Below are 71238 nucleotides of genomic sequence, written 5' to 3' on the forward strand. Positions count from 1 at the left end.
ACATCGTGATTATCTGGGTCATGAAGATTTTTTTTTGTACTGTTCTTCTGTGTATTCTTGCCACTTCTTCATAATATCTTCTGCTTCTGTTAAGTCCATACCATTTCTGTCCTTTATTGTGCCCATCTTTGCATGAAATGTTCCCTTGGTATCTCTGCTTTTCTTGAAGAGATCTCTAGTCTTTCCCATTCTATTGTTTTCCTCTATTTCTTTGCACTGATCACTGAGGAAGGTTTTCTTATCTCTCCTTACTATTCTCTGGAACTCTGCATTCAAATGGGTGTATCTTTCCTTTTCTCCTTTGCTTTTTGCTTCTCTTCTTTTCACAGCTATTTGTAAGGCCTCCTCAGACAACCATTTTGCTTTTTGCATTTCTTTTTCATGGGGATGGTCTTGATCCCTGTCTCCTGTACAATGTCATGAACCTCTGTTCATTAGGCACTCTGTCTATCAGATCTAGTCCCTTAAATCTATTTCTCACTTCCACTGTATAATCATTAGGGATTTGATTTAGGTCATACCTGAATGGTCTAGTGGTTTCCCCTACACTCTTCAATTTAAGTCTGAATTTGGCAATAAGGAGTTCATGATCTGAGTCACAGTCAGCTCCTGGTCTTGTTTTTGCTGACTGTATAGAGCTTCTCCATCTTTGGCTGCAAAGAATGTAATCAATCTGATTTTGGTGTTGACCATCTGGTGATGTCCATGTGTAGAGTCTTCTCTTGTGTTGTTGGAAGAGGGTGTTTGCTATGACCAGTGTGTTCTATTGGCAAAACTCTATTAGCCTTTGCTCTGCTTCATTCTGTACTCCAAGGTGTTTCTTGACTTCCTACTTTTGCATTCCAGTCCCCTATAATGAGGAGAAGGAAATGGCAACCCACTCCAGTGTTCTTGCTTGGAGAATCCCATGGACAGAAGACCCTGGTGGGCTACAGTCCATGGGGTCTCAAGAGTCAGACACGACTGAGCAACTGAACCACCACCCCTCTAATGAAAAGGACATCTTTTTTGGGTGTTAATTCTAGGTTTTGGAGGTCTTCATAGAACCATTCAACTTTAGCTTCTTTGGCATTATTGGTCAGGGCATAGACTTGGATTACCATGATATTGAATGGTTTGACTTGGAAACGAACAGAGATCATTCTGTCATTTTTGAGAATGCATCCAAGTACTGCATTTCAGACTCTTTTGTTGACAATGATGGCTACTCCATTTCTTCTAACAGATTCTTGCCCATAGTAGTAGATATAATGGTCATCTGAGTTAAATTCACCCATTCCAGTCCATTTTAGTTCACTGATTCCTAAAGTGTCAATGTTCACTCTTGCCATCTCCTGGTTGACCGCTTCCAATTTGCCTTGATTCATGGATCTAACATTCCAGGTTCCTCTGTAATATTGCTCTTTACAGCATCGGACCTTGCTTTCATCACCAGTCACATCCACAGCTGGACGTTGTTTTTGCTTTGGCTCTGTCTCTTCATTCTTTCTGGAGTTATTTCCCCACTGAGTAGCATATTGGGCACCTATCGACCTGGGGAGTTCATCTTTCAGTATCCTATCTTTTTGCCTTTTCATACTGTTCATGGGGTTCTCAAGGCAAGAATACTGAAGTGGTTTGCCATTCCCTTCTCCAGTGGACCACGTTTTGTCAGGACTCTCCACCATGACCTGTCCATCTTGGGTGGCCCTACATGGCATGGCTCATAGTTTCACTGAGTTAGACAAGGCTGTGGTCCATGTGATCAGATTGGCTAGTTTTCTGTGATTGTGGTTTTCAGTCTGTCTGCCCTCTGATGGAGAAGGATAAGAGGCTTATGGAGAGAAGGATAACTGGCGCTAATTTGCAATCAACCTGCCACAGATATTTAGAATGTAAATCCCGAGAGCTCTGTAATCGCTATGTCTTTACCAATGGAGCTGAGGAGGGGGACAAGGTCAAGGGTGAGTCTGTGGTTCAGTTACTTGGCTGACCACCTTTTCTGCTTCACTGTGGTAAGATACACCATAAAATTTACTGTTTAACCATTTTTTTAAAGTGTGTAGTTCAGTGGCCCCAAGTACATCCACATTGTTATGCTACCGTCAGCGTCATCTTTCTCCAGAAGTTTTTCATCCTCTTCAACTAAAATGCTTTATCCATCAAGTACTAACTCCCCATGTCTACTGCCCCCAGTTGCTGGAAACCAGGGTTCTACTTTCTGTCTCCATTAATTTGACTACTCTAGGGGGCTCATATGAATGGGATCGTACAGTATTTGTCCTTCTGTGACTGGCTTATTTAAGCATAAAGTCTTCAAGGTTCATTCATCTTGTAGTATATGTCAGAATTTCCTTCCATTCTAAGGCTGAATAATATTTCATTGTGTATATATTCCACATTTCATTTACTCCCTTATCTAACATTGGACATGTAGATTGTTCCTACCTTTTGGCCATCATGAATAACACTGCTATGAACATGGTGCACAGATATTTTTGACTCCTATTTGCTCTTCTTTCCAATATGTATGCAGATGTGAAATTGCTGATTCATATGATTATTCTACGTTTCATTTTTTGAGAAGCTGCCATACTGTTTTCCACAAAGGCTGCATCATTTTACATCCCAACCAGCTGTGCACAAGTGTTTCAGCTTCTCTACATCCTCATCAACCTCCACCTCCTTCTTTTTTTTAGATGGTAGCCATCCTAATGGATATGTGGTTTTGATTTGCATTTCACTAATGATTAATGATGGCTCAATGGTAAAGAATCTTATTGCCAAGACAGGAGACGCAGGAAACACAGGTTCGATCCCTAGGTTGGGAAGATGCTCCAGAGTAGGAAATGGCAACCCGCGCTAGTATTCTTGCCTGAAAATTTTCATGTACAGAGGAGCTTGGAGGGCTGCAATCCATGGGATCACAAAGAATTGTACACGACTGAGCCACTGAACACACACGCACACAATGATTAATAATATTGACTGTCTTTTCATGTGCTTATTGGCTTATTTGTATATCTTCATTGGACAAATGTCTATTTAAGTTCCTTTGCCCATTTTAAAATCCAGTTTATATATATATATTTTTTGAAAAGTTAGTTTATTTATTTCTGGCTAAGTCTTGCTGTGCACAGGCCTTCTCCAGTTGTGGAGCAAGCGGCGGCTCCTCTTGTTGCGGAGCACAGACTCTGGGCACGCGAGTGTCGTTAGCTGGGCCCACGGGCCCCAGACCAGGGATTGAACCTGTGTGCCCTGCATGGACAGGTGGATTCTTAGGCACTGGGCCACCAGGGAAGTCTCTGGTTGTTTGCTTTTTGTTGAGTTGTAGGCGTTTTCTGTATATTCTGCATATTAATTCCTCATTAAATATATGATTTGCAAATACATACTCCCATTCTGTGGATTGGCCTTTTTATACTATTGATGGTGCCCTTTGATGCACAAATGTTTTTAATTGGGATAAAGTCCAATTTACCTAATTTTTCTTTTGATACAAAATTCTCTCTTAACCTGTTGTCTAGGAGTGCTCCATTAATGCTGACGTTCTCCCTAGTAGCTTGGTGATGCTTTTGGAACTTCAAAATTCAGTGTGAGGGCCATTCTCCAAAGGGACCTCAGTGTTGAAAACACCTGACTTCCCAGTGCCCTCTGAAGAGGGTGATGCTTCCAGTACAGCTTGGAACAAAATCCAGGGTATTTCTGGTAAAAAGATTAGGAACATGAAAAGGAGCAAATATCTGGGCATGGAAGCTAATTGCTGGCGAGGCCTCACCTGCTGCAGCCCCTGAAGCTCACCCCACTCTTGACTCTGGACTGCAGGTCCCAGAGGCTGCGGATGAAAGAGCGGAGCAGACAGATTCCAGCATCTTCATGTCAGCTCCCAGCTTGGACAGCTGCATGGAGCAGGCCCCTCATTCCACCAGGGGAAGGCGGCCTAGCCATCTGGTTGGCGGGAGTCAGGCCATGATTAGCATCTTATAAAGGCCATGCTTAAACCAGGTTCTCTGGCTTTGAAGATGATTCCTGCAGGACCAAAGAGTGCATTTCCTTGACAGGAGATGCTGTCAGGGTTTAAACCCATCATTCTCCAGTGAGGCTGGATGGCTCTCTCCTTGTCTGTAAACACTGTTAAGGTAGAGCTTGGTTTCAGTTCTAATAAGATGAAACTCTATGCGCTATACACCGGAAAATAATTTTTAATTGAAATTTTTATTGATTCACAATGTGTTAATTTCTGCTGTATATCAAACTGATTCAGTATGGTCTGTACAGTGATATATATGAGCATATTTACATATGGGCTTCCCTGGTGGCTCAGACAGTAAGGAATTTGTCTGCAATGCAGGAGACCCAGGTTCAATCCCTGGGTCAGGAAGATCTCCTGGAGAGGAAATGGAAACCCACTTCAGCATTCTTGCCTGGAGAATCCCATGGACAGAGGAGCCTGGTGGGCTATTCCCTGGGGGTCACAAAGAGTCAGACACAATTGAGCTACTAACTCACTCTATACATATATATATATATATACACACACATGTACATGGGCTTCTCTGTTGGGTCAGACAGTAAACAATCTGCCTATAATGCGCAAGACCTGGGTTTGATCCCTGCGTAGGGAAGATCCCCTGGAGGACGGCATGGCAACCCACTCGAATATTCTTGCCTGGAGAATCCCTTGGACAGAGGAGCCTGGCAGACTAGAGTCCAGGGAGTCACAGAGTCAGACACTATTGAGTAACTAAAACTTTCCAGTTTTATACATATACACATATCTTTTTTAAAATATAGTTTTCCATTATTATTTATCCCCAGATTACATATTTTAAAAAAGTCAAAATATATATGACATGCCACATTACATTAGCTTTAGGTATGCTACATAGTGATTTGATATTTGCAAGCCATACACTTAACAGGGACGGGACAGTTTATTTCAGTTCAGTCACTCAGTCGTGTCCAACGCTTTGCAACCCCATGGACTGCAGCACGCCTGGCCTCCCTGTCAGGAGTTTACTCAAACTCATGCCCACTAAGTCACTGATACCATCCAACTATCTCATCCTCTGTCGTCCCCTTCTCCTCCCGCCCTCAATCTTTCCCAGCATCAGGGTCTTTTCAAATGAGTCAGTTCTTCCCATCAGGCCAAAGGACTGGAGTTTAAGCTTCAACATCCAATGAACACCCAGGACTGATCTCCTTCAGAATGGACTGGTTGGATCTCCTTGCAGTCCAAGGGACTCTCAAGAGTCTTCTCCAACACCACAGTTCAAAAGCATCAATCTTTGGAGCTCAGCTTTCTTTATAGTCTAACTCTCACATCCATACATGACCACAGGAAAAGCCATAGCCTTGACTAGATGGACCATTGTTGGCAAAGTAATGTCTCTGCTTTTTAATACTCTGTCTAGGTTGTTCATAACTTTTCTTCCAAGGAGCAAGCATCTTTTAATTTCATGGCTGCAGTCACCATCTGCAGTGATTTTGGAGCCCCATAAAATAAAGTCTGTGCTGTTTCCACTGTTTCCCCATCTATTTGCCATTAAGTGATGGGACTGGATGCCATGATCTTTGTTTTCTGAATGTTGAGCTTTAAGCCAACTTTTTCACTCTCCTCTTTCACTTTTATCAAGAGGCTCTTTAGTTCTTCACTTTCTGCCGTAAGGGTGGTGTCGTCTGCATATCTGAGGTTATTGGTATTTCTTCTGGCAATCTTGATTCCAGCTTGTGCTTCCTCCAGCCCAGCTTTCTCATGATGTACTCTGCATGTAAGTTAAATAAGCACAGTGACAATACACAGCTGTAATGTATTCCTTTTCCTATTTGGAAGCAGTCTGTTGTTCCATGTCCAGTTCTAACTGTTGCTTCCTGGCCTGCCTACAGATTTCTCGAGAGGCAGGTCAGGTGGTCTGGTATTCCCATCTCTTTCAGAGTTTTCCACAGTTTATTGTGATCCACACAGTCAAAGGCTTTGGCATAGTCAATAAAGCAGAAATAGATGTTTTTCCAGAACTCTCTTGCTTTTTTGATGATCCAGCAGATGTTGGCAATTTGATCTCTGGTTCCTCTGCCTTTTCTAAAACTAGCTTGAACATCTGGAAGTTCATGGTTCATGTATTGCTGAAGCTTGGCTTGGAGAATTTTGAGCATTACTTTGCTAGCGTGTGAGGATGAGTGCAATTGTGTAGTAGTTTGAGCATTCTTTGGCATTGCCTTTCTTTGAGATTGGAATGAAAACTGACCTTTTCCAGTCCCGTGGCCACTGCTGAGTTTTCCAAATTTGCTGGCATATCGAGTACAGCACTTTCACAGCGCTTACACAAATCTTTTAGGATTTGAAATAGCTCAACTGGAATTTCATCACCTCCACTAGCTTTGTTCATAGTGATGCTTCCTAAGGCCCACTTGATTTTGCATGCCAGGATGTCTGGCTCTAGGTGAGTAATCATACCATCGTGATTATCTGGGTTGTGAAGATCTTTTTTTGCACAGTTTTTCTGTGTATTCTGGCTACCTCTTCATAATATCTTCTGCCTCTGTTAGGTCCATGCCATTTCTGTCCTTTATCGAGCCCATGTTTGCGTGAAATGTTCCCTTGGTATCTCTGCTTTTCTTGAAGAGATCTCTAGTCTTTCCCATTCTATTGTTTTCCTCTATTTCTTTGCACTGATCACTGAGGAAGGTTTTCTTATCTCTCCTTACTATTCTCTGGAACTCTGCATTCAAATGGGTGTATCTTTCCTTTTCTCCTTTGCTTTTTGCTTCTCTTCTTTTCACAGCTATTTGTAAGGCCTCCTCAGACAGCCATTTTGCCTTTTTGCATTTCTTTTTCTCGGGGATGGTCTTGATCCCTGTCTCCTGTACAATGTCATGAACCTCTGTTCATTAGGCACTCTGTCTATCAGATCTAGTCCCTTAAATCTATTTCTCACTTCCACTGTATAATGGTTAGGGATTTGATTTAGGTCATACCTGAATGGTCTAGTGGTTTCCCCTACTTTCTTCAACTTAAGTCTGAATTTGGCAATAAGGAGTTCATGGTCTGAGCCACAGTCAGCTCCTGGTCTTGTTTTTGCTGATTGTATAGAGCTTCTCCATCTTTGGCTGCAAAGAATATAATCAATCTGATTTCGGTGTCGACCATTTGGTAATGTCCATGTGTAGAGTCTTCTCTTGTGTTGTTGGAAGAGGGTGTTTGCTATGACCAGTGCATTCTCTTGGCAAAACTTTAGTAGCCTTTGCCCTGCTTCATTTCTAATTCCAAGGCCAAATTTGCCTGTTACTCCAGGTGTTTCTTGACTTCCTACTTTTGCTTTCCAGTTCCCTATAATGAAAAGGACATCTTTTTTGGGTGTTAGTTCTGAAACATCTTGCAGGTCTTCATAGAACCGTTCAACTTCAGCTTCTTTGGCATTGCTGGTTGAGGCATAGACTTGGATTACCATGATATTGAATGGTTTGCTTGGAAACGAACAGAGATCATTCTGTCATTTTTGATATTGCATCCAAGTACTGCATTTCGGACTCTTTTGTTGACTATGATGGCTACTCCATTTCTTCTAATGGATTCTTGCCCACAGTAGTAGATAATGGTCATCTGAGCTAAATTCACCCATTCCAGTCCATTTTAGTTCACTGAGTCCTAAATTGTCGACGTTCACTCTTGCCATCTCCTGTTTGACTACTTCCAATTTGCTTTGATTCATGGACCTGATATTCCAGGGACAGGGCACCACGGGAGACAGGTGGGCAGTCGGGTCATGGACGCCTCCAGTTTGGTGTTGTCGTCTTTTGCTTTTCATCTGTGTATTGTGTGTTAACCAATGCAGCTGTGCTCTGTCCAGCATTCCCACTCTTTTAAGGGCACACATATCCTCAGCCCTGTGATGTACCTCTAGATAACAACCATTCATTTGCCACATATTTATTGAGCACCAACTGTGTACCAGGTAGTGATGACTCAGACAGAAGCAATAGAGTCCAGTGAATTAAAGAATGGGCTCTGGACCAGCATGCCTGGGTTCTGAGTTCAGTCCTGGCTCTGCCCCTTACTCTTGGTGTCCTGTGAGCTGAGACTCTGGACCTTACCTATGAAAAGAATAAGGATGATGTCCAACTACAGAATTATTGTGAGGATTCAATAGAACGCTGCAAGTGCAACCTGACACTTCGTAGTCACTCAATAAGTATTGGCTCTGATTGCCAAGTCCTTTCCCTCCTGGTGCTTATAGTCTGGAAGGGAAGGCGATATAGCAATGCACCTGCAAACGTGTAACCACAGACTCTAATAAAGTTGCTGAAATAGAGGACATGGGAGCACCCAGTTTAGACCAGGGCTCAGAAAGTTCTTCTCTGGGAAAGCTGCATTCAAGCTGAGTCCTGAGGGAAGAAGACACAGGCTACAAGTGAGGCAAGGAACATCATGGGCAGAAGAGATCTGCAGGAAGAGGCTGAGGAAAAGCCAACGAGGCAGGAACTGGTGATCAGGAGTGAGCAATAGGTCTAGAGAATTGGGCAGGGCCAGCTGCCCAGGCAAGGAGTTCAGAATCCCCTACAAGCAAGGGGGATACCTGGAGGACCTTGTGCAGGTAAGTGATAGCATCCAATTTACAGTTTCTGATAGGTCACTCTGACTACTGAGTGGAGAACAGACTGTAGGGAAGTAGATTCATCTTCTGTTACCGTGAACAGCAGCTTAAAATAGTAGAGATTTATCATCTTACAGCAACGAAGTCGGAAGTCCTAGAATTGAGATGTTGGCACAGATGCCTTCCTCCAGGGACTCCAGGGAGAGTCTGTTCCTTAGCTTTTCTACTTTCATGAGGTTGCTTGCATTTGTTGGCCCCTGGCTGCATCGCGGCAACCTCGCCTGCTGTCCTCACATTCCCTCTGACTCTCACTGTCTGGCCTCTTGTAAGGACCCTCGTGGTGACATGGGGCCCACCCAGAGAATTTAGGACAATCTCGCCATCTCAAAACCTTTATGAATCATCCGCATGGGCGTTTGCTTCCTGTTGTTGGTTTGTTTTTTTGTGTTTGTTTTTGTTTTGGCACATTCACAGGTTCTGGGGATGAGGGCATGGGCGTCAGTGGGGGTCATTATTCCCTTTAACACAGGGAAGCAGTGTGAAAAAGTCGGGATCAGCTAGAGGCCACTGTGGTCAACCAGGCCAGAGATATGGTAGCCTGGACCGAGCTGGGAGCAGGGGAAGTGGAGCCAAAATCTGTGAGATGAAGTGAGATTTACTGATTGTCCTGACAGAGGAAGAATGACAGATAGAACAGCGCTCTGGCTCCTAAAGCTTTCATCCGGAAGTGGCATGTTGATACTGTTTCTGCTCACAAGTCACAAGGCCACGCTAAATTTAATGTGATGGGAAAAAATGAAGTCATGTTCTGTGCCCCACGAAAGGACAAATAGAGTATAACTCAACTGCCCCACCCCCATGACCACCCGCCTGCCACCATCTAAGGGCCATGAAAGAAAGGATTCCCAGCTTGCTCCTCATTACCCTTTAACTACATATCCTCCTTCCTGCAATGACCATCTACTAGTTAACTGTATCCACAATAATGCTATGAAACAAACCTCCTCACCAATCCAATGGCTTGAAAACATTAGCTTTTCTTGTTCACACATCTTTGGGTTGGCTGGAGTTTGGTTAAGGAGGTTGGATGGAGTTTGGCAGAGGCTTGGTCCATAGGTCAGGTCCAAGAGTCTCTCTTCCTCCTTAGTCCCGTGGGCTGGCAGAGCTGTTTCTTCCCATGGCAATGGCAGAAACATAGAGGAGTAAGCCCCTCCTGGAAAGCACATGTCAAGCCTCAGCTTGTGTCATATCTGCTAACATCTGTTTATCAAAGTCCAAAGTCAAGAGTCAGAGAAATTTGAGTCTGGGTAGAAATACTGCACAGGGGAATGGAGACTTGTAACCACCAAGTCAATCTGCCTTATGCCTATGAGACTGACCTCTTCAAGCCCACATCATATTCCTCCACCCCCCACCTAACCACCTAACCTCTGACCACGCCTGCTGTTTCTGGAGCATGTCAAGGTCATTCCTACCCCAGGGCCTTTGCACAAGCTGCTGCCTCCGCCTTGAACTCTCTTCCCCAGATCTTCCCACGGTTGCTGCAGCTAAACTTTCAGGACTTCAAGGTCACCTTCAGTGTGTGACTTTGCCAGACCACAAAGTCTAAAATGCCTCCCCTAGACTCTTCCCTGCTGATCCAGTAGTTAAGAATCTTCCTGCCAACGCAGGGCACTGGGTGGTTTTTTTTCAAATGTAATTTTATTTTTAACTGGAGGATAATTACTTTACAATATTGTGATGGTTTCTGCCATTCATCAACATGAATCAGCCATAAGTATACATACATATATATATATATATATATATGTCCCTTTCCTCTTGAACCCCTATCCCACCTCATACAACAAATTCCCACTGGCTATCTATTTTACATATGGTAGTATATATGATTCAATGCTATTCTCTCAAATCATCCCACCCTCTCCTCCCACTGTGTCCAAAAGTCTGTTCTTTATATCTGCTTCTCTGTTGCTGCCCTGCAAGTAGGATCATCAGTATTCTTTTTCTAGATTTCATATATATGTATTAATTTATAATATTTGACTTTCTAAGTTCATCTACCTCATTAGAACTGACTCAAATGCATTCCTTTTTATAGCTGAGTAATATTCCATCGTGAATATGTACCACAACTTCTTTATCCATTCATCTGTCAATGGACATCTAGGTTGCTTCCATGTCCTAGCTATTATAAATAAAGGTTACAATGAAACTCAAGGATGTTTTTCAGTTATGGTTTTCTCAGGGTATATGCCCAGTGGTGGAATTGCTGGGTTATATGGTAGTTTGTCTCCGGCCATATCAGCCTGAAGGCGCCCGATCTCGTCTGATCTCGGAAGCTAAGCAGGGTTGGGCCTGGTTAGTACTTGGATGGGAGACCACCTGGGAATACCGGGTGCTGTAGGCTTTTAAACAGAGAAGGCAATGGCACCCCACTCCAGTACTCTTGCCTGGAAAATCCCATGGACGGAGAAGCCTGGTGGGCTGCAGTCCATGGGGTCGCACAGAGTTGGACACAACTGAGCGACTTCACTTTAATGCATTGGAGGAGGAAATGGCAACCCACTCCAGAATTCTTGCCTGGAGAATCCCAGGGACGGGGGAGCCTGGTGGGCTGCCGTCTATGGGGTCACACAGAGTCGGACACGACTGAAGCGACTTAGCAGCAGCATGGTAGTTTTATGGGCTTCCTGGGTGGCTCAGCAGTAAATAATCCACCTGCAATGCAGGAGATGCAGGAGACACAGGAGGCACAGGTTCAATCCCTGGGCGGGGAAGACCCCCTGGAGGAAGGCATGGCAACCCACTCCAGTATTGTTGCCTGGAGAATCCCATGGACAGAGAAGCCCGGTGGGCTACAGTCCATAGAGTAACAGAGTTCGACATGACTGAAGCGGCTGAGCACACATGCATGGTAGTTTTATTTCTAGGTTTTTAAGGAATCTCCATACTGTTCTGTACAGGGGCTATATCAATTTGCATTCCCACCCACAGTGCAAGAAGATTTCCTTTTCTCTACACGCTCTCCAGCATTTATTGTTTGTAGATTTTTTTATGATGGCTATTCTGACCAGTGTGAGGTGATACCTCAATGTAGTTTTGATTTGCATTTCTCCAATAACAAGCGATGCTGAGTATCTTTTTATGTGTAGATAGAAGACATAGACATCTGTATGTAGGAGACATCTCTATGTCTTCTTTGGAGAATGTCTCTTTAAGTCTTCTGCTCGCTTTTTAATTGGGTTGTTTGTTTTTCTGATATTGAGCTTTGTGAGCTGCTTGTATATTTGGGGGATTAGTTCTTTGTCAGTTGTTTCATTTGCTATTATTTTCTCCCATGCTGAGGGTTGTCTTTTCACTTTGCTTATAGTTTCCTTCGTTGTGCAAGAGCTTTTAAGTTCAATCAGGTCCTGTTTATTTTTGTTTTCATTTCCATTACTCTAGGGGGGTGGGTCATAGAGGATCTTGCTGTGGTTTATGTCAAGAGTGTTCTGCCTATGTTTTCCTCTAAGAGTTTTGTAGTTTTTAGTCTTATTGTTTAGGTCTTTTATCCATTTTGAGTTTATTTTTGTGTATGGTGTTAGGAAGTGTCCTAATTTCATTCTTTCACACCTAGCTGCCCAGTTTTGCTGGTACTATTTATTGAAGAGACTGTTCTTTCTCCATTGTATATTTCTGCCTTCTTTGTTGAACATAAGGTGCCCACAGGGACGTGGATTTATCTCCAGGCTTTCTATCTTGTTCCATTGGTCTATATTTCTATTTTTGTGCCAGTACCATACTGTCTTGATGACTGTAGTTTTATAGTAAAGTCTGAAGTCAGGCAGACTGATTCCTCCGGCTCCATTCTTTCTCAAGATTGCTTTGACTATTCAAGATCTTTTGCGTTTCCATACAAATTTTGAAATTATTTGTTCTAGTTTGATCCCTGATCTGGCAAGATCCCACATGCCACAGAGCGGCTGGGCCCGCACGGCGCAACTACTGAGGCGGAGCGCCTAGAGCCCGTGTTCTGCAGGAGAACCACTGCAGTGAGAAGCCCACGCACCGCAACAGAGCAGCCCTGCTCACCGCAGCTGGAGAAAGTCCACGCAGCAGTGAGGACCAGGGCATCAATCGATCAATAAAAATGAAGGAAAATACCTCTCTCCCTACCCCCGGGCTTCCTTTGTGGCTCAGCTGCCACAATGTGGGATCTGCCTGCAGTGTGGGAGACCTGGGTTTGATCCCTGGGTTGGGAAGATCCCCTGGAGAAGGGAAAGGCTACCCACTCCAATATTCTGGCCTGGAGAATTCCATGGACTGTATGGTCAATGGGGTCGCAAAGAGTCAGACACGACTGAGGGACTTTCACTTTCCCCCTACCCCCACCACCTACCTGCTCCCAGCAGCCTCTGTCATATCATCTAGCCAAATTTGCTTCTCAGCAAGATAATTGTCTTAAATAAATCTTAAATATTTATCTGTTTACTGTCTGTCTCCCCATCAGAACCAAAGACTCATGATGGCAGGGATCTTACTCTTTGGTGGGCTCCCCTGTGCCTTGCACAATATTTACTAAATATGTATTGAACCAATTTCAGGGCTGCCAAGGAGGAGCAGAGGAGGGAAGTTTGAAAAGGTGATGAGTAAGTTGCAAATAGGCATATTTAAAATTCTTTTTCCAAAATGGGCAGAAAATCTAAATAGATATTTCTCCAAAGAAGACATATAGATAGCCAAAAACCACTTGAAGATGCTCAACTTCACTAATTATCAGAGAAATGCAAATTAAAACTACAATGAGAGACTTCCCTGGCAGTCCAGTGGCTAAGACTTCGAGCTCCCAAAGCAGAGGGCCCAGGTACAATCCTGGTCATGGAACAAGATATCACATGTAGCAACTAAGACTTCATATTCTGCAACTAGAGATACCAAGTGCTGCAATGCAAGATTGAAGATCCCTGCATGTTCCAACATGGTTCTAAGGCCCGGTACAGCCAAATAAACAAATAAATATTAAAAAAAGAAAAGAAAAGAAAAAACTACAATGAGGTATCACCTCACGCCAGTCAGAATGGCCATCATCAAAAAGTCCATGAACAACAAATTCTGGAGAGAGTGTGGAGCAACGGACCCCTCCTACAGTGTTGGTGGAAATGTAGGTTGATGCAACCACTATGGAGAAGGGTAGGGAAGTTCCTCAAAAAACTAAAAACAGAACTCCTATATGATCCAATAATCCACTCCTGGGCACTTATCTGGAGAAAACCATAATCCAAAAGCGTACATGCACCCCAGTGTTCATTGTGGCACTGTTTCAGGAAGACCCCTAAATGCCCATCGACAGATGAACGGACAAAGAAGATGTGGTGCATGTATATGACGGAATATTACTCAAAAGAAAGAAATAATGCTATTTGCAGCAGTATGGATTGGCCTAGAGATTATCATACTAAATGAATTAAGTCAGACAGAAAAAGACAAATATGATATTGCTTATATGTGGAATCTAAAAAAAAAAATGTTATAAATAAACTTATTTACAGAACAGGAATAGTGTCACAGATGTAAAAAATAAATTATGGTTACCAGGAGGGAAGGGGAGAGGGATAAATTGGTAGATTGTGACTGACATATAAGCACTACTATATACAATATAGATAACTAACAAGGACCTACCATATAGCATCAGAGAAGGAACTGCAACCCTCTCCAGTATTTTTGCCTGGAGAATCCCATGGACAGAGGAGCCTGGCAGGCTACAGTCCAGAGGGTCACACTGAGTTGGACACGACTGAAGCAACTCAGCCCGCATGCATGTATAGCACAGGGGACTCTACTCAATACTCTGTAATGGACTATATAGGAAAAGAATCTAAAAAAGAGTGGAGATATATATATATGTATAACTGATTCACCTTGCGGTACAGTAGAAACTAACACTATACTAACATTATACATAAACTACACTCCAATTAAAAAAAAAAACAAAAACCCACAACAGTAGGGACAACCAATCACAAATAGCCAACCGAGTAGACTTTAAAGTACAGCCAGTCAGATGGTTTCTCTGTGTTGCTTCTGCAATTCCTCAGTAGAAGTCTTTGCCCTGGTTCCTTTGCTTCTAGCCACTTCCAGTTTGGTGCTGCCTTATCTGAATTAATCTTTGCTCAAATAAACTCTTAAAATATTATTTTTCCGGAAATGCAACTTTTAACCTTGCAAGTCAGAGTAAGCAAATCAGTTCCTTCATTCAGGCAGTGCATATTTTTAAAGAAATATCTATTTATATCTTCATTTGGCTGCGCTGGTTCTTTGTAGCATGTGGGACCTTTCATAGCAGACTCTACTTGTGGCATAGACTCAATAGCTGCAGCTCACAGACTTAGTTGCTCCTTGGCATATGGGATCATGGTTCCCCCACCAGGGACTGAATCCATGTCCCCTGCATTGCAAGGCAGATTCTTAACCATCGGACCAGCAGGGAAGTCCCTCAGGCACTGCGTATTTATCACATGCCTGCTACCAGCAGGCTCTGGGCAGGGTGGGCACACACTTCTTTCCTACATGGAACCCACACTTTAGCAGCAGAGAGAGCATTACAACGGGACTTACAAATGCCATGAGTGTGAGAAGAAGTACAGGAGATTATGGATCTGTAGGTGTACTGCTTCCCACACGCAGGCTTTATTCATTCACCTATTCATTCATCAGATGAGAGCACCTACTCCGTAGCCTGTTCCTTGTTGAGCACTGTGGGCGTAGAGATGAGTCAGACACTATGGTGACTGCTAAGTTACAAAGTCAATTCTCTAACAACGGTGGACACTCTCAGAAAGGAGGGCCATATGACATGGACCTTGATGGATGGGTAGGATCAGGAGGTAGAAAGAAGGAACTTCAAATACCAGACTATATATTTGTGAGTGTATAACAGAAAGTTCTGTTCTAAGACAGTTAGATCAGGGGGTCATCATTTTCTAAAGAAAACACATACCAGAAAAAAAAGCATTTAAAATAAACAGACTCCAAAAATGTAAAAAAAAAAAAAAAAAATTCTAGGAAAAAACCAGAAAGATAAGTTTGGAACATTGTCTTAAAAATGAAATGAAAAATTAGGAGAATAAATTTATTTATAGTCAATAAATATATTTATAGTTGTTTTAGTTCTATTTTAAAAATGGAAATACAGTTGGTTCACAATGTTGTGTTAGTTTCTGGTATACAGCAAAGTGATTCAGTTATATATACACATACACACACACACATATATCTGTTCATATTCTTTTCCGTTACAGTTCATTATAGGATGTGAATATAGTTTCCTGTGTTATACAGTGGTCCTTGTTTGTGTATTTTATATACAGTATTATGTATATCTTAATTTCAAATTCCTAACTTATCTCTCCCTCCCCACTCCCCATCTATTCCCTTTGGTGACCAAAGATTTCTTTTTTGTGTCTGTAAGTCTATTTCTGTTTTGTAAATCAGTATCATTTAAAAATATTCCACATATAAGTAATATCACATGGCATTGTCTTTGACTTACTTCACTTATAAGTATTAGAAGTGAATAATAGTATAATAATGCCTAGGTCCATCCATATCACTGCAACCGGCATTGTTTCATTCTTCTTTTTGGCTGGATAATCTTAGGTTGTGTGTGTGTGTCCATTTATCTGCTGGTAGGTATCCAGGTTGTCTCCAAGTGCTGGCTATTATAAACAGTGCTGCTATGAGCATTGGGGTGCACATGTTTTTGACTTTTCAGCTTTTCTGGATATATGCCCAGGAATGGGATTGTAGGATCATATGGCAAATTTATTTTTAATTATAATAATAAATTTAAATTTATTTAAATTTTTAATTTCCTGAGGGACCTCCATGCTGCTCTCCATAGTGGCTGCACCAATTTACGTTCCTACAACAGTGTAGAGAAAGGTTCTATTTTTCCCACAGAGGATGCAATTTTAAATACGATAGTTGGATGTGTTTCATAAGGCGACATCTCAGTAAAGACTTGAAACAGATGAAGCATCAGCCAGGCAGATATCTGGGGAAGGTCATTCCAAGTAAAAGGAACAGTCAGTGCAAAGTCCCAGAGGCAGGAATGTGCCAGCCTTGTGTGGTAAACCTACCCTAAGAAGCCGAAGGCAAAGGAAACTACTTTGGGGTGAGAGGCAGAATTAAAGTGAGTCAGTGCGGCAACTGAGATTTCTGTAGGCTGGAATTTGGGTGGGGTGGGGTTCGTTGGTGGTGTGCTGGAAAGAAGAGGGTTTGGTGTTAGAATTCAGCTAGGCTGCTCCTTAACTTCTTCAACAGGGCAAATGACAAAACCTTTTATAGCCTCCAGTGGACAGAGGGCCGGATGAAACTTTGGCACCCTGTAAACTCCTATGCACAATTGCACTCATCTCACACGCTAGTAAAGTAATGCTCAAAATTCTCCAAGCCAGGCTTCAGCAATACATGAACCATGAACTTCCAGATGTTCAAGCTTGTTTTAGAAAAGGCAGAGGAACCAGAGATCAAATTGCCAACATCTGCTGGATCATCAAAAAAGCAAGAGAGTTCTGGAAAAACATCTATTTCTGCTTTATTGACTATGCCAAAGCCTTTGACTGTGTGGATCACAATAAACTGTGGAAAATTCTGAAAGAGATGGGAATACCAGACCACCTGACCTGCCTCTTGAGAAACCTATATGCAGGTCAGGAAGCAACAGTTAGAACTGGACATGGAACAACAGACTGGTTCCAAATAGGAAAAGGAGTACGTCAAGGCTGTATATTGTCACCCTGCTTATTTAACTTCTATGCAGAGTACATCATGAGAAACACTGGGCTGGAAGAAGCACAAGCTGGAATCAAGATTGCCGGGAGAAATATCAATAACCTCAGATATGCATATGACAGCACCCTTATGACAGAAAGTGAAGAGGAACTAAAAAGCCCCTTGATGAAAGTGAAGGAGGAAAGTGAAAACGTTGGCTTAAAGCTCAACATTCAGAAAACGAAGATCATGGCATCTGGTCCCATCATTTCATGGGAAATAGATGGGGAAACAGTAGAAACAGTGTCAGACTTTGTGTTTTTGGGCTCCAAAATCACTGCAGATGGTGATTGCAGCCATGAAATTAAAAGACGCTTACTCCTTGGAAGGAAAGTTATGACCAACCTAGATAGCATATTGAAAAGCAGAGACGTTACTTTGCCAACAAAGGTCCGTCTGGTCAAGGCTGTGGTTTTTCCAGCCGTCATGTACGGATTCGAGAGTTGGACTGTGAAGAAAGCTGAGCGCCAAAGAATTGATGCTTTTGAACTGTAGTGTTGGAGAAGACTCTTGAGAGTCCCTTGGACTGAAAGGAGATCCAACCAGTCCATTCTAAAGGAGATCAGCCCTGGGTGTTCATTGGAAGGACTGATGCTGAAGCTGAAACTCCAATACTTTGGCCACCTCATGCAAAGAGTTGACTCATTGGAAAAGACTCTGATGCTGGGAGGGATTGGGGGCAGGAGGAAGAGGGGACAACAGAGGATGAAATGGCTGGATGGCATCACTGACTTGATGGACATGAGTTTGAGTGAACTCCGGGAGTTGGTGATGGACAGGGAGGCCTGGCGTGCTGTGATTCACGGGGTTGCAGACTCGGACACGACTGAGCGACTGAACTGAACTGAAACGCCTATGGAGTCTGGTTCAACCCTACTCCCCTCTGGGGCTCCAGCTGGAGCTTAGGATTTGGGCAGAACAGGTGGACTGTCCCTGAAGCGTCCCCCCCTCGACTCCCCTTGCCGTCCGTGCAGGCAGCACTGGCAGGAGCTGGCTGTGTAAGTCACAGGGTGGCTCCTCTCCGTCTGAGCTCTGCCACTTGTGTCCCCAGTAACTCTCCCACCTTCTCCTCCTCTTTCCCTCCCTTTGCCCTCCTCCCCGCTCCCAGGGTCCCTAGGCTACCAGGCTTGTGCTCAGCCACTGCATCCTAGCAAGCACACAGAGACCCTGAGATGGAAAAGCAGGCCCTGGAGAGGGGAAATCTGACTCCAGCTTCTCCCAGGCCATCAAGAGAGGAGCCTGCAGAATCAGAGGCCTCTGGGAAAAGATGCAGTTCTCCAACTTGCCAGATGATGAGAATCACCTGGTTACAAATGTGGTTTTGCAGGCGCCTTCCCCAAGGAGTCCAACTCAAGGGAGCTGGGGCAGGGAGGGGGTTGAGGTTGTCCCAGACTCCAGCAGTTTGTGTCTTTAGGCAACTTTGGGAACCCCTGAGAGTGGTTCAAAGAGCCAGGCCTCTATTGGAACCATCTGGATTCCCCAGGATTCCCCAGGCCACACTGCCAGAGTGGCATTAGGTAGTCAATGTCCTTAACTTCTCTGAGTTTCAGTTTCCTCCTTGGGAAATGACAGAATGAGATTCGCAGGTTCAGCACTTAGCCTTGGGCCTGGCACAAAGGAAGCAAGAACAGATGTTAGGCACTAATCCCCGCTGTTATCCTCGGCAGCTGTGGGTGGGAGCGGGGTGGGGAGCACGTGGCTCCGGGGAACCAGCCTGCCAGGACTGCTCACTGCCCACGCCCCTCTGCAGTAAGCTCTCCTGAGAAGCATCAGAGTGGTGCAGGGCAGCCGCCCCCTCCCCGCATCCCAGCTGCCCTGCCTTCCCCACTGTGAGAGCTTGGGTGGGCCGCTTCCACGTGCCTCAGTCTCCTCTCCCGCCCCAAGTGAGGAAGAATCATGCTTACCTTGTGTGCTTGATAAGTCTGGCACACAGAAATGTTTGCAGAGTTGTCAGCTAATTTTACTGCCGTACCTACCCTTCAGTCAATCAACAGACATTTTTGTGCCTACTCTTTGAACTGAGGATGAAATGTTTCCTTGCTCTTGGGCTCTGGAGTCAGACTGCCTCGGTTTGAAATCAAGCTCTGGCTGTGTGATCTTGGGCAAGTTATTCCTCCTCTCTGGGCCTAAGATGGATTCCTCAGCAGAACTCAGAAATGTAAAAGACTGTTAGATGGGTTTATTTTAAAGAGTTAGGACAATGCTTGTACCACAGTAAGCTCCACAAATGATAAACAAGTGAAATCTAAGCTGCGGTCCCTTTTTCCAGGAGCCCCGTCTAGCAGCAAGGTCAGCAAGACCCGGGGCTAGGTGGGTCTGTTGGCTCCCCAGGGGCCAGCAGCCTGAGCTGGGAACAACCTCCCAGAGGAGGCAAGGGCCTGCCCGGCCAGGACCCAGGACGCGGGAGCCTGCCCGGTAGCTGCACAGGTTTTCCAGCTGATGTTAAGGCGTCAAGCTGGCAGGTCTGCTGCAAATTTGTTTAAATACAAGTATTGAAATGGGCTGCATGGCATTGATTTAAGGGGAAAGCCCTACAAAATAAGATGGGGGCTATTCTGGTTAGGCAAAACCTATGTCTGCTGGCTGGGAGCAATGTGAGGAAGCGAGAGGAGGTCTGGGCCTCCAGTGCGGTGGAAAGGGGAGAGGCTTGTGGGCCCGGTCTCTCGTTCTGGGGACCCCCAATCGGGGCTCTCCTCTGCCGGCTTGTGCAGGGCGGCGCTGGGCTGAGGGAACCGCATCCTAGCCTGTGGAGCCAGCTTTTTTCTTTTAAATGTCACTGCTTATCTCTCAATTTTTAACCACAGGGGGTTGCTGTTGTTCAGTCGCTCAGTCCTGTCCGACTCTTTGCGACCGGTGGACTGCAGCACGCCAGGCTTCTCTGTCCTTCACCATCTCCCTGAGCTTGCTCAAACTCATGTCCATTGGGTCGGTGAGGCTGGTACTTGTTTAATTTCTTTTTTTAAATATTAGATATAACGACTTCTCTACGTGCACCCTCAGAGCCCTGGACATAGGGAGCCCGCCACACCATCCTTATCTCCGCGCGCTTTGCCACTTTGGAGGCGCCCGGGGTTTCTCACTTTTCTGTCCTGGCTGAAATTTCTCACTCAGCATGCGTCGTTTATAGGATATACTTGGAAAACAAATCTGCCGATTTGCCTTGGGAAGGGATCGCTACGGGAAGGCAGGCGTCGTTAGTTTAAGATAGTAACGACCCCTTGACCCTCAGCCCTCTGGCTCCTGGACCCCACACCCTTAGCCAGAAAGAGCTGTGTGCTGCTTCCCAGGGCTCCGAGAACTACAGTTTGTTCCATAATGAGCCTGGATACCAAGCCTGAGATCCCCACCCACTAGTGAGAGCGTGGCCTGGCCCAGGGTGGAGAGCAGGGTCCCCTGCATCTTCAGGAGACTGACTCTCCGTTCTTAAACGCTGTCCCACCCTGCCTTTCGGTAGCTGCCTGGTGGGTTTCCCAGCTCTGTGCTTAGGGAATGTATGACCTTGACCATTGCCTTAACCTCTGGTCCTCAGCTTCCCGGTTTGCAAATTAAGATGGATTAGATCAGCAAACTCCCCCAAGCATTTAGCCTGTGCAGCCAGAGTCAGCCAGCCATTCTTATCCCTTTGTGAGAGACCCTGGAGTCACTCTGCTGGTCCCCGAAGGATGACAAAGGAGAGGGAGGCACCATAGAAAAACCTTGCAGGATAATATGAGAAAGATTTTTTTCTCTCTAATGTTACTGTTTCCCAGGTGGTGCAGTCAAAAAGAATCCACCTGCCAATATAGGAGATGCAGGAGACATGGGTTCGATCCCTGGGTGGTGTCCCCTGGAGTAACGAATGGCACCCTGCTCCAGTATTCTTGCTTGGAGAATTCCAGGGACAGAGGAGCCTGGCGGGCCCCAGTCCGTGGGGTCACAAAGAGTCGGAAACGACTGAGCGACTGACCACACACACACGGTGTTACTGTAGATGAGTGTAAGGTGAAAAAGGCCCAGAGGTGTGCAGGACCCCCAGGAGGTAGTGGACACTGACGAAGGGCAAGAATGTGGGTGAGCTCCAGGTAGAAGGATCTCCCTGGTTGTGTGAGTTAGGCCACCTGCTGTGGCTAGCCCGGTAGGAAAGGGTTATCTGAATTAAGAACTGGTCTGGTGCCCTTCCAGGAGATGGGACTGCCACGTGCATCTCAGAGAGTGCTGAAGGCATGAAGTAGGGTTGTAGGCACAGGAGGCAGAACGCAAGCACTAGGCTGAACACATCCCCCTCCCGCAGCCCTCGGCATGTGCCTCACAGCAGAGAGATTCAAGTCTGAGGGCCTAGAGCCCAGCTCTGAGGCAGCATGTCCCCCTCTCCTTACAGAGCTCAGCCCGTACACCCCGCATCCCTGTATCACAAGCGGCATCCAGCTTGGCTCTTAGCACTTAGAGTCTCCTGGCATCTTCCCCTCCCCTCAAAGGTGGTGGGGTGAGCCTGAGGGACAGACGGCACCACCGGCATTGGCAGAGCTGCTTGGTCCTCAGCTTGACAGCAGGATGGCCCCAGGCCTGGCTTGGGGGCTCTTCCCAGCATAGGAGGTTAAGATATGCCAGGAGTAATGTTTTGTCTTCCACCAAGAACTCTGGGGCCAGACAACCGGGCTGGTACTTTCCAGGCAAAATCCAGAAAAAAACCCATATTCCATAGGAACGCAAAACCTCTGACGCTCTCCCACTTTCCTCCCTTTTAGAGAATTGAGTGGAACTGGAGGTAAAGGAGCTGCAGTCAGCCCCTTCGGACTGGTGGTTCAGGACTCAGAGCAAGTATTTTTGTTATTCTTATTTTACTGATGGGGGAAAAATGGGCATACAGCCAGAAACTCCCATAGTGAGCAGGTTTTTAGCTTGATTTCACTGAGCCTCAATTTTCTCATCTGTAAAATCTGTACAGTAGCGGTCGATGGTCAGGGTTAGGACAAAATTCGTTAAATGCTGAAAAAACTGTCAAATGGGGGAGAAGGGTTCCCTGACCACGTGAACTTATGGGGCCTGGCCGCAGAAGGAGGCAGTTGCGGTCCTTCAGTTACCTCTTCGTGGTCCAGGCTCCGCTCTCTCCCCAGCAGAGCAGCGGAGAGGCCAGGCCACAGGACCCATGCTGCACTTGCATTTGGCGTATCTGAGTATCGCTGGGCTGGGGCATTCTGAGAACCTTCACAAGGGCTTTGGTTCTGGGTTTTTCCATCTATAAAATGGGCCGCAGGCAGCGTTATTCTAAGAAGGATGAGTTCGCGTGCCCTGCAATTTCGCGGGACTCAGGTACTTTTACTCTCCATTTAATGCCCCCTACCTGAAACAGTGCCAGGAACAGTAGAGTTTAAGGAAGTGAGGTTGGAACCTCTGGGCTGTGTCCTCAGTCTTTGCAGTGAGACCCAGAATCAAACCTCAGTTCTCCCAGCACTGGCTATTTGTTCCCAGACAAGTCACTAAATCTCTCCAGTCCTGTCTGCTAATCTTTAAAACAGAACTTCCCTCTCCCGAGTTACTGAGGATGACATGAACAACCCCAGAAAGTACCTAACATGGGACCCAGCACAGGAGAGCCTTTATTTATATCAACATCAATGTGCTCAGTGAATACCTATTCCTACAACTCAAGGTCGGCTCTCTGCCCTCCAAATTCAGTTTCTGAAAAATGGGCAAGCTGAAAGAAGCACACGGCCGGATCAGCGCACTCTCTTTAATGGAAAGGAGATTCTCATTTCTTACAGAAACAGGTAAAAACATAAATACGGGTGGGGGCGGGGGGCAGCCGCAAGGCAGCAAGGGCCCGGGCGCCCGGCCCAGGCTTGGGGAAAGGCGGCCGTTACGAGGCTGCTGCGCCCGGGCTCCCAGTCCCAATGGGCTGGTGTTCGGCCGGTTAGGGATGCTCCTGGGCGCTCGGAGGGCACTCCTGGGGCCACAGCTAGGCACCAGGCTGCCTTTTCACTCACCACAAGCTGCGTAAACCTGGCCACAAACTCTCCCTCTCGGGGAACAAAGGCGCACGGGGCGGGAAAAGCTCCGAAGCCTCCGTGGGAGTGCATGTGACATCCGAGGGATCGCAGGATCGTGTCCGGAGCCCTCCCTCTCCCCTCTTTAGTCAGTGTCTCTCTTGAGAGGTGGGATCGGTCGGAGGCCTCCCAGACCGGTCCCTTCTCTACCAGGCTCGGATGCCGTGCAGCGTGGACACTCCCGAGTTGCCCTGCGGAATCCCGGGGCTCTGTACCGCGTTCAAGTCCCCGACGCCGAAGTTCACGAAGTTGTTGTTGGCGGCGGCCGTGGCCGTCTGCGTCGGTGGCGGCCCGGCCGGGTAAGCAGCGGTACAGCTGTAGCCGGGGCTGCAAGCCGCGCCCCCGTACCCGGGGTAGGCAGGGTAGGCGTTGTAGCCGTAGGCGTTGAGGCCCACGCCGTAGGCTGGCGCGTAGGGCGCCGAGTCCCCCAGGCAAGGCTTGCCATCGCGCACCAGCACTGGCACCGCGATCCTGCGGGCCGGCGGCGGCGGCGGCGGGGGCAGCCCCACCAGCTCCAGAGTCTGGTCTTGTCGTTGTCGCTTGCACTTGTAGCGCCGGTTCTGGAACCAGATCTTGACCTGCGTGGACGTGAGCTTCAGCACGCTGGCCAGCTGGTCGCGCTCGGGAGCCGACAGGTACCGCTGCTGCTTGAAGCGCCGCTCCAGCTCGTAGACCTGCGCCTGCGAGAAGAGCACGCGCGGCTTCCTCCGCCGTCGTGCGCGGGGTCGCTCGGCGCTGTCCGACTCTGGCTTCTCCAGTTCCACCGCCTTCTGCAGTGCGCACAGCTCTGAGTGGGGAACAGAAAAGCAGAGAGACGCTGTGTCACGGCCACCCAACCCCCCGGAGCTCTCGCCGGCTGATGGGCTCCAGTGGGTGCCACCCCTGTCCAGCCTGAAGCCCCTAGCTTGGCTGCGGCAGACTGTACGGTACACTGGGCTTCCGCTCGACAGCCAGCTTTTGTTGATTGCCTACTATGTGCCGGGCACGGCTGTTGGCACTGGAGAACAAGAGAGGTCTCTGTTCTCGGGTAGGTCACATTCTGGTGAGACAGATGGACAGTGACTTAAGATAGGCGGCAAAGAAAATAAAGCTCAGTGATGCGCTGGAGTGAATGAGATTAGGAAGACTTTGGTTTGCGAAGTTAAAGGAAGGAGACCTAGGCCTCACCCTAGGATTGGTCACACTGTCTCAAAATTACGGCAACCGAAGAAATAGAACGTCAATAGGCAGTTGGTTCGGTGATCTATCGAAGGCTCCCGTTCAAATGCTGTGAGAACTGTGCAGCGCCCAAAAAGCAGTGGGTGGGCAGGCGGCCTTGGAACCTGCCTTGAAATCGAATTGGATTCGAATCCGAATGGACCAATTGAAGCCGCAGTGCCCGCCGGCAGCTGTTCCGGGACTTTCCCTCTGCTACTAGACAAATCTTTCTAGGCTCACAAGACCCTTCCTGGGCTCACAGCGGCCCTACACCCGCGCCCCCGGCCTCCCCGGGTTCTTGCCAACCCCGCGTTGGGCTACGGTTTTCCCGCCGCGCATTCTCTACTGCCCGGCCAGCCTTCCCCCCGACCTCGGGATGTGCGCGGGGATACGACCACCTCCCTCAGTCATCTCTTCCATTGCTACAAGCCTTTCGTCTCGAGACACTTTCTATTTCCCGGAAAGACCCCCTAGGCTCTGGCCGCGTGAGGAAATTGTTATGGAAAAAGAAAGCTGCTAAAATCATTCTTGAGTCCGAGGTATCCCATTTTTTAAAATTCAAGATCCTTGTTTTCAATGACGCCACTCTCCTGGCACAAAGGAGGAAAGACCCCAGAAACCCCGGGTAAACGGGTGGGCTAGAGAAGGTCTTGGACCTCCTCCAATTGTGCGTAAAAGTACTTCTGGTGTGCAGCAATTTAATTGCAGCGGTTTTGGTCAGATCCTCAAGAAGACCTTTAAAAAAATAGAATCTTTCTTGCTGTGTCCACCACAAACAGATCGCTCAACTTCAACTTCATAACAGATCCAGGAGCAGGGCTGCGGCGCCTGGGGCTTTGTTAGGCCGGAAAAAATATATAAATATTTTCCCTTTCTTTCCTCTCCTGTTTCTGATAACCACGATCCAGCATTTCCTCTAAACCTCCGACTGGACGCCCAGGGGCCCTGGCAACAACCTCACTTCTCACATTCGGAGACCCCTTTGCTCCACCATCCGCCCAGGCACTCGCCTCTTCTGTACTCACGCCAGAGTTTCTGGGCCGCGAGGTTTGGGGACGAAAGCTATCCCAGAGAAGTGAAGGAGCTTGGGTTTTCTCCTCACCTTTCTTATCGGCTCGATGGTCCTTGGCAGGGTCGGGGTCGCCATAGGCACGCGGATAGAAGGCGGGGGCGGCTGAGAAGGCAGGCGCGCACTTGGCGGGCGAGGGCGCGGGGCCCAGCTCTGCGCGCAGCTCAGGGAAGCCGGGCGCCGCGGCCTCCGGCCCCGCGTAGGCCTCGGGCTTGAAGGCGGCCAGCATGCAGGAGGCGGGCGCCAGAGTGGCCTCCAGGCGCGCCGAGAGCTCCCCGGCGGCCAGGCTGCGCTGCTGCTGCTCCAGGTTCAGGATGTCTTTGACCGAGAACGGTGTGGGCGTGAGCGCGGGGCTGGGGAACATGGTGGCAGCGCGCGAATCACAGCGCCAGGTGGGCGGCAGAGAGCGGCGCTGCCCACGGCCCCTGGCAGCCTTCCTGCATGGTGCCCGCCGCGCGCCCGCGCACCCGCCTTCCAACTCGGGATGTGGCCAGGCGGCAGGTAGTGCGGGGCGCAAGGGGCAGGAGAGGCGGGACCAGGCCGGAGGAGGGGGACTCAGCCTGCCATTGGGCCGGGGGCCTCGTTGACAAGAGCGATGAGCACTTTCGTGTCACCTAATATAGTCATACGGCTCAAAAAAAAAAAAAAAAAAAAATCCCTCTGAGCTTTTTAAAGGGGCCGCGACACATTTGGAAGACTCCTTTCGCTCCTGCAGCCTTTAGCGTTAGCCTGAAAATCCTACCAGGATGCAAGCATAGGAAAGAACGCGATTATTCTCCGAATCCGACCTTTAGGCCGGGTTGGGTGGATCTGGGATTTGAGGAAATGTTGCTCAGCACCTGAAACAGAATAGGAAAGTGAAGGACTGGGTGGGTGGGGCTTCGGGGATGGAGTTATTTCCAGGCGTTTATTTATTACTGATGGTATGGTAGAAGAGTCTGAATAGGAAGAGACGCATTGGGGAAAGAGTTTGCTCTGGGGTGACGGCCGGAGGGAGGCGTTCTGGAGAACTTGGGATTCTGTGTAGCTGGCTCACAGGCCGAGTGGTGGCCTTTCTCCAAGAGGCCAGGCCCTGGGAACTCCTGGAATGAGTCAAGCTGGAGAGCGAGGTGGGTGGTTGCGGGATGGGGGAGCACCGCTGACAGTGCAAGTTACACAAACACAACTGCAGGGGGCGCCAGTCTCCCCCCAGAGAGACGGCCCTCCTCTTAATAACGAAGCGAGGCCAGCATCCCAGCAGGCCAACTCGGCGACTCGGAGTAGAGCCGTCTGCTAGGGAGTCCTAGCTCAGGGCCCGCCAGTCATTCTGGCCTCCCTCTCCCCACCTGCCCTCCCTGCCTAGGCCTTTGTCTGCATGGCCTCTGTCCCCAGCTCAGGTTTAGGTCTCAGGCAGGCGGGGCTCCTCTGAACCCAGCCGCCCACGATTTCTCTGGGCCGGCTGCGAGTAGGGTGCCCCTGCGGCGGCGGCGGCGGCGGCGGCGGCGGCGGCAGGGGGCCAGGCAAATGCGGAGAGGGCCTGAGGCGGGTGTTACTTTTTAGCCCAGGGTCAGTAAAGTAGGGATCTTCGGTCAGACTAGTCTTTGAGTGTTTCAGAACAATCTACCCGCTCAGATCTTGGGCTAGCTCTGTGCTAGTCCGCCTCATCCCTCTGGGTCCCTTGGAAGATCTGATTAAAACTTGTAGGGCCTTCCGCTCACCCCCAGAAAACTGTAGCAAGGCATTCTGTTTTGTGTACAATTTCAGGAAGGGTCCGGGCAGACAGAATGGCCCCAGGTTAAGGTCTCCGCCTTATCCTATCTTAGCGATGGCCAGGCTTGTCAGGGGGAAAGCGCCGATTTCCCACGACTCAGGCTTCTGTGGGAAGTCTGGGGGAGCGCGCAGACTCTGAGAACGGAGGCTTGTAGGGCTCGGCTCCTGGCGCAGGACTAGTTGGGAACTGGGGAAGAAGCGTTTGGCCCAGAAGAAAGGCGCACAGGGCGAAAGGCAACCTAAGGACAGGGCTCAGGGCCTTAGGCTCCGCATTGCGCGCTCAAGGCGCCCCTCAAGCCCGACGGTGAACCATTGCACAGCGCCACTGGGAAGGGCGCGAGAGGAGTCAAGCGTAGGCCCAACACTGGGGCTCAGCCAGCCCCTCATCAGATCCGCACTCCCGGGACCTGTGGCCCCCGGGCTAGGGCAAAGGGGAGCGGAGCCTCGCACAGCGATCGCGGAGTCTCAGGAGCCCTCCGACTCGGCTTGCAGGCGCCAGCCGTCAGTGCCAGCGGGGGAGTCCCGCTTCAAGTCTTTCAGCCGGGGACCGCGGTCGGTTCTGAGACTGTTAGCTTGGTCTTTCGTAGAGATGACTTTTTTCAAATATGGAGAATTCTCAAGCCCCAGGAACCCTCCTCATCCACCCACCTCCCAACCCTTGTTCTCCCTCGACGAATCTACAGATCAGTGGCCTCTCTTCGGCCCTACCTCGATACGGGCTTTCCGCCAACAGTACAGTAATTGCCCTCAACTAACCCAGCTTGGGGGCCCACCTCTCCTTTCAAGAATGTTTTTGGGGAGTGGGAGAGGATGCCTATCGCCGAGGCGGTGACGTCTGGCAAACGAGGCACATCCGATTCAATTAAACGTCTCGCTGAAAAGAGCTGGGAGCGAGGGTCCTGGGAGCGCTGTTAAGTGAATGGGCTGGCCGGGCGGCTGGCGATGACAGTTTGAAAGATTAGTGTGAGCCGACGCCTGAAATATTACCGTTTAATGGGGGACATTGAGGCTGCATCCGGGATCTCTGTTTTTAGTTTGTGTGTGTGTGTATGTGTGTGTGTTTTAAGAGAGAGTTCTGAAGGAAGAGAGAAATTCAGCATGTCCTCTGCAAATCAAGGCGGTAAAGATTTATCACCTATTTTGGGGCATGGAGGGGGTCCCTAAGGCTGACAAATAGTTTTGTGGGTCAGGTGTCATGAAAAGGAGAGGAAAGAAAACCTTCCATATTTGAACAAAATCGATAACTTTCAACCCCTTACACCCTCTGTGAATCTGGTAATATTTCCTCTTGGGTCTAAAATAGGCCTTAGTGCTGCCAGAGAGGAAAACAGGACAAAACTGGATAAATACGTGCAAAATCAAAATTGAGGTGACCCATGTTGGTCTGCAGACAAAGAATAATTCATAAGAGTAATTGAAGAGTAATTCCTAACCTTTCTTTGCAGTCCTCACAGTTTCTGAGTAAAAACATTTTTGTTTTCTTTCAGTGAAGCTGCAGTGGTTGGGGGAGAGGAGGGAGGAGGGGGGAAGAGGGGGGAGGGGGGAGGGGGGAGGGAGGAAACTTGATTCTCCCCACCAGGGATACATCTTCTTTCCCAAGGGCGACTGACCCAACCTGGCCGCCTCTCTAAGCCGCACTTTGGCCAAACTAGCAGGACAAACAAACAGCCTTCAGTCCAGAGAAAGGCAGAGACAGAGAGAAAGACAAAAGGGGGCAGAGAGGAGAGATCGAAAATCTATCCATTTCCTTGCCTTTTAAAGAGTCGGTGCTTTAAGATGAGCCAAATTCCAGGGTGACTGGAACGCGTTCTGCGCACATAAAATATTATTAATTGAAAAGCGATCGGAGCGGCCTGAGCCGGCCCCCGCTTTCCTGCAATCAGCACGGCCGGCCGCAAAAGGTATATATGATTAATTGAAAGATAAGCTGGAACTATCACCGGGAATGTCATTAATGCGCCGGGGAGACGTCCATTGGAGACAGGCGGCGTTATCCTCGGCTTTATCTTCAACAACGCCTCGCTCTCGGCCCGCGCCGGGGAAACAGATGGGGATTTCTGTCTGGGACGCTCGCCCCGTGTTTATATTTTGGAAAGAATCGCAACTCGTGGGAGTCCCCGGCAGGCCCCCTGATAAATGAACATTAGCACTTTTTCGGACTACTGTATCAACAAAGGGGCTACGGCACGGCAATAATTGGCGAGAAAGCAAACAGAGGGCCGAGAGCGCGCCTCTGCTCTTCGTCCGGCTGATGGATGAGTAGCGGCGCTGCGGCCGGTTCCCGGCCCTGGCCCCGGCTCCCTGGCTCCCCGGCCGCGGGGCCCCTCAGCCGTCCTGGCTTCCTTTCGGGCCGGGGCTTGAGACTTGGGGGCATCTCTCGGGGCTGCCGCCCTCGCTCGGGCTCCGGAAGAGTCCCAGCGGGCTCCGCGGCACTGGCTTTTGCCTGCCCCGGACTTGCCTTGTTCCAGGGGCTCAGCTGGTTCCAGTGTCTTGCGCTCCCACTGGAGGAGCCATTTGCCCTCGAACGTCATCCCAGATTTGCTTATCTCGATCGCTCCCGAGAGGAGAAAGACACTCAGAGAGGTGACGTGACTTGTTCAGGGTCACACAGACGGAAAGGGACAATTTCAGGATTCGAACACAGGATTAACTACAGACCTGTGAATCATTATGGCAGAAAGCAAAGAACTGTAGAGCCTCTTGATGAAAGTGAAAGAAGAGAGTGAAAAAGTTGGCTTAAAGCTCAACATTCAGAAAACTAAGATCATGACATCTGGCCCCATCACTTCATGGAGAATAGATGGGAAAACAGTGGAAACAGAGATATACTTTATTTTGGGGGCTCCAAAATCACTGCAGATGGTGACTACAGCCATGAAATTAAAAGACGTTTACTCCTTGGAAGGAAAGTTATGACCAACCTAGACAGCGTATAAAAAGCAGAGACATTACTTTACCAACAAAGGTCCGTCTAGTCTAGGCTATGGTTTTTCCAGTGGTCATGTATGGATGTGAGAGTTGGACTGTGAAGAAAGCTGAGCACCGAAGAATTGATGCTTTTGAACTGTGGTGTTGGAGAAGACTCTTGAGAGTCCCTTGGACTGCAAGGAGATCCAACCAGTCCATCCTAAAAGAAATCAATCCTGAATATTCATTGGAAGGACTGATGCTGAAGCTAAAACTCCAATACCTTGGCCACCTGATGTGAAGAGCTGACACATTTGAAAAGACCTTAATGCTGGGAAAAATTGAGCGTGAGAGAAGGGATGACAGAGGATGAGGTGGTTGGATGGCATCACCAACTCAGGGGACATGAGTTTGAGTAAACTCAGGGAGTTGGTGATGGACAGGGAGGCCTGGCATACTTTAGTCCATGGGGTCGCAAAGAGTTGGACAAGACTGAGCGGCTGAACTGAACTATGAATTGTTATTGTTTTTTAAGTGCACATCGCTGAAGTATCATCTGGAGAGGAAGCAGAACACTACTCCTTCCCCCAGTACATACCCCACGTAGCTAGAGAGGAGGGCCAGGCTGCTGGACTGGGGTTGCTGGCTTCGCCAAAGCCAAGGGGACTTCTGACATATAGTTCACCTGAGTGAGGGAGAGAGGGGAGGGAGACATTTAAAATTCCTCCTCCCCCTCTTCTTCCATTTCCTCCACAATCTCCTCCATTTCTTACCCCCTCCACCTCCCCCACATCCTTAATCTTCTCTTCTTCTTAGGTAACAACTTTATTGAGAGATAATAGATATAATTTATCCATTTAAGGTATGCAATTCAAGGACTTTCAATATTTTCACAGTTGCAATCATGACACAACTAATTCTAGGACATTTTTTTAATCATCTCCAAAGGAAACCTGTAGGCTTTAGCCACCAACTCCAACGCCTTCCCCTATCTCCCACCTCCCCAGCTCGAGATCACTACTAATTAATCTACTTTCTGTCTCTATACATTGACCCATTTTAGACATTTCAGACAAATGGAATCACGTAACATGTGGCTTCTTTCACTTAGCGTAATGTTTTCTTCAAGGTTCATCCATGTTATAGCACATATCAGTACTTTGCTCCTTTTTATGACAGAATGATATCCTGTTGTATGGGTATACCGTATTTTGCTTCTATATTCATCAGTTGATGGACATTTGGGTTGTTTCCACCTTTTGGCTATTACGACTAATCCCCCAGTTCACTTCTACCCTAAAATCTGAGCTGTAGAAATCTGGGGTGGGGGGGAACCCTTCTCCTGCCTGCCCCTTTAACTAACCCTGTCCTTCCCTGAAAGCTGGCTTCATGGGTCTGCCAACTGTGCACTCACACGGGCCTGAGCTTAGAAGGGCTCTGTGTTCTGTTGTTGCTGTCTGAAAATTCTTGGTAAGTTTTGAACAAGAGGCTCCACATTTCATTTGTTGTGCGCTGGGCCCCACCGATTATAAACTGGTCTTGATTTCTGGTCAGTCTGAGTAGAGTCTTGGAAATACTATCTCCATGTCTCCCAGGCCCCTGTAATCTCTCAGCCTTGTGGCTTCCTTTGCCCCAGGGTCTAGCCTTCTCTAGCCAGCTGGGACAGGCAGGAAGTCCTCTGGGCTGCTTTAAAGACTGTCTGTCCAAAGTTGTTCAGCCATAAGAAGGACCTGGAGCACACAAAAGTGGAGAGAGCAGGCAGATCCGCCTGGCTGCTAGGTGGTGTGTGAGTTTATGTTGAAGGTGCGAAGATGGGTGGGGGAAGCCCGGAGAAAGGCCTAGAAGAATGGGCCAGAACTTCCACCCAGCCTCCAGGTGACTCATTAGTCACTAATGGATACTTGGCCTGATTTCTACATCTCTTCTTTAAAAAGTTATTTATTTATTTGTTTTTGGCTCTTTGGCTCTTCGTTGCAGCATGCGGGATCTCTCACCCCGGCACACAGGCCTCTCTCTAGCTGTGAGGCGTGGGTTCCAGAGTGCAGGTTCAGTCGTTGCCATGTATGACTTGACTGCCCCCTGGCATGTGGGATCCCAGTTCCCCCATCAGGGATCGATCTCACGTTCCCTGCGCTGTAAGGGGGACTCTTAACCCCTGGACCACCAGAGTCCGTGCATCCTTGAGTCACACTGATGGACTGGGGTTGCACAGCCCCAGACACACAGACCCTGAAGGAGGCAGAGTTGTACCAAATGCGTACTAGACAGTGAGCCAGTTCTGGGTTCTAGCCCTGCTCCTCTGACTGGCTCGTCTTGAGCATGTTCTTTTTCTTCTCTGGTTACTGGTTTCATCTTTGTATCCTTGGTGTTTTTTCCCCTCGCTCCCCTCCCTCCCTTCCTGAGAGCACTCAGGATCTTACTTCCTCAGCCAGAGATTGAACCTGTGCCCCCTCCTTGGTGGTTTTAGGTGTACTTAGGGTCCCTTCCCAGCTGTGCTGAGAAACATCCCGTGTTGTTACTTGGACTCACCTGGGCAGTGGGGAAGGGCGGAGAGGCATATTGGTGGTTGTCTAACTTACAAAATGAAACTGGCTAACATGGTAAATAAGGTACCTGTTAATTGTGACATTATGCTATTTGGGGGAGTGTGGTCCATACAGCAACACACATTCCACATAAATTGAAAGTGATGTTAGGGAAAGGTGAATGGATTATTCTCACACGGTGCTGTGCTGTGCTTAGTCATTCATGCCCAACACTTCATAATCCCATAGACTCTATGTAGCCCACCAGGCTCCTCTGTCCATGGGGATTCTCCAAGCAAGAATTCTGGAGTGGGTTGCCATGCCCTCCTCCAGGGGATCTTCCCAACTCCGGTCTCCCGAATTGCAGGCAGATTCTTTACTGTCTGAGCCACCAGGGAAGCCCAAGAATACTGGAGTGGGTAGCCTCTCCCTTCTCCAGGGGAAATTCCCGACCCAGGAATCAAGCCAGGGTCTCCTGTATTGCAAGCAGATTCTTTACCAGCTGAGATACCTGGATAGCCTTAATCTCACACTACATATATTTAATTCCAGAGAGATTAAAAATTTAAACTTAAGAAATGAAACATAGCAGTGCTATAGATGACTAAGATAATAAGTTTGGAGTGTTTATATATTTGGAAGAGTGGATAAGCAGAACTAAAGACGTAGAAATTGAATTGTATCACCTGATGGCATAAAAATAACGTGTACAGCAAAACAAAAAACAAAACAAGATCAGAGTGGAAGGACTTCCCTGCTGGTCCAGTGGCTTGATCCCAGTGCGGGGGGCCCAATTTGATCCGTGGGCAGGGAACTAGATCCCACAGTGCCACTATGAAGGATTCTTGTGCCACAACTAAAGCTCCCACATGCTGCAACTGGGAGACCCAAGGAAGCCAAATAAATAAATACCTAAATATATTTTTTTTAATAAACAAAACAGAATAGAATCAAAGAGAAAATGACACACAGTTTAAGTGCTAGAAATAATGACCAAAACCCCTCTGATTTCCACAGTATGAAAAGAGTTTCTGTAAATCAACAAGAAAATGACTCAGCAAAACAATTGAAAAATTGGGCAGGAGTAGCAGAACTTTGCTAGTTTAAAGGAATGAAAGAAGGAAGAAATTAAAAACCACAAACCATGAGGCAAATGTTTTTACTCACCAGCTTGATAAAGATCACAGAATCTGATAATTACTCTGCCTCGTCACTCTCTTACATTGTTGATTGAAAGTGTGAACTGGTAAACTTCAGAGCAATTTAGTGCTATCAAAATAAAAAATATATAAGCCCTTTGAACAAATACTTCCACTTCTAGGAGTATTCTATACACACACATGTATGTATAGAAAAGTATTTTCATTGCAGTTGTATTTTTTTTTTTAAGAATCAAAACATTTTTTAAAAACCAATATATCTATCTTGGAAGACTGATTGAAGAAAATTATGTTCACCAATAGAACACAAAACTAGCAGCCATGAGAAAAAATTACTTCATTTATATGTATTCTTAGGGATACATTTTGAGACATTAAATATCAAACCAAGATGTAAAATTTCTATTTTAAATATGGGCATATGTGTATATATATATATATGTGTGTGTTTGTGTGTGTGTGCTTATATGAATTTCTTTTTTTGGAAGGATAAGCAAAATATAATGAAAACTTCTGGGGAAGAGTAATGGGGGAGGGGAGGTCAGGAATAAAACATGACTTTTAGTACATTTTTAAGGACAACTTCCTTCTTTTGTTTTTTGTTTTGTTGCCTACCATATGCATCTATTACCTTTTAAGAGACTTAAAACCAAGATAAACCCCAAATATAATGAATCACGTTATACCTTTACAAAAGGGGCAGAGATTCCTGGGCTGTGGAAACAGCTAGGCCAGGATCCCCTGCGGGTACATTTAAAAAATGCACATTTAAACGGGCCCCACCCCTCATTTTGGGAGCTTACAAATCAAAGGTGTGTCTAGTTTGAAACTTCTGCCCATGCAGCCATCCAATGAAGTCTCCAGTCTGAGAGAGAACTGGAGCTAAGGCATTAGTGGTAGGAAGAGTGAGGAGAGTGGTCAGTGGGGCTTCAGACGGAGGGGAGTGGGGTGACCGTTGTGCAGCACTACCAAGAGACAAGCTTCCCAGGTGGTGCTAGTGGTAAAGAACCCACCTGCCAATGCAGAAGACATAAGAGACCTGGGTGGGTTTGATCCCTGGGTGGGGAAGATCCCTGGAGGAGGGCATGGCAACCCACTCCAGTATTCTTGCTTGGAAAATCCCATGGACAGAGGAGCCTGGCAGGCTACAGTCCATAGGGTCACAAACAGTCGGACATGACTGAAAGGACTTAACACCCATGTGTGGAGGAACAGGATCTCAATGGTCCCAAATAGCACTCAGCAAATTGGCCCTCCTGATTTCTCCCTGACCTTGGGTCCAGGGCTAGACCCCGGTTTTGAGGGGGTCACTGGGAATGCAGCTCCCCCACATTAGTCAGTGCCCTGGCTTGTTGCTTGACAGTGATGTTGGTCTGGTGGCTGTGAGTGTGGCAGTTGATGAGGCTGGCAGGAAGGCTTGCTAACCCCACGCAGGCCCTGCTCCCAGGCTAGCTGTTCTGGCAGGTCCTGGATTTTCTGGCTCCTGGCCTTGGACCCACTGTCCATCTGTTTCTTGAGGGCCAGCCTCCAAAACTCTATCTGAAACAGCTCTGAGTCAGAACCAGATCTGGAATCTGTCCTAACAAGGCCAAAATGACTCTTCCCTATCTTGCAGGCGATAAATGGAGGGATATTATATCTGGTTCCCCACACAGAGGTGGGACCCTTGCAGTCACTGCTCTCCATAAGGAGGTGGGCCAGGCCCTGGGTCCACAGAGGCTGCGCCCCCCGCGGCCGGTCTGGGCTCCGTAGATTCCGCAGGCCTGCTTAGCCTCAGCGAGACCTTGCTTCCGTCTTCGGGAGGACTCTTACGGTGTTCGGGATCTGGCCTTCTCCCGGCGGCGGCGGCGCAAGGGACCACCGCATCTTTGCTCCAAGCGGGATAGTGCTCTACTCGTGGGATACCGGGCACAGCAGCCAGGAAAGCCGCTCGTGGCCTTGCGTGGAGCGCTCCCGTGGCTGGTGCCCTTTAAGTCCTCCAGTCCTCAAGGAGATGACAACCACCCACACCACATGCAAGCACCAGAAAAGTTTCGGGTCCTCATTTTCCGTTGGTATCTGGAACACAGGAGCAAACAAACAAGCAAGTGAAACAAATCTGAACATACCTTAAAGATGTTTCACTTTCCCAGATATTTTCTGGACTTGGGCAAGGTGCACTTTTTCTTATTCCTACAAGGAGATGTAATAACATCTTCTTCCATTTGTTGGTTTCCTTAACAATAGCTTTATAGTCACATCAGGGAATATCCTCATTATATATCTTGAATAAGTAATACACCATAAAAACAAAACAATGACGAAAACCCAAAATAAACACATAAAAAGGGTAATACAATGCAGAGTATCCCAGGCCTCTCCCTCAGCCACCCAGTTCCCATCCCTAAAGACAAAGTTGTTTCTGAGTTTATTTATTTATTAAAAAAAAAAACAACAAAACTCTATTGAGGCATAATTAACCTAGAACAAAACGAACACAGTTTAACTGTACTGTTTGATGAGTCTTGACATATGAATAAACCCGTATAAGGAACACCACAAAGTTACAAAAATTAAAAAAAATACAAAAATATTTGCATAAATTTAAAAAGGCTTCCTTTTGCCCCTTCGCAGTTAATTCCCACCCCACACATGTGGTTACTGGCTGAAAACAAATGTACATCCTTCTAGAGACATTTCCTGCAAATTTAAGTATTATTATACGTTAACAAATATTTTTTTGTTTTCTTTTTTTCAGAGAGGAACTACCTTTTCCCGACGCCTTTGCATTTCTGACTTGACAGTTTTTGTTAACAGCATCTTTTGGGTAAGCCACCTTCTCCTGCTTTGGGGAGTCTATTTCTATAACCGAATTTATCCTGCGTCCGTGGGTGTGACCCGCTTTAAAACTCGTGTTAATGTTTCCCAAATCGCTTTCAAACTTCCGTTGTCGTTTCGTGTTAATTTCGTGCTTTCTCTTCTGTCCGGCGGTCCCCCGCCTCCCCTCCCTGCTGCAAACCGCTCCAGCGAACACAGAGCGGAGCGGCGGAGAGAACCGAGACGCCGCTACAACTAGTCACTCAGGATCCCATCGCTGAAGAGCACAGCTGGAAAAGTCAGGTGACATTCGAGCTGGGTAGACAATGATTCGGAAAACCCTGAAGAAGGAAAATGGATTTTCTAGGGCCGGGGCACACCTGCGCGGTGGGTGGGTGGACAGCTCGCGAGCCGCGGCTTTGGAAGAGCCTTTGGCAAGAACGCGAAGCTTTGGGAGGAAGCGCCCTGGGAGAACCGCTGCCTGTTTTTGCCCATAGCTCGAGGGTGGGGGAGCGTCGCGGGGTCAGCAGTGCTGGGGCTCCGGCTGGGGTCGTCAGCCGAGGCTTTCCGGAGAGGTCTTCGAGAGTCTGTGAGGCCTCCCTGGCTCGCGCTGACACCGCGGCCCCCGGAACTTCCACCCTGGATTGCTGCGGCCTGGTCAGTGTCGAAATGAAGCTGGAAATGGGCGATCGCCACCTTTCTAGGCCCGCCACCTTTCCTTTTTCCTTATCTTCCTTCCTTGTCCCGCCTTTAGTCTGCTCTGCGAAATGCGGCAAAGTTTTCACAGCCGAGCACATTGCGAAAGCCTAGATTGCAAATTGCTGCATAGAAAAAAAAAAAAAAAAAATTCGATTCCGTGAAATTCGGTTCCGTAGGTATTTCTTAAAAGCTTCCCTGGGGCTTGGCGCAGGGGACCCGGCGGACAACAAACTTCGGAATTCCAGAGCAGATTCAGTGTCAGCGGAGGGGATATGGCTGATGGCATTCTGCGCTCGCAACAGATCGGCGAAATGCGCGAATTCAGACGCGAGAAGAGCACACGCTGAACTTTAGAGTCTAAAGGGCCGTGTTGACGCGTCCCCAGTCTTTAAGTGTACACATGACTGTTGTAGACTTTCAAGCACTTAGAAACAGCACAATGGAGCGTTTACTTTTGAGACGTGTATCTACGGAATACGTTCCCAGAGACCAGTAAAACCCGCTTTGAATGCGCTTACTGGTGCGCCTTAAATTTGCTGAAACGACACGGGTACCCAGACACGTATTTTAAGTACATAGGCACTTTCTTTGTGTGTGTTCTAAGTGCACACGGTCAAAAATATTTCAAAGGGCACAGCGGATGATCCCGTAAAATTCCCCTTGCTTCCTTGTCCTCTCCGGCCCTCCAGAGCCGTGCTTGGCACACACGCCGGGGTACGTGTGTCCTTGCGCCCTCATTGGGCGTCGCGTGTGCAGACCGTCCCCATGTGTGTGGAGGGTTGTGGCCTTGTATCTCTAGGTAGGGAACATCTTTTGTCTCTCGGCAAGAAGCTTTCCTCCGGGAAAGATAAAGTAATCGATAGGGTCTTTTAAATAGCTCCGCGTTTCCTGTTGGGAGAGGAGTATCAGCGCGCGCACCAAATCTGCTCTGGTATGTCACCTTATCTCCCGTCCCCGCTGTTGTCCCCAAACGCCGCCTGTCAAGGGAGACGCCACCCGCATTAGGACCCAGACTGGGGCCCTTCCGCTCGGGGTCACGCGCAGCGCCCTCGGCCAGGCCCCGCCGCCCCTTCGGGGTCTGGGAGGGTGGGGAGAAGAGGCGGGGGCCAGGGTGAAGGTCCCGGGAAAGCGGGGGCTAGAACTCGGGCCCAGGACGAAACTGACAGGCTGAAACCGACCCGTCTAGGGGAAGCCTTGGGGTGCCTATTACTCGCGAGGGAGGGGGTGATTTCTTTTTCCTTTTCTAACCACGAAAATAGTTGTTGAGAGCAGCGCTTTGGCACCTCGTGGGCAACCTTGCTTGCCCGCGTCCGGAGGAAAATCAGCTTTGACACTTGGAGGAGGCAGACTGGGCTTCTTGACCCTGCGGCGCGCCAGGCTGTTTCGCACCGCAATCTGCGGGCTCCGGGCGGCTCCTGAGGGGAGAGGCTCGAACCCTTCAAGCCCGGAGAGTGAGTGGGACCTCCGAATCCGGCCGCCGTTCTAGCCTCTGGCGGCGGCGCCTCGCCAGCCTACGACCGGGTCTGAGGACAGGGCGCAGAAGAAAGAGGCCGCGCAGGTTGGCTAGTCTTCTAGCCTTCGCAAAGGCCCTGGGGTCGCTCTCGGCTTTCCCCTCCGACGGTGAACCCTGGGCGGAGATCTGCAGGCCAGGCTTGGCGGGGAAGTGTTTTTAGATGTGATGACCTGCCGGTGGGCCCTGACCCTCTAAGCCCGGTTACCCCAATCTCCTCATTTTTCTCTTTCTGTATCAAAGGCGGTTGTATCTGGCTTTTTTTTTTTTTAAGAAAAATAATCCAATAAAAATAACAAATACCTTTCGTCCCCTTAAGGATGCACACAGTCACCAACCATCTAGATAATGTGAAATTCAGCCTCCCTTAATTTCCAGTCTCGTGATTCCTTACAGGGTTTCTTTCTTAACCCTGGGAGTCTGGCGGGGGAGCGGCGAGTGGGGAGCGGGGAGAGGGGTCGCGGGGATTACTTCTTGGCTTCCTTACAGACTTGCTCCCTTCCAGCTTGCCCAGGATCGTCAGGATTATCCCAACTGCTGAGGAAGGACCACCTACCAAACACATCCAGGGGAGAAATACAGGCCTTGGGAAAATTTGGGTTCTCACTTACCAGGATTTATTTATTCAAATAAAAATTATTGCGGGGAACTTATGTAGGGGAAACATCGCCTTTCTCTCTCACGGAGAGGAGCAGGCATTTCTGAATCTTCCTGGTTCTTTAACGCTTGGTCTGGGTTTTCCTGTTCCTTGTGGGCCTTTCCATTTTATTTTATGTGTAATTTAAGAAATACCAAATTGATTATTATACATTTTGTTGGTGACAGTAGAGGGGAGGCTCTAGCTGTGCATTCTTGCGGGGTGGGTCACTGACTGTGTTGAAATTAGCAGAATGTGAACTGCACCCTGCCGTGACATCTTTGAACCAGTGGCCCAATGCCCCCCATCTCTTGGCCATTTGAGTTACACGGTGACCTAGTTATTCAATCCTGGGTTGATCTGGAGCTGGTGCTCCTGGATGGGGGGTGGAGCGGGGAGAGGGCTGCTTCCCCCATGCCCCCAGGCAGGGGCCCTCACCAAAGGCTATTCTGAATGAACTTTCCGCAGCAGGAATCCAGGGTGCTTTGTTTCTTTTCTTCTAACAGGAATGTGTGGGATGAGAGTTGGGAAAGTTGGGATGTTTAGAGTTGAGAGTGGTGAGACCTGCCAAGTGTCGATCAGGTGTCGATCTTCAGAACACTGCTCTCTTCCTGGATGTGGCTATCTTCTTCTAGAAACTTTAGGCTGTTTTCTTAAGGGGAAGCTGTATTCCTCGTCCATGAGAAGTGGCGAGAGAGGCAGCACTGGGGACAGTTCTCAGCCAGTTCTTGGGTCCTGAGCAGTGACTTTGGAAGACACTCTTTGGGGTAAGAAAGTGAGCCTTGTTCCCATGACAAACCCTGGGGTGTCCTAAGCCCTAATCCAGTCCAGCAGTGTGCATGCTACCCCTCACTGAGCATGTGTGTGGCTTTGCAGGTGTCCCAGTTTTTGGAAACTTTTTATTCCAGCATCACACAGGAGTGAACAAAAGTAAACAGCCCTGTGAATTTTCACAAACTGAACATAGCTGTGTAACTAGAACCCAATTCAAGAAATGGGACATGACCCGTAAGCTCCTTCCATTTTCCCACAGGATAATTACTGTTCTGACTTCTAACAACATAGATTAGTTTTGCCTGTTTTTGAATGTCACATATAGCTAATTATGTAGTATGTATACTCTTTGTGTCTGGCCAGTTTTTATTCAATATATGTTTGTGAGATGCATCTACATGGTTTGTAGTTGTAGTTAGCTCATTTAATGTCTAACACTTGGTTGTATGAATCCACTACTATTGACCCATTCTCTATTTCTCTCTCTCTTTTTAAAAAAACTTCATTTATTTGGCTGTGTCAGATCTTAATTGCAGCTTGCAAGATCTTCATTTCGTCACGCGGGATCTTTCGTTGCCAGCGCACAGACTCTCTCGTTGTGGCGTGTGGGCTTGGTAGATGTAGCACGTGGGCTCTGGAGCACTCTGGCTTCAGTAGTTGCAACAGGTGGGCTTAGTTGCTCAGAGGCATGTGGGAACTTAGTTCCCCGACTGGGGATTGAACCTATATCCTCTGCATTGCATGGTGGATTCTTAACCACTGGACTACCGGGGAAATCCGCCCCCCATTTCCCCCCCTCTCTAAATTGAAATATAGTTGATGTACAGTATTGTGTTAGTTTCAGTTGTAGAGCAAAGTGATTTGGATATATATAGTGATAGTGAAGTCGCTCAGTTGTGTCCGACTCTTTGCAACCCCATGGACAGTAGCCAACCAGGCTCCTCCGTCCATGGGATTTTCCAGGCAAGAATACTGGAGTGGGTTGCCATTTCCTTCTCCAGGGGATCTTCCCAACCCAGGGATCAAACCTGGGTCTCCCGCATTGTAGGCACACGCTTTACCTTCTGAGCCACCAGGGAAGTCCTTGGATATATATATGTTCTTTTTTTTAAATATTCTTCTCCATTATAGATTATTACAAGATATCAAACGTAGTTCCTTGTGCTATATAGTAAATCCTTGTTTATCTGCTTTATATATGGCGCTATATCTGTAAATCCCATGCCCCTAATTTATCCCTCCCGCTCTTTTCCCATTGGTAACCATAGTCCGTTTTCCATGTCTGTGAATTGGTTTCTGTTTCATAAATAAGCTCATTTGTATTATTTTTTAGATTTGTGATATAAGTATAAGTGATACCATATATTTGTCTTTCTCCCTCTGACTTACTTCATTTAGTATAGTAATCCCTAGGTCCTTCCGTGTTGTTGCAAATGGCAATATTTCATTCTTTTTAGACCTTTTCTCTCTTGCTTACAGTGTTTGACTGTTATGAATAATGAGTGCCACTATGGACACCCTCATACACGTCTTTTGTTGAACATGTATACATCTCTGTTGGGCATATTTCTAAGAGTGCAATTGCTGGCCCATAGGATACTCATAAATTCAGTTTTAGTAGATTCTACTCAACAGTTTGCTGATTTACAGTTGTACCAACTTATGCTGGCAGTGTTTGAGAATTACAGTTGCACAAGAATTACAGTTCTTGTCAACACTTGGTGTGATCTGTTTTAATTTTAAGCCATTCTGTTTGGAGTGTAGGGCTGTCTCAGTGTGGTTTTATTTGCTTTTCCTACTGACTAATGAAACTGAGCAACTTTTCAAATGTTCATTGGCTTTTTTAACGTCCTCTTTTGTGAAGTGATGGTTTAAATCTTTTGCCTTCTTCTTGATTTGTGGGCATTCTTCACATATGTGGATAAAAATCTCTTGTTGGATATTTACTTATTGCGAAAATCATCTCCCAGTTTGTGATTTGCATTTTTACTCTCTGAATGCCACAACGTCTATTTTTGGCTCTGGCCTAGTGACATGCTTCTGACCTTGAAGTAGTAGCACTGCTGATGTATATGTCTGCAGTATCTGTGGCTTAGTATCTTTTTGGGTTCTGGGCAACCAGCTCTACCATCCATGGTAAACTCCTTGGATACATAACATATGCTTGCTTGATTCTGCTTATTTTCCTTATAGTTGCTAGAGCATTGCTTTTTCTAAGAATATTTTAGTCATTCATTAGATAGGGGAGACTCCATTAAAACTCTTTGGATTTGAAGGAGAGGGCTGAATTCACTTTTATGTATCTTTTTTTTTTTAATAAATAGTGGTGGATCAAATCTTTATATAGCAATTTAAGTGGAATAATTTAAGTTCCGTGAGTTTCTAAAACATAGACAATGTAAATATAGAGCTGTAGATGAGACATCCTGTCCCCCTTTAAGGTCCAATCCTTGCCTCGCCTCTCCCAGGTACTTTCTGCTGATTACTGCAACTCAGGAACAGCTGCTCTCCTCTTGGAACTTGGGTTACACATGAGTATAATTGTGTATAAGCCTTCTGGAAAGCAACTTGTGAATTCTCATTTTATGAATCTTTGTAACTATATGAGGTGAAAACACCAGACTATAATTCTTTTAAATTATTTTTAAATGTTTGTAATCCATTTGTATTTTTCATTTAAAAATGTACCACCTATTTACATCTTCTATTTATCTATTGAGATCTTAGTTTTTACTTATTGATTTTTATGAGATCTTTAAATTAGCTAGTATCCCTTTGTAATTTCATCCAGTGCTACAAATATTTTTACCATTTTCCCTTTTGTCTTTCTAAAGCTTTCATTTTTTTATTTTAAGGCACCTGATATAATAATATATAAAGGGGATACTCAAATACTGGTGGGGTTTTGTTTCCCAGTTAGGACTGGCCATGGGCCAGTGGCCGAGTGAATGCTCAGGGCTCTAGCCCACCAAAGCAGCTGCCCTGAGGCAGTGGGGATTCCACAGGACAAAGGCCATCCCTCTCTGGCCTAACAGACCATGAGGAGTCATAAGTAGCTGATATCACAGATTGGTCAAATCTGGAGGGCTGCCTTCCTTGAAATTTCCATCTTGGGTCCTAGAGCTGGTGAAGATGGGATGGAGGTGGAAGTATCATTGGCTACTTCCAGGACAGAAGGAAATTCAGAGCAAGTAAACCAACAGAAAGAGGTGAGGAAAGGAGGGTCCTGGAATTTGGGCTGGGGGTGGTTTTTGGGAGCATCCAGAGCAAAGGAAGGCATCATAAATGCCAGGCAGTGAGTCTTAGGGGTATGATTTGGAGCTCAGGCTTTGGAGTACAGGTGTTTGGATTCTTTAGCTTCCCTGAACCTCAATGTTCCCATCTGTAAAATGGCAATAATACTCATGCTTCCTCAAAAGATTATTGTTTGGGAATTAAAGAGGATAGTGTTATAAAGCAAAGATTCTCTGACATTTCTCCCATGGGGTTGGCTGGGAGGGTGGTTATTTCCCTTTGAATATGGGCAGGTTTGTCACTGCTTCAATCAATGTAACCAGTAAATACTCTAAAAGTGACACCACATGACTTATGTGGTAAGATCAGAAAAAGCCACATAGCTTTTGTTTTGCTGTTTGCTGGAACATCTCCTTTTGGAGCCATGTAAGAGGTCTGACTGGAGAAGGCAATGGCACCCCACTCTAGTACTCTTGCCTGAAAATCCCATGGATGGAGGAGCCTGGTAGGCTGCAGTCCATGGGGTCGCTAAGAGTCGGATATGACTGAGTGACTTCACTTTCACTTTTCACTTTCCTGCATTGGAGAAGGAAATGGCAACCCACTGCAGTGTTCTTGCCTGGAGAATCCCAGGGACGGGGGAGCCTGGTGGGCTGCCGTCTATGGGATCGCACAGAGTCGGACACGACTGAAGTGACTTAGCAGTAGCAAGAGGTCTGACTCCTCTGAGGCCACCACGCTGTGAGGAAGCCGGAGCCTTGGGAGGAGAGCATGTGAAAGCTGCTGATTGACAGTGCTGCGTGAACCCACTTCACAGTTACTCCAGGAGCCAGACCTGTGAATGATGATGTTTCCAGATGACTCCAGCACCCAGCTGTTCCAATTTTCATAACTAAGGTCCCAGACCTCATAGAGCAGAGGCAGGCCCTCCCCACTACTTTCTGTCCAAATTCCTAACTCAAAGAAGCAGTGAATATAATAAAATGGTTGTTTTCATACAACTAAGTTTTGGGATTTTTTTGTTGTTAGGCAGTTATAGATAACCAGAACTTTATTCAAGCAAAATGATTTAGCCTACTGTTTGCGTGGTAGTAGGTACTTAATAAGCAGCATCACCGATTCAATGCATGAACTTGAGCAAACTCCAGGAGATAGTGAGGGACAGGGAGGCCCAGCATCCTGCAGTCTATGGGTCGCAAAGAGTCAGACACAACTGAGTGACTGAACAAAAAAACAATAAACAGTGATTCTTAGTAGTATTATTGGTGACAGGCTTATCCCAGAGTGAAGAATACAAGGTGTTAAGGGAAAAAGAGCTGAAAGGCCTGCTATGGGAAAGTTACCCAAAATGGTTTCAGGCCTTCCTCCTGGACTGATCTTCATTTTGGCTCCAATGTTAGATCATCGCCCCCTCCCTCCAGAGTTCCAAACTGCAAATAGCCACAAAATGAAGTGGCTGGAGGGCCTTAAAATTTTCTCTTTTTGCACCACCACACCCTCCTCTTTTAAAAAAAATAAAAAAATTTTTTGTAGAGGAGTGTTCGCAGGGGTTGTAGGCTGGAGTGGAGCTTGGGGAATGTAGGGGTGAGGACCAGAGGAGGTGTGAGAAATCATTTTATTGCTTGAACTATAAAACCATAGTACCACGGTACGCATAAAAATAATTGTGCAGACTAAGAGTAACCTTTTGCCTCTGGGTGCTACTTGTCATTTTATTAAGTCTCTGCATTACCTTGTCTTCAGGTATTTGAAGGCAGAGAATACATTCTAACACACTCCGGAGCAGGTCGAACAGGTCGTGGGTGTACAACAAATACTTTCGGACTGAGCATTGGAAATCCAATGCACAGAGACTTGAGAGCAACTCCATGCGCGTGCGCAGCCGCTCCTGCCTAGGAAGGGGACCTGTTTGTGGTTGGGATTCAGAATTCCAGCGCGCTCTGGTCGGGTTTACCTGCTTAGTTACATCTCCCTCCCGGGAAGGTTCAGGGGAGACAACTCAGGGGTGTACCATATGAGGAGTCAGACCAGCAGAAGGGAAAGGCTTGGGTGAAATTAACGTGGCCAAAGTTTGAGCAGCAGCAGAATGCTTGGAGAAGGTGTCCAGGCCCCAGCAGCATCGTGGGGGCAGGGGGTTTCCAGGAGAACTGGGCCTGGGCCTGGAGTGCCGAATCTTCTCGGTTTCCGTGGTGAACGCCGCCCAGCACTCCATAGATCAAAGAGGCTTCTTCTCCCTCTGAAGAGCACTAGGCAGAGCAGCACCGAGACGTTTTCCCGAAACCGCGAGAACCTGCGGACAGACGGTCACCGCGGCGCCGCCCGCGCCCCGCTCTCGGCGTCCTCGGCGCTCCGCGGTCTCTTGCATCTCACCCAGCCCTGGCTTTCGGAGGCCGCCCCGGATAAGGGTTCGCCTGCGGCTCTTAATTCTGCCCGCTGGCCGCGCTGCTGGTTGCTTTTCCTGTAGAAGCGGGAGAGGGAGGGAGATTGAACGACAAAAAGAGGGATCGAGAGAGAAGAGAGAAGGTGATGATGGAGGTGGAGATGGGGGTGGGGTGGGTCGGGGCGGGGAGAAACTTCAGGGAAAGGAGTTTCCAAGTGTGAGGAGATCTGTTGTGGGTGAGGGGAGAAGGAAGACTCCCTGTCATCTACACGGAGACGGACAGAGGCCAGGTGTCACGGAAGGAGAGTGGGCATCAGATTATTAAAGGGCATTTAGCTTTGATGAAAACGTTCATCTGCTTGTTTAACGATGGTGAGAGGGCCTTTTAATCAGCTAAATGTGGCTGAGTGGGGGTGAAGTAGGCAGTAAATCATTTTATGTCCGAGGGAGCTTTTCTGTGGGAAGGGGGTGGGGTAGGGGAGCCCAGCATTCGCGAGGTCGCCATCTCAAGACTAAACAGAGTGGAAAGGTTACTTTCTCCCTCCACACCTACCTCCCTAAACCCGCTCAGCCTCCTGTCTTTTTTTTTTTTTTTTTTTCTTCTGTACAATGAGGATGATCACACCTCAGTTGACACCTCCGGTCAATTTCTGGTTATTGAGTTTTAGGAGAAAGATGTTATACACATGGAAGCAATGATTTTTCACTGTTAAGAATATACCTTTGAAGAAATTGCCTCGGGGCCCCCACCACCCCTTTTAATAGTGAATTGCACGTTTGGTATGTTTAAAAAGAAGACAGTAATGAGGACCCTATATGCAAGACAGCAGAAGAGACACAGGTGTAAAGAACTGACTTTTGGACTATGTGGGAGAAGAGGAGCTTGGGACAGTATGAGAGAATAACATTGAAAAATGTATGTTACTATGTAAAATGGATGACCAGTGCAAGTTCCATGCATGAAGCAGGGCACCCAAAGTTGGTGCTCTGGGACAACCCTGAGGGATGGGATGGGGAGGGAGGTGGGAGAGGGGTTCAGGACAGTGGGGCACATGTACACCCATGGCTGATTCATGTCGATGTATGGCAAAACCCACCACAATATTGTAATGAACCTCCAATTAAAATAAATAAATCAATTACAACAACAACAGCAACAAAAACCACATAGATAGAAGATCTCACCTTAAGGGAGAACCTTTCACCCAGATGTGCCAGTGTCATCACTTGGGTGGTGAAAGTGGAAAGAAACACCTTTTGCATTCCCACGGCAGGCCCAGGGGCCGAGGGCAGGCACAGACCCCTCAGCCTCAGCTTTCTCTGATTTGGAGAGTTAGAAGCAGGGCTAATTCTGGACAAGGTAGCCTTTACCAAGAGGTGGCCTGTGTTTAAGTTGTGAGGTCTTTAAGCATCTTTCAGCACATACAGTGGAAGATTGTCTTCAGGGTGGGGCAGGGCAAATTTTGAGTGGGTTTCCTGTCTTCCACCAGGTCTTGGCAGTATGTTCTAGTGGAATCAGATTCTAGCTAGGAACCTGGCAGTGGAAATCCGGCTTGAAGAAAAAGATATCCTTTTGTGTCCTACTTGGGCTTAGGAATCCCCTGGAGTTCTTGGGCTCCGCCTCGGAAACTCCTGTCTTGTGGGGCTCAAGACTCCACATTTTAAAACTCTCTAGGCTATTTTGGTGGCACTGGTTTGCCTCTTGGCCCTTTGACAGAACTTCAGCCTGAGTATTTGAGGGCACCGTACTGTTCCTCTGATGCGATAGACTCCTCAGGAAGGCACCACGGCTCCCCATGGCTCCCCATTTCTAGATGGAGAAGCAGCCAAGTTGGCACTGAGGAAGCTGACTTATTGGGCACGTTAGTGCAGCCCCATAGTCCCTGAGGCTGGTGGGGGTCAAATTTTTTAAAAAATGGAAACACTCTTTGACTGATGAATTGATTTTAATACTGTTTCTTCACACCTCATTAATAGATTTCATTAGTTTCACATCTCATGTTCTGGCTGCTTTAAAATTTTTTCCAGTTCTTGTTTTGTAAACTTATGTAAGCTCCAAAATCACTGCAGATGATGACTGCAGCCTTGAAATTAAAAGATGCTTGCTCCTTGGAAGAAAAGCTATGACCATCCTAGACAGCATATTGAAAAGCAGAGACATTACTTTGCCAACAAAGGTCTGTCTGTGTAGTCAAAGCTATGGTTTTTTCCAGTAGTCATGTGAGAGTTGGACTATAAAGAAAGCTGAGCACTGAAGAATTGATGCTTTTGAACTGTGGTGTTGGAGAAGACTCTTGAGAGTCCTTTAGACTGAAAGGAGATCAAACCAGTCCATCTAAAGGAAATCAGTCCTGAATATTCATTGGAAGGACTGATGCTGAAGTTGAAGCTCCAATACTTTGGCCATCAGAAAAGACCCTGATTCTGGGAAAGACTGAAGGCAGGAGGAGAAGAGGACAACAGAGGATGAGATGCTTGGATGGCATCACAGACTCAATGGACATGAGTTTGAGCACATTCCAGGAGTCAGTGATGGACAGGGAAGCCTGGCATGCTGCAGTCCATGGGGTAGCGAAGAGTTGGACATGACTGAGTGACTGAACTGAACTGAGGTATTGAATATGTTCTCGTTGTAAAAAGTTTCAAAATCGTATACTAATCACTCCATTTTTCTAATTCCACTTTCCTCTCCAGAGATAACTTGTTACCTGGTGTGCATCCTTCTGGCCTTGAGCTATCTTATTACCATAGCCATAAGCCACGTGTGACTTTTGAGCCCTTGAAATGTGGCTTGTAAGAATTGAGATTGCTGTAAGCACAAGTTTGAGAAATTAGTACAAAATAAATAAAGTTAATTATATTTTATGTTGATTTACATCATACTTTGGATACTTTGGGTTCTATAAAATAAATTCCACTTTGTAAAAATATGGATCTAGAAAATTTAAAATTACATAGTGGTTCACATATTCCTGTTAGACTAGATCTTTTGTACATCTATACTCATAGTTACAAAGAAAAGAAAACTGGATCATTCATGTTGCAATGATCAACCGTTTGCTATTTTTCTCTTACCAAACTGCCTGGAGAGCTTCCCTTGTTAGTATATATAGATCTACCTTTTTCTTTTAAATTGATGCAGAGTATTCCATATTACCAGCCTGGATTGATTAGACCATTTTCTATTGATGGACTGTTGGGTTGTTTCCATGTTTCCTTGTTACAATGAACATTGCTGTTCTTTGTTTTTTTAATTTATTTTATCTCTTTGTTTCCTTTTTTTTTTTGAATCCCCACATCTCTTGACTTACAGGGCTATCTAGGGCTTTCCAGATAGTCCTCCATGTTTAAAAAATCTTACTGAAAAGCATAGGGGTGACCAGGCCAGGGATAGAGGGACTATCTAGGTTATTGTCCAAACAGGGACTTTTGAGAGTGAAGGCAGTGATATCATTACCAACCCTGGGGCAGTAGGAGAAACAAACGGGGGCTGTCCAGTACAGAGTAGACATACAGTCACCAAGGCCATAGGGGTCCCCGTGTGCGTCTTTACGAGATGAGGATGGGAAGCTCATCTAAACCCCTCTTCCACACTAATGCTGGACTTTAGTCTCCAATTCTACCCTTTCCTCCTTTCTGATAATGGGTGGGCAGGTACTGGGGCCATCTTCTGAGGCTGGTGGTGAGAGAAGGATCAAAATCTCCAAAACGAATTGCTCTGTGAATGGGGAGGCCCCTCTGCTGGAGGCCCCTTCTCAAGGAAGCTCTTTGTACAAAGTATTAATAGATGGTGGACAAGTCCGCAGAGGGTTTGCTGAGGGTGATTTTATTCTTGACCACTCAGTGCTAACTCAGGGACAGTCTGAGCTGTCGTGACCTCGAGGTGAAACAGCCCAGATCTTGTTACTGATTCCTTCAGGAAACCTCCACTCTCTTCCCGCCCTCCTCTGTGTGACTAATTTCTGAAATCTCTGTAACCGAGAAGGCATTGGATGAGGTTTCTCACTCTGGGAGGGTGGTGGGTGCCGGACTGGAGCGGGGGTGGGGTGGCGTGATGGTGGGTGAGGGGTGAGACTCCTGCATGCTCACATGCTGTCCCTCAAGAGCAGAAGCGGAGGCCTCCGGATTGGGTGGCAGCAGCTGGTGGGGTGTTGGGATAATCTTGCTGATGACTGGGTAGATATGAACCTCTTGTGTTAGTAGATTCCAGAAAGCAACATGCTCCCTGATGAAAAGGCCATGGTCATTGTCTTGCGGGATTGGCCTGGCCTGGCTCTGACAGTTCTCAGCTGCTCCATAAATCTCGCATCAGTTCCATCTGGCCAAAAAGATGTCATCACCGTTTTCTCATAGCGACGAAGAGGAAAAGGTAAATAATGAAACACCCTGCCACCCCTGTTCAAGCCAAGCAGGATGAACTTAATGTTTTCAGGGAAGGGGAAGTCAGTGTTATGTTGGGTTGTTTATGCTGTAATGGTAATTTATATCCATATGTTAGAGATTATTATAGGGAGAGTGATTATAGTTTAGGTATTTTTGACTATATTCTGGGCACCCAGATACTTAATACACAAATTCAGGTGTCTGAAAGTTGGAAGGAACCTTGGCTGTCATCCAGTTCAGTTGTTTTCAAAGTTTTGCTTTAAGACAGTGGAACCTTTATTGCAAATGATCTTTTTATGCAGAATCCCAGTTCCGAAATAGAAAGGCTGAATGTAGGACAGTCTTCCTGTCCTCATGGTGGTTCCTGTTTGGAAAATGTTGTGTTTAAATTCTCTATCTAGTTCCTAAATCCCGTAGCGATTGGTTGTTAGTGTCCGAGCTCTTGCAGGCATAACTCCAGTAAGAGGGCTTCACCACTGTGGGAAGCTGCCTCTACAGTGCTACTGCTGCTAAGTCGCTTCAGTCATGTCCGACTCTGTGCGACCCCATAGACAGAGCCCACCAGGCTCCCCCGTCCCTGGGATTCTCCAGACAAGAACACTGGAGTGGGTTGCCATTTCCTTCTCCAATACATGAAAGTGAAAAGTGAAAGTGAAGTTGCTCAGTTGTGTCCGACTCTTTGCGACCCCATGGACTATAGCCTACTAGGCTCCTCTGTCCATGGGATTTTCCAGGCAAGAGTACTGGAGTGGGGTGCCATTGCCTTCTCCGCTACAATGCTAAGATCCAGTCAATTTTCAGAAAGACCTATATTAATGCCAGTAAAGTCCTCTGATCTTCTCTTCTCCCAAATTTGTGCCCTTCAGGAGACTCTGGAGTCCTGCATTTAGTCCCTGACTTGGAGATGGTGAATATCCGAGGCTGCTGAGCCGTTTTTTGTGCCAAACAAAGATGGGTCTTTTTGTTGGATCATGGGGTTTATCTAGAATCTGCAAAAGTTCACCTTGACTGGGACTGAATGGACACTGTCAGGGGTCTCACATCCACTCCTCCATCAAGAGCTGGCCCCTGTGTGTGTGGTGGGAGGGAGGTGGGAAAGGCTCTGAGTCCCAGGCGCTGTTCTCTAAGTGACCCCTCCAGCCTGAGGCTCCGTGGTGCATGGGGACAGTGCAGAATTTCGTGTTCCCCTGCCTAGCACTTGGCTGGCAGTATTCAGACAGGTCACAAGCTATCCCACTAATTTCTAGAATAAACAAAAACAAAAAACCAGAGGGGCAGTCATCAGATGGGACTCAAGGGGAGCTTGGGAACTTAACTGTATCTGCCTCTGGTTTTCCCTCAGGGTTGCAGAGCACAGCGGGGCTGGAAGGCAGGCATTCTTACTGCCATCTGCTTGATTTTCACCTAGCAGTATTGTCTCATTCTGCTTTTTTAAAAAATTATAGATTATTTTATTTTTAATTGAAGTATAATTGACTTGAGATGTTGTTTCTGGTGTACAGCAGTGTGATTCAGTTCTTTATATATATATGTATATATATACATATATATATATATATATTCTTTTTAACATTCTTTTCCCTTATAGGTTATTACAAAACATTGAGTAGAGTTCCCTGTGCTGTACAGTAGATTCTTGTAGGTGATCTGTTTTATATATAGCAGGTGTAACCTTTGGTAACCATAAGTTTATTTCTATGTCCGTGGGTCTATTTCTGTTTTGTAAATAAACTCACTTCTTTTTCCACGTATAAACAATATCATATGATATTTACCATTCTGTTTCTTTTTCCTTTTGGTCAGAGCCGTGTGGCATGCAGGATCTAGTTCCCTAACCAGGGATCAAACTGGTGCTCCCTGCAGTGGAGGTTTGAACTCCTAACCACTGGACCACCAGGAAATTCCCTACCATTTTGTTTCTTGATCAATGATGCAAATTTAAGTTCTGGGCTGAGGATAAAAAAAAAACAACACAAAACCTCTAAATGGGCTCTGCTACTATTTTTTTTTTAAGCCTTAAAAATATTTTATTTAATGTGAACTTTCCCTTTCGCTGTTATTTTGAGTAACAAATAATACTCAAAACAAAAATAAAGGAGTCCTCTGGTTCTTCTGGTCCTGCTCCCAAAAAGGGCTTGCCGCCTTCCTGGCTTACTCCTTGCCTGGCCTGCAGAGTCTGTCAAGCAATACTAGCTGCTCACGTTCCTGTCCCCTTGACGGCTGGCATGATTTTGTCAGGAGTGTCAAGACTATTTCTACCAAATTCCTTTGTGAAGGAGAGAGTTTTGGGTTCAGGTGAATGACCAGCGATGAGAGAGCAGTGAGATGGAGCAGGGAGGGGTACTTTGGTCTCCTTCAAGCCAGTTTCTTGGGCTTGTACGGACATGTGATCTGCTCGTTTTTGGCCGGGGATTCTTAACCTTGAATGAGCAGAAGGACCAACTGGAGGGCTTGTTAACACCAGATTGCTCATCACCATTCCTGTGTTTCTGGTTCGCTTGAATTGGACAGGACCTGAGAGTTTGTGTTTCCAACAAGTTCTCAAGTGACGTTCATGCTGCAGGTCCGGAGACCACACTTTGAGAACCTCTGGCTTAGAGCTGTCCCCTGAGCTATGGGGCTCAAGCTGAAAGATCTTTAATCTTATTTCTTGTAGTAGATTATGTAATAGTCATAGATTCTTCCCAGCCTGGTATACACACCCCCTTGACTGTGACCCTGCTGCTTCTCCCCAGCACAGGTGGAATCTTTCCCCCACTGCCTAGAATTTGGGCTGACCTGTGACTTGTTTTGGCCAACTGAGTGTGATGGAGGCAACCTTGGATGATTTCCAGAGTTCAGATCTCAAGAGGCCTTGCAGTTTCCACCCTAGCCCTTTTGGGACTCTGCCCTGAGCCTATGATGGTAGGAGGTTGGGCTAACCTCCTGGGGGACGAGAGGAGAGCGCTGAGGCCCCTAGCTGACTGCCAGCACCAATGCCAGGCACATGAGTGAGGGCATCTTGAATTACTTGGCTCAGTTGACTCTCTAGCTCGGGTTTCTCAACCTCAGGACTATGGATATTTGGTTCCTGGGTACTATAGGATGTTTTTCAGCATCCCCAGCCTCTACCCACTAAATGAAACTAATATCCACCAACCATGTCTCTAGACATATCCAGGTGTCTCTTGGGTGGGTGGAAAGATCACTCCTGGTTGAGAACTGCTGCTCTAGTTGAAAGCAGATACACAAATGAATTCAGGGGGAACCAGCAGAGGAACCACTTAGCCAGCCTACAGAGTCAGGAACAGTAATAAATCATTGCCTTCAGTCATTACGCTTTAGGTGGTCTGTTTTTCAGGGGTAACTGAGCTCCTTCTCTAGGAGTCTCTCCCAGAGCTCTTTCTCTTTGTAAGCCTTAGCATCAGGTGCTAAGACTACTAATTACTTTTGTTGAAGTGTTTGCCATTTTTTCATTCACCTTTTATATTTATCATTTGACTTTCCCTAAAGTGGTTGAACAGACATTTAAAAACCAATCATTAGCAGAGAAAAATGAGGAGCAAGACATTAAGTAACTGCTCAGTCACATAGCTCTTCAGAATAGCCAGCATCTCTGATTCCTAGCCCAGCATAGTCCAGACCCTGAGGTTGGGCTTCCTCACAGGAACTTTACAGTAAATAACATCTTGAGCAAGCCACTTAATTTATCTGATCTTATTAGTTTCTTCATCTATAAAATGAGGAAAGTAATATCACTTACCTCATGGGATTTTTAATTTTTAAATAATTTTTTTAACCTTAGGGGTTTTTGAAAGTGAAGTTGCTCAGTTGTGTCCGACTCTTTGCGACCCCATGGACTATAGCCTACCAGGCTCCTCTGTCCATGGGATTTTCCAGGCAAGAGTACTGGAGTGGGGTGCCATTTCCTTCTCCAGGGGATCTTCCCAACCCAGGGATTGAACCCAGGTCTCCTGCATTGTAGGCAGATGCTTTACCATCTGAGCCACCAGGGAAGTAGGGGTTTTTAGGCATTTTTTATAAAATAGAGCACAGATTGATAAACTTTTTCTATAAAGAGCCAGGTAGTAAATATTCTTGGCTTTGCAGACCGTAAGGTTTCTGTTACAATTGCTCAGCTGCTGTTGTAGGTGAAGGCGGCCATAACCAATGCATATTTGAATGGGTGTGGCTGAGTTCCATTAAGATTTTATTCACATTTCCAGCTTTGGGCCAGATTTGACCCATAGGCCATAGTCTGTCAACCCTGGTGACAGAGCATGGAAGGATCTTGGCCTTTGTCTAGTATAAGGGAAACACTCAATAAATGATAGCTATTATTATTATTATCCTATTATTATTACTTTATCCATTTAGCAGTCCTGTTCTGCTTTATATTTTTGTACTTTCTCTTTCAGCCTAGTTATTTGGTTCCATCCATTAGGAAGGGAGGAAAAATTCACCTCTGCTCTGGCCAACTCTGCTAGCTGGTTCCCCAGATGGCCCTCAATGATCCTTGCTTCCTGGCATTCTGGAAAGATGAGGCCAAGTGGGGAAGAACTGAGGCCCCCAGCCCTCTCCACAGTGAGTAGGGCTGGCCTGGTAACCAGTAAGGAATTAGAAATGACCGTGTGATCTGCTCTGCTCGGTCGTGAAAGACATCGTGACTTTACCCTTTCTCTCTGTCAGATCATGTGCTCTGGGGGGAGCTAGCTGCCACATTGTGAGGATGCTCAAGCAGCCCTGTGGTCCCTATGGCAACTGATGAAGGCCTCCTACTAACAGCCAGCTTGAACGTGCCAGCCAGCCGAACAGTGCTGAAAGTGAGCATTTCAGCCCCAGTCAAGCCTTCAGATGGCTGCAGCTGACTACAGCTTCCTGAGAGACTCCCAAGCCAGAACACCCAGCTAAGTTGTTCCTGTATTTCTGACCCACAGAAACTGTATGAAGTAATAAATGTTCATTATTTTCTAAGCTGCCAAGATTTGGGATAATTTGTTAGGCAGCCATAGACAGATAATATGCCGCTGTCATAGCTGAGAATTACCTGCATTAGCTGACTGCTCAGAGAAGGCAATGGCACCCTACTCCAGTACCCTTGCCTGGAAAATCCCATGGACCGAGGGGCCTGGTGGGCTGCAGTCCATGGGGTCTAGGAGTCGGACATGTCTGAGCGACTTCACTTTCACTTTTCACTTTCATGCATTGGAGAAGGAAATGGCAACCCACTGCAGTGTTCTTGCCTGGAGAATCCCAGGGACGGGGGAGCCTGGTGGGCTGCCGTCTATGGGGTCACACAGAGTCGGATACGACTGAAGCGACTTAGCAGCAGCAGCAGCTGACTGCTATACGGCCTGCATCAAGGCATTCAGGCTACAGTGAGCTGATCCCTTTGAGTGACAGAACAATTTGCAAAGCTGTGGTCATTTGGCCACTGATGCTACATGATTTTGAGGGTCCCCTGACCTCAAGTGTTCTGACTCCAATCTAACTATCTAGTCACATTTTCCAGAAATTTCTCATGCATCCCGTATTCTAGCTACATCAAGTGATTAAAAAATGGTTACTCTATACATGTGTAATTGTAATGAATTCATATTAATAAAACTACCATTTATTTCACACACATAGTGTGCTTTGCCCATTCTCATTTAATTCTTCACACAGCCCTAAGAATGTAGTAGCATTAGTTCCATTTTTCTCAGGTCAAGAAACTACTTTTCAAAAGATTACAGAGCTAGGGGCTGAGCTGCAATTTGAACACAGCACTCCTGACCTCTGAGTCTTGGCTGTTGACGCTGTGTGTGCTCAGCTGTGTCTGATCTTGCGACCCCATGGACTGTAGCCCACCAGGCTCCTCTGGCCATAGGATTTCCCAGGCAATAATACTGGAGTGGGTTGCCATTTCCTTCTCCAGGGGATCTTCCCGACCCAGGGATCGAACCCATGTCTCGTGTGTCTCCTGCATTGCATGTGGATTCTTTACCACTTGAGCCATCAGGGACTCCACCCTTTTTATTGCTTCTCTCTCTTTGTTTGAACTAGTCCCTCTTTTGGGTGTTCCCTTCCTCCTTCTCCAGTAGGTGAACACTTAATACACAGCTGAAATATCACCCAGCGTCTCCCCACTGACACCTTCCCTGACATTCTTAGCTGGTAACATAGATGTATCAAAAACCTGTTCAGTGACAGTCACTGCTCCACAAACTGAGATACAGTAGTAAAAATAAATCACACGGAAAGGAAAAGAACAACGAAGTTCCTGCATTTAGGAAGAAAGATTACTGGTGGAAGAAAATGAACTCACAGACTCAAACTCATCAACAAGATCGTTTTGGAAGTAGAGCCCAATGTGGTGGAGATAGGGTTTGGGAATAAAGGACAGAGAACCGAGGATAACACCTCAGTACCTCGGTGCCTGGCTTAGGTAACTAGCAACATCTCCTGGGGTGGGGAAGACTTGACGAAAATCAGGTTTGTGAGTGTATGTGTTTGAAAGTGAGGTATGGGATACGAGGCAGGCATTCAATAGTTCTCTTTTAGATGTGTTACTTTTTAGATTTTTGTAGACATCCAGGTCTCTAATAGGCAGTTGTCAAACTCCAGGGTTTAGTGGACTGATCTGGGTTGGGTGTGATTTGGAGTCCTTCAGGGTACCTATGGTATTTAAAGCCATGGCAATGGATGAGATTAAGCAGGGAGACTGTAGAGAGAGAAGAGGGCTCAGGACTAGTCTTTTCTTTGTTCAAGTTAGCGTCCTCCTCCTTGTAACTCCATCACACCTTATTTTGGTACTTTTTGAAATGGTTTGTTCCTCCGCAGACCGGGAGTGTCTTACAGGTGGGCGCCGTGTCTTACCTCTGCATTGGCCACGCTCAATGCGCTGCCTGATCCGTGACAGGTTCTCACCAAGTGTTAGCTGGTGACCTACGATCAAATGATCGAGTGAGGAACTACTGTCTTCCTGGAGCTCTAGGTTTGCTACGGTCAAGTTCGAACTTCTGGTCTTCTAAAATATAGCTACACTCCAACCTTAAGGCAGTCGAGTATCTGATGCATCACTGCAGAAAAGAAAAGTCACCTCTTATGCATGGCAGTCAGGAGGTAGGGTGGCCAGGTTGGTGAGTTCTGCCTTAGAGGGGCTATAATCGAATAATCCAGATACAGGACCGAGAAGGAGAGCTCAAGAAGAAGGAACCAGTCAGGATGGTGAGATGGGATAAAGCCCACAATTTCCCCAGAAAATTTAAATCTGTGTAATAGAGCCAGAGTTCAGCAAATCACTCGGACTTGAACTGCACAAGAATAAACCAGAGAAGGGGAAAAGTATTTGTCAATGATGTTTATTTGAGGGGATATCAGAGTCTCAGGGAGGAGGAAACAAAATGAGGGAGCAAGAATTCACTTTTGTTGAGCTGCTGAATACCAGATGCTAGGTATACATTTTCTGTTAAATCTTTCTCTTCTGCGTTGTGCAGAAAACTAGCAAAGACTTGACATTTAATGGCAAGTGTTTGGATTCAGGTTTGTGAGCCCTGGAAGCCAGTAAGGAATGAAAGCTTGGGAGGCAGCATAGTTTAGCAGAAAGAGAACTAGACTTGCAGTCGGGGGGCGTAAGTTCTTTCGGCCAGCTGAAGATGCGGTCTCATCACCCTCTTGTTTCCACTGTTGCTGTCAGCTGACTGCCTGATTCCTGCTCCTTTTTTAGGTAATCCATCTTTTCCCTCCCTCTAGCTTCTTTTAAGATTTTCTCTTCATCCTTGGTTTTCAGCAGTCTTTTAAAACAGTGTCCAAAGTGTGGGTCTCTTTTTATTTATCATGCTTGGGATTTGTAAGGCCTTCTTGAATTTGTGGTATGATGATGTCTTTCATCACTTTTGGAAAATTCTCAGCTGTTATCTCTTCAAACATGGCTCCTGACGTTTCCCTCTCTCTCCTCCCTGGGCCCTTAATAACACACATGTTGGATCTCACTGTCTTTTACGTCTCTTGGCCTGTCTTCTGTATTGCTATCCATCTGTCTTTCTTACTCTTTTCTGATTATTTCTTCTGACCTAACATAGTTCACCATTTTTTTAAACTAAAACTATCCTTTGAGTTGTTACCTTTAGTTATTATATTTTCCAATTCTGACACATCTTTTTTTTTTTTTTATAGTGTTCAGTTCTCTGTCAAAATTCTCAGTCGTATGTTTTATTTCTTTTATTTCCTAGAATGTGGTAGCACAATTACTTTAAAGTCTCTGGTAATGACGACATCTAGAACTTCTGTGGGTCTGTTTCTATTGTGTGTTGATTTTTCTGTTTTTTTTTTTTTTCAATACTGCTTTATATCCCTTTTGCCTTAGTATTTTTTGTTGTGCTTTGGGCACTGTTTTTGCAAAATTGCTTGCAGAATCAACTTGAGACCTCCAATGAAATTATTTTCCTTCTAAGAAGGTTTCTGTCTGCTTCTGCCGGGCTCCTGGGACACCAGCAATCCAGGATTACTTAAATCTAATTTCAGAGCTTTGGAATACTTAATGCCAAGTTGTAGTCTCTGCAATTGCCTGTCTACTTCTGATTCGCACTTACTTGGAGAAAGCATCCCTTTGTAGTTCCAGTCCAAAGCAAGTCCCAGTCCTACTCTTGGTGGGTCTCAGATTCCACCTCTGCCCTCTTTTCCCGTTGAGGATGTCAGAAGTGCCACTCAGCCACTACTTGCAGAATTAGCAAATGCCCCCAGGCCTTAGAGCAACTCAAAGAATGGGCTCACTGCCGCCTTTCTCCTCTGTGTCCTGGCTGGTAATTCTTCCTTATTTTGTTAGCTGTCTGTTGTCTTTAAGCAGGTTTTTTGTGTGTGTGTGGGGTTTTTTTTTGTTGTTGTTGTTGCTTTTTTACTTTGAATATTACCAGTTTTATTAAAAGCATAAACAGATGTTTATGGACTTTCCAGGTGCTGCCATGATAAAGAATCTGCCTGTCAATGCAGGAGATGGAAGAGACAGAGGTTCAATCCCTGGGTTAGGAAGATCCCCTGGAATAGGAATTGGTAACCTGGTATTCTTGCCTGGAAAATTCCATAGACAGAGGGGCCTGGTGAGACATGTTCATGGAGTCGCAAAGAGTCAGACATGACTGAACACACACACAAACAAATATTTATAAATAATAACAATGTAAGGTGACAATATATTTCACTGGATTTACCCCTTTCCTTTCTCAAAAGATATTCTGGCAGACAAAATTCTTACAATGAAACCACTTCTAAAACAAGTACATATAGATTTTTCTTTCCATTTATTCTATCTTTGCATGCTTTAGTGATAAAGCCTTACTCCTGAGGCAAAGCCATCACTATTTAGGACTAATAGTAATAATAAAAATAATACTTATGGCTTGACATTTACCAAGAAGAAGGGCAGGGTAATTTTGTTCCTGCCTTTGAGTCTATTAATAATCTTCTAATTTTAAATGTGCCAGGGAACATAACAGCAGAGCTTTGCCATATCTTCTTCTTTATGTATTTCCCAAAACTCGTGAATTCCTCCCGTTTGTTCAATTAAGAATGTGCTTGTTCCTCAGCTTTGCCATTTGTCCTTAGGAGAATGGCAGGTGGTCTGAACGACCTAGTTCGCTATAACCGGGGATGAGTGTTCACGCCTCCAGATTTTAACTGCAGTCTGAGCCCTGCCACAGAGTAGCTGTGGGACCATGGGGCCCTGGGCTTTCCTTTCCTCTTCAGTTACAAGAAGACAATAAGGGGATTCCCTGGCAGCCCAGTGGTTAGGACTCGGTGCCCTTACTGCTGAGGGCCCAGGTTCTGTCCCTGGTCCGGGAGCTAAGATCCTGAAAGCCGCATGCTGCAGCCAAAAAAAAAAAAAAAAAGATAATAATAGCAGGCTTACTTGCCTCACAGATTACTGAGGGAACAGATGAGATAAGCTACATGGAAACATGGCATCCAACATTAATGAAAAGTGCTAAAGTCCATTTTGCCTTGATCCTCATCCTGAAATTTTCAGTGGTCTCTGAACTCTTCTGGAAGGTGGGCCCACGCTGATTCCAAGCCAGGGGTGGTGGTGCCCACGCAGTTTGCATCAGGCAGGCCCTTCTATAACTTTCCAAGCATCAGGTCAGTTAATGATATGCAGTTCATTACAGCAGTCAAATCTTAAACCTGGATCATCAGATGTGTTTTACTAAACGTTTCTTCACGCCTTTGAAAAAATAATTGTATTTCTGGAAGCATGCATGGATTATTATTATTTTTCTTTCATTTTTATCCCTAGTAACTTTTCATGAGTGGATCCACAGTGTGCAGCAGCAGGGAACCTCAGCTGAGAGCAAGCCTCTCTGTCGTGACCTCGCTCGGCCAGCCAGGTCTGCCAGCGCAGGGGCCTCTTTGGGTCTCACTCTTATTTTGGCCCTGGTGCGCCGTGCAGACGCAGGGCTGACCCTGCCCATCTGTGGATGTGTGGCCAAGACGGGTCCCAGTGTTCTGCGTGTGAGGGGAGTCTGTGATGCAGTGATGGCATTTGTGACAGGGTGAGGGAAAGAGATTGCTGGCTGGGGCTCTGAGGGGTGTGATTAGATTACAGCTGGAGTTGCCGTCTGGCAGAGACGGAAGACCTGGGGCCGTTGGTTTCTTGTGCAGTGAAACCCATGTCTACATACTCGCCGGTAGGCGGTCACCCAACAAGCACAGAGCCGGGAAGCTGACTGCACTGTGCTGCCCCATGCCTTTCCTTTTGAGCCTTTGCTTTAGTTTCTTTCTCTTTCTTTTTCGGAGTTCATGTGTCTTCCCAGTGCTGAAATATCTGGGGAGAAAGGTTATCAGTCACCTGGAATCTTGTCAACCCCAGCTCCTGTTCCCTTCCTCCTCTTACCCCTCATTGCTTTTTGTATATAGGTAAGTCTTTTCAGAGGCAAGAATAGTTTGGTGCAAAGACCTTGGGCTTGGGTGTCAGATTCAACAGATCTGAATCTTCGCTTGACCACTTTTATCTGGATGACCTTGGACACGTCTTCTAACCTCTCTGAGGCTCAGTTTTCTCATGTGAAATAGACTGTCTGAAATCCATCTCTTAGTTGTGAGGGCTACATTACATAAAATGTAACCTGTCTCTAGTATGCTTTTTCATGCATTGTATGTTTCAACAAATGGCATTTCCCTTTATCCTATTGTTATTTGGGGGGTTGTCTTCTGCTCAATATGTAAAGAAAAACCTTTTTGATGAGGAGTAAGATATTTAGATACAGTCAGAACGCACTCTAGTTATGATCGCAAATGTCAGCTTTTTTGGCCGTACCACACAGCTTGTGGGACCTTCCTTGACCAGGGACTAAACCTGGACCACCACGGTGAAAGCCCGGAACCCTAACCCCTAGGCCACCAGGGAAGTCCCTCAAGGGTCATCTTTGATGTCAGTCTTCCTGGGGGCTGTTCCCAAGGGCTGTGGTGGATGTGCAACGTGGGACCGAGGTTGAGGCTGACGGGACCAGGCAGGGGCTCTAGCGGAGCCTCATGCATTCGCCCACGGTTGAAGAGGGGGCGGAGTGTCACCCCTGTTTAGGGGCCTCTGACCTTCTACGCTTATTGTGGAGCTCTGTCCATCTCTCTCATTTTTTCTGTCCTCCCCTCTTTGAGGGCAGGAATTTCAGGAGTGGAAATGGATTATCCCTCACCAAGTCAGACATTGGTACATACTTAAAATTTTTTTTTTCTTTTTAAAAATTAATACCTTATGTAGAGTTTCCTAGACATCAGTTGTTTGCCACAACTAGGCAAAATATTATTTTTAGTATTTTAATTTAATTTTGTTTAATATTTTAATTTGACTGTATTTTTTAACTTGAAAACTTTTTTTGAGCCTTAACCAAAGCAATCATAGCCAGGAAACCATGGGTTTCTTTAATGCACAAATGACAGGCCCAGTGCTTCTTCTTTAGAAAGGAAAGAAACTGGAAGAAACCCACAGCATGATGGCTTCATGTGATAGAAGAAAAAAATTATAATTTGATTAAGCCAACAAAAAGCACAGAACATATTTAGTTGAGTGGCTCTGTTACCTTTTTACATGCGTATTTTTACATAGTTGAGATCATATAATACGCAATTTTCCCACTTAGTATAAAATTGTAAACATTTCCCCATGTCATCAACTACTCTTCAAATTGGATCTTGGTGGCAGAGCTTCCTGTGGTGGCCTTTCAGCCTCACAGGGCCTTCTTTCAAGGGTCTCCACTTCACATGGGCCCGGGGGCTCTGAGGTGGGCAAGCCTTCCATCTACTCTACTTGCTGTCTTGAGCCGAGGATCACACACTTGCAGAGCTCAGGGTCTGCTCTTCACTGAGACACTTTCGGCTGGACTTTATGATAGTATTCCGGGGAAAGAACACGGTGACTTCCTTCTGCAGTGACTGTATGAAAGTCTGTGTGATAAAGGGTCACGAGACTCCAAAAGAACATAGCATTATTTGTAATAAGTTGAGTTCTCCAATCAAGAGCATCAGAGAACAGCCTCTCACAACCTCGTCAGATGGAGGAGTCTGGTTCGGTGTCAGCCCTGGATTGTACAGAGATGACAAATGATTGCATTTCCTGTCCTTTCTGGTTTGCTCTGGACTGTTCCTCTCTCCTCTTTTTGGATAGACAGAGGGTAGTAATGATGGTTACTGTAGTCTGCCAGGCTCCTCTGTCCATGGGATTCCCCAGAGAGGAATACTGGGCTGGCTTGCCATTTCCTTCTCCAGCGGATCTTCCTGACCCAGGTATCAAACCTGGATTTCCTGCATTGCAGACGGTCTCCTGCCTTCTCCTGAGGATTCCTTACTGACTGACCCACCAGGGAAGCCCCATGACACTTTCATAAGGAGTCAAATGGCTTGGGTGCTCACCAACATGTACCTTTGAGGCCCAGCCCTCACCCTACTTTTGAGCCCCTCTGTGGCCTCGCCCATCACTCTCTGTCCACAGCGGCCCAGGCCGAGCTGAATCCAGGGCCTCGGGGCTCTGTCTGCAGCTGCATCTGGGCAAGAGAGCGCCTCGCAATGCTCAGAAGGGACAGATATCCAGCACCCTTCAGAAGCACACCTGGGGAGCCAGAATGAACCACAGAGAAGTGTGCAGACAGACAGGACTGGTGGCTGGGGACGGCTTGTCCACCAACCAGAGAGACAAGGAGCGCAGTAAACAGGACAGGGGAGGCCTGAGCCGCTTGCATCATCCCAGCCTGCCCTAATTAAGTGTGCTGTTTGAGCTGAACGGCTGAGGACAGCAAGCCCAACAACTTCTCCCAGATGGTTAGTTGGTGGTCTCCAAAGGAGCAGTGGCTGCATGGTTCAGAACTTCAGTGGTAACCCCTCGGGGCAGCCAGGGTGTCAGAACTGAGTTCAAGAGCTTGGGGTTGCCAATCACAGACCGACCACCCTGGCTCTCAGGACTGTGGGAGGGACATGGGAGAGGCCCTGACCTCCCAGATTGGAGAATCATAGTGACACCACCGCTGATAATAATACCCAGAATTTTAAAAAAAAGCAAACCTAGATGATTCCATGTATATCATCACATGTCTCAACTAACGCTGGGAGGCCAGGTTCACGTTGCTGCAAGCTCAGAATTCTCATGGTCTTTCTAGAAAAACCATCTCTCCCCAGGCAGAGTGGCGATTAGCGGTGTTTTTCACCGGGTCTCTGTCCTCCAGTTGCTCCCCGCCCCCCAGCTTCTGCTGGCCTACACTCTCAGCCCAGGCCACCCAGGGGCAGTGGGCTGCGAAGGGGGCAGCCCTTGCAGCTGCTCCCTCCAAATTCTCTGGGATTCCAGGCCGGGCGCTGGGTGATTACACTGCTGTTATCTGGGATTAGCTATTTTCGCTGCCTGTATTTATATCGTGGAAGCTGCAGCGTGATGCTGCCAGATGCCAACATAGGCGAACTACGCCTTCCTGCAGGACCCACCTGCTGTTCTGCCCTCCCTCGGCAAGGTGGCAGTTGGTGGGGACCAGACCTGCCAAGCCCTCACCACCCCCCATCAAATGTCCAGAGTCGTGAAGTGAGACGCACTGAGAAGCTGGGCTCTGGGGTAGCCGGCGAAGGCTGGACCCTGGGCTTGGGGGAGGTGGGGGTGGGGGCTGGCCGCGTTCCCTGCAGAAGACGCCTGTCACTGTCCTAATCCTCCGAAGCCTTCGAGTCTAGGAGGCCGCTCGCCTGCCCCCCACCCCCGTTCCACTCCCACCCGTGTGTCCTCCCACACTTGCATGGGAGGAGTGCTGAAGGGCCCCATTGCAGGCAGCCCGGAATAGTGCCAAGTGCCCGAGAGTCCCAAACTGAAGTGCAGGCGGATTAAAAGGCCTTGCTCTATTTAACTTGGTCCATCTTTCTTTCCACCCCTCTCTCGGTACCCTCCGCCTTGGAGAAGGTGGGGGAGATCCTCTTCTTTTCGGAAATGGAGAGCTTTTTCTAAAGTATGTTCTATCTCACTAGGATTGGACTGGATGACCTCAGCAAGTGACTTGAAAACAGTCTGTCATTTAGCAAGTGGGATCTGCTCCTGGCCCTGGTGCGTGAGGAGGGGGCTTCTCCCACTGCCCCTGCAGGTTGCTTGCAGACTCACGCCCTCTCCTGGCTGAAAAGGGACAACACCACGCCTTGGCTGCCCACCTTGGGCACTTGCAGACCCCGTCAGGACGATGCTTGGATAGACCCTGAGAAACAGTACATTCAGTGTGGTCTCCCATTCTCCCCCAGTGGGGTTCCCCTTCCGTATGCGCGTCTCCGCCCAGGCCCGCCTTTCAGGGTGGGGCTTTCAAGGATGACAACGAATTGCCCCTCCCAGGTGTGCATGAAAACACTAAAAGAAATTAACACCTTAATGTAGTTTCCTAAGACCTTGCTGTTTTTTGTAGCCAGGTAAGATAAATCATATATAAATAAAGATGAACAAACATATTAAGTAAAATAATATATTTATTAAAATAACATTTTTATTGACATGACCTACATTTTTTAACCTTAAAACTTAATTTAGCCTTACCCCAAGTAATAATGTTCAAGAAATCATGGATTTGAGACCCTTGTTGTATTTTGTCTTAATATACTCTAAAGTCAGTACTTATTTTTTACGGATGTATGGGTGTATAGGTGAATTAAAGTGTTATATTACCACTGTATAGCAAAGTGACCCAGTTATACATAAATACAGACACATATCTATTCTTTTTCATATTCTTTTCCATTATGGTTTATCACAGAATATTGAATATAGTTCCCTGTGCTATACAATAGGACCTTGTTGTTTATCCAAAGTCAATACTTATTAATTTTAAAAAATCCAAGTACTACTATGCATTGGAAATACCATGCATTCTGGCCTAACTGAAAGAAAGGTGGGAAAATATGGGAGATTTATGGAGCCATTGTTGGGTTGGCACGGGGTGGGACATATCTGGATGGGGCTTAGTGGTGGACGTGAACTGGCCAGAATGCTGAGCGGGTGTTGGCAGAGGAGAAGACAAGGCCGCATTTTATTTGGGCAACATTCAGTCCTTAAGGAGAGACACACTTAAAGCTCCAACCCTCTCCTACGAAGGTTCAACTCTGATGCCATTACCTTAACCTGGAACAGCAGTGAGTTCCCGGCTCAGCTACACGGGGCCTGGAGGTCATCAGGGTCAAGTGGAAGAAGGGCAACAAGAAGGTGGCATCGGGGCTCAAGGGATTCCAAGCAGAGGAGAGGAAAGTGCAACTCAGCCCTGCTCTGCCCTCCCTGCTCGGAGTCACTCTGACATGAACCACCTTGCAGGTACCTCTGCAAGGAGGTGAGGGGCTATGTCTACCCCTCCCCTATCCCATCCCCTCCCCTATTATATAGAAGAATTACAAACTTGTTGTCATCATTCTGGGAAACAGAGAAGCAGAAGAAAAAATAATCCTACTGACAAACAGCACTGCTGATATTGAGGTGTGGCACTTTTTCATTTTATTTCTTTTTTAAAAAAGTATTGATTTAGTTCTTTGCTGTGCCAGGTCTTAGCTGTGGCACACCAGCCTGTCGAGCTGTGGTGCATGGACTCTCGTTTGGCTCACAGGCTCAGGAGTCGTGGCGTGTGGGCTCAGTTGCTGCAGCATGCAGGATCTTAGTTCCCTGATCAGGGGTCAAACTTGGGTCCTCTGCATTGCAAAGTGGATTCTTAACCACTGGACCACCAGGGGAGTCCCTTCTTTATTTTCTATACGTGTTTTTTACGGAGCTGAAGACACGCTGTATTTCTGATCTAATTCTTCCACTTAATATAAAATCTTAAGCATTTTCTCATGTCATGGAATACTTTCTGTAAATTCAATCTTTGTAGCTAAGCTTCCTGTTTTTGTGCATTAAGGGTTTCTTTCTTTAAAAAAAAAACTATAAATAATGCTGCAATTAATATCTCTGGTCATACAACAACATTTCTAGTTATTTTCTAAGAATAGATTCTTAAAAGTGGTACCACTGTAGAATGTTGGGTGTAGAATGTAGAAAACTATTTTGTGTAAATAAGAAGCAAATATAAGGACCTATATTTATATTTGCATAAAGAAATTATTAAATTAAAAAGCAGAGACATTACTTTGCCTGCAAAGGTCTGTATAGTCAAAGCTATGGTTTTTCCAGTAGTCATGTATGGATGTGACATTTGGACCATTAAGCGGGCTGAGCGCCAAAAAATTGATACTTTCAAACTGTGGTGTAGGAGAAGACTCTTGAGAGTCCTTTGGATTGCAAGGAGATCAAACCTAAAGGAAATCGATCAGTCAATCCTTAAGGATATCAACTCTGAATGTTCATTGGAAGGACTGATGATGAAGCTGAAGTTCCAATACTTTGGCCACTTGCTGTGAAGAGCTGACTCGTTGGTAAAGACCCTGATGCTGGGAAAGATGGAAGGCGGGAGGAGAAGGGGACGACAGAGGATGAGATGGTTGGATGGCATCACCGATTCAATGGACATGAGTCTGAGTAAGCTCCAGGAGATGGTGAAGGACAGGGAAGCCTGGCATGCTGCAGTCCATGGGGTCGCAAAGAGTTGGACATGACTGAGTGACTGAACAACAACAAAGAAATTATTGAAAAATCCACAAGAAACCAGTAACAGTATTACCCAGGGACTGAAGGTAGCGGGGTATCTGGCCAGGTAAACTTAAAATCAAAGGAGAATTCTCATAATACGGATTTTAAAAATTATTATTTAATTTTTTGGCTGTGCTGGGTCTTTGTTGCTGTGCGTGGGCTTTCTCCAGCTGTGGTGAGTGGGGCTCCCCTCTAGTTGAGGTGCACGGGCTTCCCATTGTGGTGGCTTCTTGCAGAGCATGGGCCCTGGGTGCACTGGCTTCAGAAACAGCAGCTCGCGGGCTCTGGAGTGGGCCCCACAGTCGTGGCAGCTCGCGGGCTCTGGAGCGGGCCCCATAGTCATGGCACGTGGGTTTTGTTGCTCCACATCATGTGGAATTTTCCCGGACCAGGGATCGAATCCGTGTCCCATGCATTGGCAGGTGGCTTCTTATCCTCTGTACCATCAAGGAAGTCCTTTGTAATATACGTTTTTTGCATATTTTGAGTTTTGAAACATGTATGTATTACACAAATTAATTAAGGACACACTTTCACTGGTGCTTGGCTGTAGAACTGAATGAAGCAGAGAGTCCCTCTGTAACTGACTCCTGTGTTTCCCCGTCACGTCCGGTGCCAGGAGTTCAGTAAACACTTGGATAGGACAGACCAGGAGCTCAGGTAGGAGCCCCCTCCCTGGACCGTGGGGCAAGGAGACAGCTCTGCTCACCTGCATTATCTGGGGACTCATTCCTTCTGTCTTGTTGGTCATCATGACCGTGAATCAGCCTGTGTGATGGGGGAAAGAGAGAGGAAGTGGACTGTAGGTAGTTTTCTTTTGAGGAAGTGATATGAAAGTCACACACATCACATCTTCCCAAGTCATTGCAAGCGATGGGTCAGCGGTCACCCCTGGCTGCAAAGGAGGCTGGGAAATGTGGTCTTTACCTGGGCAGCCAGACTAGAGTGGGGGTTCTGTGATTAAAAGAAAGAAGCGGGAAAAGAGACGGGTAGATAATTAGTGGCTTTGGCCACAAGGGCTTTTATAAGAAAGGATGGCTAGAAATTCCTGACTACACAGGATTATTTTGCCATCTTTTATTTTATCCAAACCCTTTGGCTAAAACTCTTTTACTGTGGGTGCAATTATTTGAAGTTTTCTTCTGAGCCCTGCATTATCTCTGCTCTGAGTTCCTTTCTTGTTTTTGTATATTTCTGTCGTTGTCTTTCATGGTCAAGATGTTCTTCAAGATTCTGGTGACTCTTGTCTCCTAGTTCATATTTAAACCAGAAAAAGCTGATCATAAGTTTTGTCTTTTAACAGAATAGAGATATAATTCACATGCTACAAAATTTATCCCTTTAAAGCGCTCAGTTCAGTTGCTTGTACATTTACGAGGTCGTGCAGCCATCCACTCTCTGATTCCAGGGTATTTTCATCATCCTGAAGAGAAGCCCTGTGCCCATTAGAGTCGCTTTCCACTCCACTCTCCTCAGCCTCTGGCAACCACAATATACTCTCTGTCTCTATAGATTCGCTTATTATTTTATCTAAATAGACTCACATAATATGTAACTTTTTGTGTCTGGCTTCTTTCAGTTAGCAAAATGTTTTCAAGTTTCATCTCTGTTGTAGCATGAATCAGTGCTTCATTTTCTGATAAGCTGAATTTTTGGATAAGCTGAACAGTATTCCATTGTATGGATATACGACATCTTATTTGTCTATTCATCAGTTGATGGACTTTGTGTCTCTTCAAAGAGATTTTTTTCCCAAAGTTTTCTATTTTCATTCCCTGTTCAACTTATATCTAATGTGAGAACTTGAGGCTTCCTGTTCCTGAGCCTTTTGGGGTTCTGTAGAGCAGAACCCCAAGCCCATCCTTTAGATCCCTGAGTTTGCCTTGCTTCCTCTCTGCTGGGTCATTTACATTTCTCTATGTACTCGAGCTTTTCTATATAGGAGTTAGGCTTACAGATGTTTCCTGGTTTACTGAAGATAGAGTTTGTATGTGTTTCTTTTTTGGTCCTTGGTTGATTTCTAAAAAGAAAATCTTTGTTCTTCCATCTTGAAACTGGAAGTCCTCCCATGGGTGTGTAGCTTCATCAAAAGTACAGAACATGTTGGGACTTTCCTAGTAGTACAGTGATAGAGAATTCGCCTTTCAATGTAGGGGATGTGGGTTCAATCCCACGGAACTAAGATCCCACATGCTGCGGGGCAACTGGAGAGCTTCCATGCCGCAATGAAGACCCAGCGCAGTCAAAATAAAAAATTTTAAATCCCAAATAAAATATTTATAGAAGAGGAAGTGCTGAATGTGGATCAGATGGTAAGTGCTAGTCATTCATTATATCAATTCATTCAACCAACACCAGGATCATCTTCTATCTCTGGGCACTGGGGAATTGAAATACCAAGGGAGATGCATCGTTGCCCTCAAGGAACTCACGTGATAAAGAGAGACCTAGATCAGTAAGCAGACAATTGCTGTGCAGCGCCAAGTCTGAGATGGAAGAGCAGAGGAGGGGTGCACCAAGGGAGAAGCACTTAGCCTAGACTCGGAATGAAGATCTAACTTTCCAGGATACTTTCACACATTCAGAAGAGTCCTGACGAGACAACAACGCTGTGTTGTGTTCTTCCCGCTGCCCATTAACGTCTTCCTCTGGTGGAGACGGCGCCCCGAGTGGTCCCAGCTCCCTGCAGCCTCTGGGAGATAAAGACACTTAAAAGGCCAGCTCTGCTTCTGGGAGCCTGGTTCTTCCCTGAGTGCAGGGGGGACATGGTGCCAGCTGTGAACGCTGGTGGAGGGGGCTCCAGGCAGGCCTGGCCCCCATGGCGTGTGGCCCTATGGACAGAAATGTGTTTGCCTGGCTTATTCTCAGTGCTCGGGTGTGCTAGAGAAGCAAGGTTGCTGCCCAGAAGCCCCTGGAACAGAAACCAGGACAAAGGCCGCACTCCAGGGAAGCTGTAGCAGTCAGAGAGAATGGGTTGGGGGCTGAAGCTGAGAAATTGTCAAGTGTCATGAACTGAGATTCATCACATCATAAAGTGCCCCAGACGCAGCCATCCTTTTCCTGTTCCATATTATGCTGCCCGTGTCTTTTCTTCTTCCATTCTGTCAGTGTAAGGCAAAAGGGGATCACTTTTGCATTAATATTTCCCGGGGTCAGGGAGGTGGCAGGGTCCAGCTGGATGCCTGTATCCTGTTCTGGGCTTCCAGGGACAAGGATGCTGAGTGGAGAGGGGGCCCTGGAGCAGGCATGCTGGGGAGGGCTCTGGGGGGCCCAGGGGCGGGGGGCTCCTCCTCAGCTTGGAAGCCCCACCACGGGAGGGACTGGCTTTATTCTGTCTCTCTTCCAGGGCAGAAATAGACCTGGGGGCGGATGTATGTCATGAGAACCAGAATTAGCCACACGCATTAGGAAGACATTTCTAATCATGAATGTCTTCATGAAAGACAAGCCTCTCATGGAGCAAGGATGGCGTCTTTGCAGTTTAAGCAATTGGCAGTTGCAAGGAAGTCAGACCAGGCCACTTTGCTCCTTCTAAGTCTTGACTCTATAATCTCAATAGTAGTTAAACAGCAACTTCTATCTGCTGAGTGAGGACATGTATAGATTTACACCTACGAACTTATTCTCACAACACTCTGAGGTAGGTATTGTTATTATCATTGGCCCATTTTACAGATGAAGAGCCTGAGGTGCAGAGAGGTTGCTGTGATGTTTTTGTCCTCTTTTCCCCCTAAGCGGTCTGG

At 46.8% G+C, this 71238-nt stretch overlaps 1 protein-coding gene, 1 long non-coding RNA gene and 1 other non-coding gene across 3 annotated transcripts; 2 read left to right on the forward strand and 1 right to left on the reverse strand.

Moving 5' to 3' along the window:
* The first annotated feature begins 10861 nt into the window (after positions 1-10861).
* LOC112443038 (5S ribosomal RNA) lies at positions 10862-10980 on the forward strand. Its single transcript, XR_003031321.1, has one exon. It is a non-coding gene; the product is annotated as a 5S ribosomal RNA (ribosomal RNA).
* A 12103-nt stretch (positions 10981-23083) lies between these two features.
* NKX2-5 (NK2 homeobox 5) lies at positions 23084-26162 on the reverse strand. Its single transcript, NM_001046443.2, has 2 exons — positions 25710-26162; positions 23084-24197 (listed from the first exon to the last, which is right to left on the reverse strand). The coding sequence occupies exons 1-2, from the start codon at positions 26038-26040 to the stop codon at positions 23557-23559; spliced, it is 972 nt and encodes a 323-aa protein (NP_001039908.1). The 5' UTR covers positions 26041-26162; the 3' UTR covers positions 23084-23556.
* Positions 26163-36274: 10112 nt separating this feature from the next.
* On the forward strand, positions 36275-39399 carry LOC104975192 (uncharacterized). Its single transcript, XR_001494426.3, has 3 exons — positions 36275-36823; positions 37024-38443; positions 38772-39399. It is a non-coding gene; the product is annotated as an uncharacterized lncRNA (long non-coding RNA).
* Positions 39400-71238: the final 31839 nt, after the last annotated feature.

The sequence above is a fragment of the Bos taurus genome, chromosome 20, assembly GCF_002263795.3.
Source record: "Bos taurus isolate L1 Dominette 01449 registration number 42190680 breed Hereford chromosome 20, ARS-UCD2.0, whole genome shotgun sequence".
Lineage (NCBI taxonomy): Eukaryota > Metazoa > Chordata > Mammalia > Artiodactyla > Bovidae > Bos > Bos taurus.

What these genes read in the sequence shown, in the direction of transcription:
- NKX2-5 (NM_001046443.2), bottom strand. Translation starts at nt 26,040, where the DNA reads ATGTTCCCCAGCCCCGCGCTCACGCCCACACCGTTCTCGGTCAAAGAC. An exon ending in CCATCGAGCCGATAAGAAAG is followed by an intron (nt 24,198 to 25,709) that starts GTGAGGAGAAAA and finishes TTCCCCACTCAG; the next exon opens with AGCTGTGCGCACTGCAGAAG.